Source organism: Halyomorpha halys, unplaced genomic scaffold, assembly GCF_000696795.3.
Source record: "Halyomorpha halys isolate HHAL.00 unplaced genomic scaffold, Hhal_1.1 Scaffold455.1, whole genome shotgun sequence".
In the NCBI taxonomy this organism is placed as follows: domain Eukaryota; kingdom Metazoa; phylum Arthropoda; class Insecta; order Hemiptera; family Pentatomidae; genus Halyomorpha; species Halyomorpha halys.
This window is the reverse complement of record NW_027111717.1, coordinates 1-61,027: the sequence shown is the minus strand read 5'-3', so window position 1 is coordinate 61,027 and position 61,027 is coordinate 1. Positions and strand designations below refer to the sequence as shown.

At 30.8% G+C, this 61,027-nt stretch overlaps 1 protein-coding gene across 5 annotated transcripts; it reads right to left on the bottom strand.

Annotated features, from left to right (window-relative positions):
- Positions 1–3,191: 3,191 nt before the first annotated feature.
- LOC106682980 (titin) lies at positions 3,192–56,724 on the bottom strand (the record flags this gene model as incomplete). Of its 5 annotated transcripts, XR_010844017.1 has the most annotated exon segments (15): positions 3,192–3,311; positions 4,624–4,759; positions 4,827–4,973; positions 5,045–5,167; positions 7,929–8,065; positions 11,272–11,743; positions 11,927–12,067; positions 20,090–20,176; positions 21,556–21,716; positions 26,879–26,947; positions 40,366–40,500; positions 40,617–40,737; positions 41,828–41,957; positions 45,488–45,575; positions 56,587–56,724. XR_010844017.1 is itself a non-coding variant. In XM_014424164.3 (13 exon segments), coding segments are annotated over 13 exon segments (1,838 nt in total), but the record flags the coding sequence as incomplete, so codon positions are not given.
- Positions 56,725–61,027: the final 4,303 nt, after the last annotated feature.

Below are 61,027 nucleotides of genomic sequence, written 5' to 3'. Positions count from 1 at the left end.
ATATCCTGATGGATGATTTGATTTGTGACAAAGTAAGGAGCATTAAGGATTTTGGACTGTAAGGATTGGGTTCGGGAGGAATTTGAATAAAATTGAAGAATAAAATCTAATTATTTTTTAAAGAGGTTTTCGTTCCTTCACAATATATCCGTAATATATGTTTTAAAATATAAAAAAAACATTAAAAATTAAATTAAATTCCATTTGCAATGGTTTGAGCCCACTTCTCTTATGACTTTGGTGATTTAAAAATGAGTATAAAGAAATGCAAGAACTTGATTGGGGTGTGCGGTAAATGAAGAGAACATTTCTAAGCAAAACATATTATTGAGTTGTTAGGTTTCGGTCTGAATTGTCGGCCTTCTTTTGGAGTATGTGAAAAAACGTTAAAAAAATAAAATGGACCTATTAATATTTAACATGTTAAAAATAGAATAAAAAATAAAAAAGTTAAAGTACATAACAAGAAACCAAACGGTATAAAATTTTTTTATGATAAACTTGCGCATGTAAATAATGTAGATTAAAATACTTTGGGAAAGATTACACGATATGTAAGTTATAATTAAATACTTCTAATTACATAAAAGGGAATGGTTGAATCTCTGTCCACAATAAATTTTTGAATTACTGGACCGATTTACGTGTTTTTTTTTTTTAAATGTTCCCTTTCGCTATGGAAAGGTTTAAATATAATGAAATCCCCGAATTCTCGAGTAGAAAACAATTTATGTACTAAATTAAGCGTTATGGTTTGTAGTTCAGAAAGCTTGTGTTTTTTCACGGTTATTGTACACCAATCGATTTCTCTCAAACCGAAGAATAGGAATAAAGTATAACTGATTCTATTAAGTTTTATAATACATTTTATAAAAACATATTGTTTCTCGTAGGAAAGTTGGTCACCAACAAAACGTAGATTTAATGCCAATATAAGCGAAATATGGATTTCAAATAGAGAAAAAAATTTCACTTTTTGTTTTATATCTCTTGTTCTAATAGTTCAATTAAACCAGGTTTTTGCCTTCTGGTCCAGTTTATAGATCCCTAAACCACTGTCAAGTTTGGTCTAGATTGGTTGAGCCATGTTCAAATTATTTATATTTTTTAATAAAAATTTCTGTTTCACTCCTTTTAGCATGTTTTGGTTTAAATTTATGTTTCCACACCATAATAATAAATTGTTTGTAAATTTTTAATCTTAACTAAATACAATAATTTATATCAAACTATCCTTTGTGTTCATTAAATCTATTTACATCCTTCAATATAGCAATAATGAAGCATTGCAGGTCAGCTAGCTTATATTAATGCATAAGTAAAATTAAAATATAAAGTTATATAAACCAAAAGAATAAGCAATGTAACAGGAAATGATCAGATGTGATGATAATTATAACAGAACATCATGTCTGAAAAATGAATAAGGAAAGACCTACAAAAGGAAAGAGAGGTTTAGTGATTAAGAGGAAGAAGACAAAATACTATTAATATGACACCTACTAGAAAAAAATATCTACCTAGTAACTCAGGTGGTCAGCAGAAATGACATTAATGATGAAATTCATCGTCGGATCGTAGTTGCAAATATATAAGAAGATGGTCAGGGTTGCGGTCAAAAGAGAAACAGAAATAGTTTACAACTATTTATTATCCGACGTTTCGTCCCACTTTGGAGGGCTTCATCAGGGCTAAACAGATACAAAAAAAACTGAGAATATTACAACAATAAGATAATTTAAGCTGGGATAAAGCTACTTATTTTAAGATAGCTTTATCCCAGCTTAAATTATCTTATTGTTGTAATATTCTCAGTTTTCTTTTTTTATTTTTGTATCTTTTTAGCCCTGATGAAGCCCTGAAAAGTGGGGCGAAACGTCGGAAAATAAATAGTTGTAAACTATTTTTGTTTCTCTTTTGACCGCAACCCTGACCATCTTCTTATATATTAATTTTTACGGTCAACTATATATACATAGATACAGTAGTTGCAAATAGTTGCTAACGTAAATCAAGAGGCACTGAGAGCAGAGAAATATCTAGAAAGACTCTTATCAGACCCGTTCTGAAATCCTGGACACTTTTTGGAACTAGCTCTTGCTCGGTTTGAACGACGGATTTTCAGCAGAACCTATGGGGAAAAGAGAGAGAAGATCGTAATGATGAGAGTTTCCTGATAGCGCACTATTACCCAGCCGATGGCCCTTAACAATGATACCGATATTGTTGTTGTCATTAAGATAAGTGGGCAACGGAGGACAGGAGCACAGCAAAGAGCTGACTGATGGTCGAGGATGCAGGCGGCCCTTCTCCCTCTTGGAGAGTAACACCAGTTATGAAGAACAAGGCATAACAACTGAGTAGGAGATTATACTGCAAGTAAGATCATCAAAGATTGATTTAAAACTATGGTCATCACATTTAATCTTCTGCACGCTACTCACCTGGGACTACCAGTACTGATTTAGGTCTGTCCACGAAGACATCCACCGGATAGGGATTGCAGCCGATGATGAGGTACTTCTCCCAAGTATCCTCAGACCAGAGCTCCTTCCTCCTTGGCCTGTTCGTTGTCATCCAGTTCAAGACCTCGCCTGTTTTATGCCCATAATCCATTGGATAGGTTGGTGGCTGGAGGCGACAGTATATTTAAACATTTATTGACAAACAAATGATAAAATATGGTTCTATTCAATTCTTCTAAAATACTCACTTTATTAAGAGATTATTATTAAGTAGCTGCTGGTGGAAGAACATGTAAACGGCCTCACTCCACATAGCCAGCTTGGCCCACTCTCTGTCGTACAGGACTGATTCTCTCTTCGGGAAGAGGCAGTAAAGGAGCAACGCCAGCTTGTCCCTCACCATCCTGCGCCTGATGTAGTCCGACTTGTCTTCTAGGTAGGCTCTTCCCAGGAGGATTTCTACCACCGTCTCTTGAGAGCTCTTTAGGTGCTCCACATCTTCGTAAATCTCACGGCACATCTCTCAACAAGTAGACCACGTCCATAGTTCTGCAAAAGAAATATTATCCGATTTGAAAATGTTCATATTCTAAGTACATAAGACTAGAGTCTTTAAATTAGACATTTGTTGCATTTTTATTCCCTTAGTTTCATTCCAACGAACAGGACTCTGTACACAGTACACCACTCACTAAACAAGAGAAAAACAAACTGCCAAGTACTTACTTGTGGATAGTAGTTAAGGTATTAGAAATTTCTTTTTTTGACGACTCCAATGGCTTCTTCGGCAACTTCTTTAAAGATTCTACCCTGCCCATCAACTCGAGGCATTTCTTTATAAAATATCTGCAAATTAATTCCACGTTGTAGAAGTTTCTACTATATTTCATGATGATCATGTCATGGTACAAACGATTCGGTATATTTTACGATAACAAATGGGAAAAAACAATTATCGGTATTTGCAGAAAATTAATGGGCAATGGTTAATGTAATTTACTTATTATATAAATTTTCAGTGATATGTAAGCAGTATAAAAAAATATAGTTTTGAATAAACCAATTAAACTTATGTTTGATTTCCATTTCATTTTGCATTTTATCCGATAATTGATTCACTCGGGTGTATTTTTTTCCTATCCCTATAAACAGAAGGAATCAATGAATTAGTGAGTGCTTTATTGTGCAAAAGAAAGGAAATAAATCGTGTTGTGTATTACCTTTTACTACCTTTGGTATTTTAAGGTTACCTGTAATGTTTATTGTTATTTATGAAATATCCATTCTGAATGGTACTATTTTTAAATCAGGAGGTGTACATGTAATTCAGTTGTTCTTTCTCTGCTTTAAACTTGTTAATTTACTTCTTTTTTTTTTTTTGTTCACGGAATATTACGATAATTCAACAGGTGGGTAGGTAACACCCCTAAGTTGTTTTGTTATCTACTTGTAAAGGTATTCGCCAGTGGTCATAATTCAACAATTGTTTATAAAGGGGTATATTTTAGTTATATTGTGGTCATGATGCTTCGGGGTTTTCGTTATTTCCAAGGAAAAAATAACGTGTCGCCTAAGGTGTAATTTATTCTGTATTGTTTTTTTTTTCTTTTTGCGATTATATTTTTTTTTTATTTGACTTTAACTCATCCCCTTCTCCGCTGGGCGTGGGCAACGATAAACGTATAACTAAGGATAAATTAAAAACTACGGTTATAAAGGACTTAACCATCCGGTATCGGTGAGCAATCGGGAGAAGATGAAATAGACGTCGAGGAAAGTTGGACTGGGCTGACATGCTGAGGAGGCACTCGGACGGATGCGGGTCAGGAGGGGTCGACCCTACCAGATGGAAGCAGTTGGATAAAGTTTAGCTGTGTCAGCAAGGTGCTCAACCGAGAGCTAGGCTGCACCACAATTAAACATTTTTTTAACGGCCCATATAAATTCAATAATACCCTCTCTTTAAATACATTGTAAATATGGAAAATATAAATTATGTATTGATTATCGGTAGCTATGGCATGCGGAAGCCCAGCGAACTATCCCACTGCCGTCGCACCCCGTATGCCTGAAATGGGCTTGGTATCAGGTAAAACAGAATGCTGTCTAAAAATCATTGGATATTTGTCTGTGATGGGAATTTTTAAAACTGTGATACCTGACTTTCCTTTTCTCCGCTTGAGCTATAAAAATGGTTTTCCTCGACGTCATATCTATAACATCGGCCCTCACCCTCTTCAGGATCGATTGCATTTGCTTTTTGGCCAATCCTCCAATCTGTAATAAGAATTCCCCTATTCCTTTTTTAAAAGTACCAGTATCGAAGAAAATAATCAATGGATAAGTGATGCTCTGTGTTACCTCCCTCAAATAGAGCCGCAAGGTGTCCGTGACTTGTATATCTGTGATCCTAACTATCTTCCTGATACTCTCCTTCGTCTGATTCATGTACAGCATCTTCTTCATCACTTTGGAATTCTCCTCTCTCAACAGCTTTGGGTCAATGTCCTGAAACATTAGCCAAAATTGATCTTTACGATTATTTCACGGCACAAATCTCTGCATTATTGTCCACTCACTTTCAGGAAGTTGAGAGTCCTCGCTTTGAGGCAATTTACCAGTGACCTGACTTCCTTGTCGACCACGCTTAGTGGTGGAGGTCGCTTCTTGTTCTGTTGCGCTCTGATCTTGGTGCTCGGCTCCTACTGGCACGTTACGCATTACTAGAACCTGCATGGGTTGCAAGTAGCATATGTAAAAATATTGTAACAATCGGCAGGAACCGATAAAATAAATAATTTTGACTAGGTATTTTTATTTGTATACTATTACATTATTATATTGAAACTGTTTCTAGCAGATGATAAATCATCTTTTCACATACTTTCAGATAAAGTATTCAGTACAAAATCCAAATAGGAGAAAAGAGGCAGTTATTTCACCCCAATTTTTGATTTATTAATTGAAAACTATGTGTGATTACTAGACAAAATTGATGAGCCTACCAAGTACACAGGTAGGGGGAATAAAATTTGGTGGTTGTTTCAAAACGTTAAAAATAATCAATTTTTTATTCGGAGCTCTGTACAACTACCAACAACAATAGAAAATCTAAGAGAGCATTATTTAAATAAGAGTAAATTTTCTAAAATTGAAGCCCTAATTGAGCTATTAGCATCCAATAGTTCTCAAGATATAGCTTTTTAAAAATGGAGCGTACTAAAATATGAGTACTTTTATTTATTTATTTTGAGAAATCTATATCTCAGGAACTTTGTGACGTACAGATGTCTATTAACACTCAAATTAAAGCTAGTTTAATGAGCAATAAAGTATTTTATGACGTTTATAGTAGGAGTAATAGTTTTCATAAAATTTACTAAAATAAATTCATTTATAGTTGTTCGCACAAATTTTCATTTGCCAAATTTATTCATATGTAAATATCATAACAACTACTACCCTTACGAAGATAAGTGTCATAAAACTTTATAGTAAGTTAAATTTCCTTTATTTTGAGTGTTGGCAGACATATGTGCGCTTATGGGTCTAGAGATATATTTTTTCGAAAATCCAACATTTTATTCGAACAACTAGATATTAACATTTTGTGAGTTTATTTTGTCAAATATCATAAAAACTACTACTCCTACAAAGATAAACATAATAAACTGTTTTGTTGTAAATTTAACTAGCTTTAATTTAAGCGCTGGCAAACATCTATACGTCCAATAGTTTCTGAAATGAAGGTATTCATAAATCAAACTTTTTGTCCGATCAACTATAAATCAATTTATAAATGAAGGTTTTCATAAATCAAACTTTTTGTCCGAACAACTATAAATCGATTTTAGCAAATACATAATAGTTTATAAATTAAGTTATAAACTATTTAATGGTAAATTTTACTAGCTTTAATTTGAGTGCTGGCAGATATCTGAATATTCTGTTTCTGAAATAATGTTTTTCATAAATCAAACTTATTGTCCGAACAACTATAAATCAATTTATTTTAGGGAATATCATGAAAACTACTATTCCTACGAAGGTAAAGGTCATAAATTTCTTTATATTACAATTATTTAGCTTTAATTTGAGTCCTTATAGACATTTGAACGTCAAATGGTTAATGAGATATAGATTTCTCAAAATAAATTAACTAACTACTAATCTTAGTAAATATCTCTGCTAGGGATAATATTTCCGCAAATTTACTCTTTTTTAAATAATGTTCTTTTAGACTTTCTAGTGTTGTTGGCAGTTTTTAAGATATGGAGTTCCAAATGAAAAATTAATGTTTTTTTAAGGTTTGGAGACAGTCGTCATTTTTTATTCCCCTCATCAGTTTTGACTAGTAATTATACGTAGTTTTCATAAAAAGTAATAAAAAATTGGGGTGAGATAACTGCTATTTTTCTTCCCGGCTCTTGTACTAATTGAATAGCTTTATGATCTCTGGAGGCTTTCGAAAAGTAAATAAGAAACTAATATGTGTCGTTTACGTTGAAGGCGAAGGTCAAGACCAAAAATTAGCTCTAAATGATACTCCAGATATCATATAAAATATCATTTATCATAAATAAATAAATATCTTAGAGTACATAATGAAATACAAAACAAGCTAATAAAAAATTATTTGCTCTTTTCTGATTGTTTTCATTAAATCAGAAATAATTGTTTAGTTTTTTCTATTTAAGTAATTTTTGTATTCTATTAATCTGGTTTTAATAAAAGTATCAACAAAAAGTATAAAATCATCATGAATTATGTTTTAACCTTTTTCCTTCATTGTTAATTTTATTAATGTTTAGTAATTCAATTACTCATTCTCTTGTTCGTTGTAATAAGTTTTATTTAGTACTAAATGTTAGTAGGATAGATTTTAGTGATTTCATTATTTATTTTCTTCCATTCTTTTCAGTTTCTTATATGTTTAATTAAAATAATTAATTTAATAATTCTGCTAATTATTCTAATAAATAATAATTCTTCTCTAGTACCGAGTATTAATTTTTTTAATTGTGAATATTTAAAATATTAAATAATTATATTCAAAATACTAAAATATGAAAAATATTCTGTATACATAGATATCAGGCCCGAAATATCGATATCTTTCATTGATATATAATTATAATGTCGATAATATTTGAAAAAATAGTTTTGTTCCATATTTACATCGTAGTGATAAGTACTTAGGACTATGTGTGTGTGTTTTATATCTGACCTGTTTGACATACACGTACATATATTACCATTTACCGTTGGTATATCTTATCTTGTACGTGATTGAGAAATTAATGAATGGATGATTCAGTCTTGCTTTATTAATTATTTCGAGAACTTTGTAAATAATCGAATCCACTAAAATAAATATTATTATTAAAATTGAAAATTCTTAAGATTGTTTTTATTCTCCTTTTTCGAATTTAACAGTAAATGAGTGTTGTGTTAAAAACAAACCTTCTTTTTGTAGAAAGATTTCTTCAAGTTATCCTGCCCTTTTTTGATACTTCTCTCTTGGTAAGTTGGGTTGCAACGGGATGGTTTGCTTAATTTAGTTCCATATCTTTTCTCACATTTATCGGAAATTCTTACAGCTGCAAAAATTTTAAGAAAGGAGTCAGGTTGAATGATATGGTTGGATTATCTATTCACTGTATCCTTTAGATTTTCGACTAATTCCGCACGTTCATGTTCTTCACACATTCAAGTTAATAATCGTAAGAACATGACCCGGGTCCCCCGTAACCAAAGGAATAGCAGAAAAAAAACTATTTTTTTAACGCCGACGTTTCGCCCCATTTTGATGGGCTTCATCGGCGCTTAACGAGGGCGAGATAAAAACATTGTAAAATATGATTTAAAAAAAAAAAAACGATGTATACGAACGTAGTAAGCTAAATATAAATAAATGCTATGAAAATATTATAAATAAATAAATATTATTAGTAAATTGAATACTAATAGCTAGTACAGTAATGAATAATACAATTGCAAATTTACCAGTGGAGGATGAATAGTGAAATAATAATTGGTAGAGGCAGTAACCAATATGGTAAAAATAAAAGAAGGGAAGATAGAGGAATTGAATGAGGTTTAAGTAAGGTTCAATAACAGATAAAGGGAGTAGATAAATAAGTAAATGAATAATATAGGATAATAAAATAGAGATAATATATGATGCTTATATATGATAGTATAAGATGCTCACCTGTATCCTGGGAAATATTTCATGAGGTTCTAAAACGGAAAAAAATGACGATGTATAAGGTGGGATGAGATGGCGTGGTGAGGGGGGCTTAAGGGCTTAAAGGAATTGAACGGAAAATTTGTGTACGGGAAGAACAATAAATGTATATGAAAAAAAACGAGAATAAAAAGGGATAGAAACGATCTTATAATATAGATTTTAAATATATATTTATGTTAGAAATATATAGCATATATTTATAGATAGTAAAATAATTAATATAGTACTGGTACTGGTATTTGGTGGGGGTACAAGTCCGGCAAGTGGGCCTAGTGGTCCTTTTTGCCAACCCCTGAGAGCTACTAACCAAGGTGGGAGTGTCAAGATTCATTCCTTGGGACCGCCAACAAATGAATGTTTAACTGCCCCAGGTGGGAATCGAACCCACAACGTTCCGAACCGAGCGCACTAGGACCTGCGTCCCAACCCGCACAGTCGTCACGTCCCTAATTAATATAGTTTATAAGTATGGATAGTGAAATAATTAAATACAAGTATACAAATGAAATATAGATAGGCGTAGGGAGAGGGGCCGCGGCTCCCCCCTTGATTTTTGGGTTCCAAGAAAAAGAAAAAAGAAAGAAAATAGTGAATTTATTTTATGAATGGTTTCTTTATGGAATTATGGTATATTAGGAAGGCATTGGCACGAAAACATGGTGGCGTCCGAAAAATCAACAGAGCCATTGATTAATCTTTGTTATTAACTATTTGAATTCAGTCGTTTAATATTCAATAATTTATTGTGATTATAGGTAATACAAATTATAATGTAATAAAAAATAATGATTGAATTTTATGAAGTAGAAATTACGTATCTTTCTTTTACCCAACTGGTACGGTCAAAGAAAAAAAAATCAAATAGTCATAAGACTATTTAATTAGGCCAACTTTTCGCCCGACATTCCAGGGCTGCAGATGGAGGGCGAGCACTGAAATGATTTGGGTGTAAAATAAGTGGTGCGTGCGTGTGCTAGTGCGTGCATGCGTGCGTAATGGGCTGTTACCTGGCGAAATCTTGCCTACGCCCATGGAAGTATATAAAAAGATAATACAGTTAACTAAAAAATAAGAATATTAACAAATAGGTAATTGGCCATTCTTCCAAAACATACAAATTGAAGTCTCAATGAGATGGATGATAGTATCTATGTGAAATCGCCAATACTTCAATTGTATCCACTGCTTAATAGATCGCATCACCTTGTTTTTCATCAATTTGTTCATTAGTATCAATTTGTTTATAGGCCTAATTTAAACATAAAATGTCAATATCTATCTCTCTCACCTCAGCTCGAGTTGCTGACTTTGATGGCAGAATTTTTTTTTCCCATTTATTACCTCATTTTTTTTTAAACGTGCAAGGTCTTAATTATTTATTTTTAGTAAAGGTTGCGCTATAAGTCGTATAGAAAAAAATTATGATCCACAATCTATCTGTCCCATATATGCAATATATTCCCTTCACACATTTTTGGGCACCAACACTTTGGAAATTCTTATTAAATTATCATTCACGACTGGTAACACTGGAGCCAATTCTCGACTAAACGAGGATAACCGATTTCACAGAACTTATAGCTCTAGTTTCCTTGTGTGTTTATATAAGTGAAATCAGTGAGTGTCCTTTCTCCTCCTCACACAGTGATATTTCCTAAAAGGTGGTTATGATTCACGTTATATTACTGTTAGTTTGTGTGTTGAAGGGAGTTCTGTAATTTATAATTATCGTTTATAATAAATTCACTTGGAATGGTCCACTTTAATGTAATCCCCAAAACCTTTAACAAAGAGGGAGATTGAATTTATGTGAGGGGAAAAGGAACAAAGGGGGTTGTTGAAGTCACTGTGTGCGAATAAAAAGATTAATATGTACATATAGGTAGGAATGTATATGTATAGGAAAGCATTTTTGTTAATTTAATTAAACATTTAGCATTTATTGGACTTTTAAGTATTTTTTATCACCCTCATCTCAATGATGTCAATTATGATTTATTTTAAAATTAATTCTATGAAGGTTTTTTTTTTCTTTTTGTCAACACCATTAACAGTTTACCTTAGCGCAATCCATGGAAAATAATCATTAGAAAACGCAATTTTTCCGCAGTGAATTCAGAATTATGAAATTTGTATGAAATGGGAGAATGGCCTAATCCTAATCCTAAAGATAATTAATTTATAACCCACATCCATCTATTATTATTACCTATCTGTTAATTATTTCTTAGTTTAATGCATTATCTTTTCATGCCTTTTATATTTTTCTATCTTTCTTAACCGCCTCTCAGTCCATCTTCTTACAACTAAATACTTAGGGTCAACCGGTAATCTTTCAAAATGATTCTAGTTAATTGCCCGATGTCATCTGCCATCGGTACCGATTGTACTTTCCAAACTAAACATGTAACCTATTGATGCAACAAGATGTAACCTATTGATGCAACAACATGTAACCTATTGATGCAACAACATGTAACCTATTGATGCAACAACATGTAACCTATTGATGCAACAAGATGTAACCTATTGATGCAACAAGATGTAACTCACATTGGCCAGAACACTTGGCCTCCTGAGCCGGCACCCTGCGGGGCAGGCGGACACAGGAAGGGGTAGGAGCAGGCTCTTTACGACCGCGCTTCTTGCCCTCCGCAGGTTGACCAGTTTTTTTCTGCTTCGACTCTTCATCCATCAAGAAAGGTTTCCTAGACGTTTCAGGCTCCCTAGATGCAGTTTCTTCACTCGTATCTTCCTCAGGAGTAGTCGATGTGGGCAAGGTTGAAGGAAGGGACTCTTGGACCCAGTTGGACGGTTTCTGCTGAGCCTTGGTGAGCATTGTATTCCCATTGTTCTGCAGTTCATCTTCTTTGGGAGGGTCGGAATCTGAGTATTCCGGCAACTGAAGACTGCTTTCTGGTTCTTCAGGACATGTGCAACTTGCCTCTGGTTCATCTGGTAGCGGCTGCTCCTCATTCTCGCATCCCTGTTCTTCATATTGTTCTATCGCCTGTCGTTCCAAATCCTAAAGAAGATTATAAAATATATTTTCGTTTCCTGAACGAGAGGAGTTTTGAAATATTTTAGGCTTTATTTTGGAATCTTAATATCATAATCGTATATCCTAGTAGTGATTTTAATCTTTGTTATGCTCATCAATTAATGGAAACTGAGAGCTTTATTTTGGAAAAATATATTGCATTCTTACAAGATATTTTTCTTCTACTTCTGGTGATATTTCTGCTTCTGGTTCTTCGTCGATATCGTTCTGTGAGTTGAGGTACTGTTCTAAGGCCTCCCTTTCAAGCTCTTCGAATTTAACCTCCATATTCGTTTCGCTGTCTTCATCCTGTAGGGAAAAAAATCAACTGTATAAGCTACTATTAAATTTGCGTTAGTATTGTTTACTAGAAGTTGATTTATTTATTTATTAAAATCACAAAAAAGACGGTATAGTGGTAAGATCGTAAATCATATATCAAAACCTGCATTTAATATTCTGCCATACTGTTTGTTTTTTGTATTAACGCTTTTAGTTTTCTATATACAGTTTTTATAAATCTTGACTATGTGCATAATTTTTTTTTTATTTATTTATTTTTTTTAGCTAGATTTATATATTGATAGATATTACAATCTGCCACACAGTTGTGGGTAATAGGTAATAGTGATGATCTCATACATACTAAAATAAAAAACTTAAAAGAAAAACTCTTAAAATATATACAAACAAAAGAATAAACAAAATGAGCATAATCAAACTATCTGTATGAAAAATAAATAAATAGAATAACATAATGATAAAATAATATATACAATATTTACACAATCGACCTGTGAGGGGTTGAGCAGAGCTCAAAAGATCCCAGCGCATCCCTCTCGCCGCATCACTGGTAATGAATTTTTTTATTAAATCTAATATATATATTTTTTTTTTGCCAAGAATAATTTTGTACATCTATAATAATTATATTAGTCCCAGAATAAAGTCTTTTTTTTTCTATCGTATTCTAAAATGGATAAAGAAATAATTTAGAGTTTCGAGGTATTCATCCAAATGATTTTCTAAATTATATTTCTTTAAAATTGCTGGTTAAACGAAATTCGGTGACAGCTAAAAACTTTCTGAAAAATTTCAATTGAATGAACTAACAATATATTATTTGTTGAGGACCAGCCAGATACAATAAAATTAATATGAAAAAAACAATAGTATGAATACTTTTTTTTAAACAGCGTACTTTTTTTTTAGTACACAATCACGAATATTACAATGTTAAAGTTTCTTCGATCCAGTGAGGTAGTCGATATTTCATTTCGCGAGTGGTCAGTCTAAGGATCTACTTATAAGATATCCTCTGTAATCATTGGAATTCATAACCTAATATTTTCTATACCTATGTATATTGTTAATAAAATAACATTTGTTATTAATGTTATTGTTATATTAGTTAATTACATGTGTGAGAGCCCGGACTCTAAGACCTCGCCCCTTATCGTGTAATTGTTTATTTATTCACTTTGTTATTTTATATATCACTAAATATAGAAAAACACGTTATTAAAAATGTTATGCATTGGGTCCCTCATAAACAGAAGCCTTAACATCATTAAAAAATAATTTGTTAAATATGTAAATAGTCGTAGTATAAAAATTTGAATTATATCCTAGTAATACGTGATTTTTTCTGGGTTTTTTATCATTCTTTGTATGTATGTATATATTTTCCATTATTTCAATTTTACAATTTTCTTCAACATGACTTTTCTTTTTCATCAAACATAAAAACAGAACTAGAATCAACAGATTTATAAATAATAAATATTTTTAATATACCCTACATGATGATCAATAATTATATTCAATTCAAATTCAAAATAACTCTCTATACACATGAATACGAAAAAAATAAATAAACACATTAGAATAAAAGTAATAAATATGATAGTGATAATTATAAAAATATATCAATATTTAAAAAAAAGATTAATGAATGTAATAATAACAAATACAAAAAGTAATAGATATAAAAAAGAAAATTATAAAGATATATAAAAATAATGTATAGATTAACTGTGCCATATATACATGGCCTTTCCGAGACATCTTCCTCATCTGCAACTATGCGTGTGATCGTGGATGATTCTTAGGGAGTCCATGTTTATATTATGTACCATATTTTAACAGCTTAGTTTTATAAACACTTAATTAGAGCTAAATTAGATGCCTTACTAATATTTTTTAAAGAATAATACCTACTAAGGTGACCATCGATTGTGAATTGATTTTTTATTATATATATTTTTTTAGAAAAATCTTGTTATGATGCATAACTATGTCTCCTTCCCACTATTTTCAGGCTGTGCATCAATGCTATAATTTATAAAATTATTTTAACGTTAAATTGATATTACTTCTTTGACTAGCGCTTTCGAGTTATCTATTCGTAAACGTATCAGTTTATTGAAAATGCTCAAGATTCAAGACACTGCACGACTGCTTTGCAGCCATAACACGACCCGGGCTTAGTGGCATTTAGAACAGCAAAAGCACCATAAAGGAGGAGGATACGTGGAAAAGATGGCGATCTTATCTGTTCCTCCCAAGGATAGAGGCGGCGTGTACACACTTTATCACAGGAATAAACTGGCGCCTTCAAAGGATCAGTCATTTGCATGCATCTTCAGCGGAGGATAAGGTCATCGAGATTGCGGCTCTGCCTCTGTCGGCTCGGCTATTGCCAGGATTTACTTACCGTCATCGCAGGATGCAATGGTGTATTCCTCAGCCTCCATATTAACCAGCTCAGTGGTAGAGAAGTATATTTTAACAGCGTCTGGTGAATTTCAACTTTGCCATTTCAGCTATGCATATAAAGCCGGTAGCATGAATTGAAATATAAAGTGTATTGCAGGTTTGAGTTTAGTTCTTCGAGCTTCCCACTCTGCCGTAGTTATTCGACGAATGCACACAAAATTCTTCGACTCGTTGTAGCACCTCTCCAACTCACTCGCACTCCGAATCCAGTGCCTCCCTCAAAGCATAGAAAACAGGCAATGGAACAACAGACAAACATTCAGAGGCTCAGACTCGAATTTAGAGTAGTTTTCGATTTGTTTTTTTTGAAAAGAATTAAGTTAAGGTTCAGAACTGGTGTGTACTCCACTATATTAAATAACAAACAAGGAAATAAAAATTACCACAAAGAATAAGCTCCTAAGAAACTCCTTAACATGTAGTTTTACGTCAGAAATCTTTTCTTCTTTAGTACATTATGGTATATTTTTTGTGTGTGTTTCTTTATCCTGGTAAGCCCTGGTTATTGTATCAATTTGAGTTGCTTTTAACAATTGACAATGCGTTGGTTTAGTCTTACACAAAAAAAAAAAATCCAAACTATTTACCGTGTTTTTTATCAATTGATAATTATGTAAATATGATTATTACAATGTGACTTTTATTATTACTTGAAATGATAAAAATAAATAGATAAAAACACAAAACAAAACAAAAAATCGAAATAATACATTTAAAAAATCATAATGAAAGAAACACTTAATATTACCAATAATCTCTTGTCGTGTCCGAAAAGGAAATGGATTCCAGCACTTGTGACAAAGAAATACTTTAAGGAATCGAGGAGAAACAATGATTATATTAAAAAAAAATGAAAGCAAACGTAAGAAGGAAAGAACCGATTTGAGTGATGAGCGCTTTTACTTTGGATGATGAGTGCATAAGTTATTACGGATTTTTGTGAAGCATCAACTGTTTCACCAAGAAATTTGTAGTACGTAAATAAATTTGCTAGAAGGTAAAAAGAGGGAGTTTAATATTTCGCATTTATATTTTTTTAAAATATGAATTGGAAGAAATTTTTTTTTTATATTGTTATGTTGTTTTATTTTTTAATAGCGATTGTTTAAGCATTATCTTTTTAAAAAATAGTAATAACTTCCTCAATGTCTGTAAATCGAATGAACAAATAACAGCCGAACAATATAGAGCTACAATTGAGAATTGTGCCATGACGAAGTAGTGGGAGTTTATCGTTAACCATTTCCTACATCCTTCCTCTTCCGTTTTACTTAATATTACGAATCCAGAAATCCTCTCTTCTTTTGAATTGAACTGAATTCGTATGGATATACACCCACCCACAGGTAAATTCAGCTGATATGTCGATATGCAAAATATCATTTTTAATAATGAAGAAGATGGTCAGAATTGCGGTCAAAAGTGAATAACAAGAATAGTTAAAAACTGTCTATTTCCCTACGTTTCGCCCCACTTTGCAGAGATTCATCAGGACTAAAGAGATAAAATAACAAAACTATGAACATTTTGACATTATAAAATAATAAGGTAAAAAAAGTTAAATAAAGAAAATTATATAAAAATAAAAGAAAAGAAGAAATAAAATAGTATTAATTTAAAACAAGCAATGATAAGAATATCAAAAATTACGTAAATTACAAGGTTAAAAATGGTACAGGAGATGTAATAACATGCGAACACAGAAAAGTAGATTTGAGAAAACAAAATATAGCACTCTAAAAGATGGAAAATAAAGAAGTATGTTGAGATTAAATAAAGATTGAGAACAGATATATAAATATAAAATTAATAATAATATTAATAATTGAGTAAAGAATAGCTCTGGGAAAATAAATAGTTATAATATCATATATATAATATAATTTTTAATATTTTTACTTTCACTTACCTATATATGAAATATATAGTGAGGAAAAGTAATGCGATCGTGACATATTTCTAATTTGGATTTTCAACAGAAATACGTGTTTCGAGATCCCCAGAGTAAAGAAAAAAAATTCTCACACCTCCTTTCTTAAAAAGTTATTGAAACCATATTTCTGGAGATAATGATAGTGATATAGACGTATTATATATTGTTGAAAACCCAAATATTTTAGAAAAATAATAATTAATAAAGATAGTCATAGAATAAAAATTAGAATTATATGCTAGTGATAGGTGATTTTTTTTTATTGTTTTTGTTTTTTTCTCTTACATGTTTTCATTTTTTCTTAGTTTTTTTGTCATTCTTTATACAAGTTATGGTAGGACAAGTGTTCATAAGTTATGTATTTTCCATTATTTTCAATTTTATAGTTTTCACTCATACCCGAATATGACTTTTTGTTATTTATCAAACATAAAAAAGGATTATAATCAACAGCCTAAGAAATAACAAAAATTTTTAATATACCAAAAATATTAAATATGCATAACCGCCCCCCAAAAAAAAATACATTAAACAAAGAAAATCATAGAATATGATGTAAAATGACGGGTAACACATAAATTAAAGGTATGTTTTAACAGTCTGATAATGCATTCTTGTCATCATAGTTATGAACTAAATATTTTTCAGCTTTACTTAACCTGACAGGTTGAACCCCACAAAATTATTCTTAGTACTTTCAATATTGATTCTATGTCAATTAAGAATTAAATGAATGGCTAAGGACAAATTGTAATTTATTTGTAAAATTCTATACTTTAGTTTTTCTGCTATAATTTCTGTCCTGAAACTAGCGTGTATCAATGTCAAAATAAAGGAATCTAGTAAGCATTCGTTGTGCGATGGGCGTCAATATATATGTATATAGATATACCAACTGGTAAATATTTAGGTGGCTCCAGCCCCTTTTTCAAATTTTTGGATATTTGTCCAAATTTAAAGGCCTCAATCCAGATTTAAATTAATTGAACATAATACGAAATAAAAAAACTGAAGACATATTCACATTTGGTATACATTTCACTCAGACATAAATTCAGATTGTTATTCAAAAAGAGAAAAATCGAGTGAGGGTGGAAGGATATGCGGGAGGTTTCGGAAAATAGGAAACATATTACTTTATGCATTCAAAGTTCGATTTCTTTGAATGCAGTATGAAGATAGTAATGTATAATTTTGAGTTGGTACTTTATAAACATAACAATTGTTTAGAAATAATTATTTTTTATATACTTTATAAACATAAAAGTTTTTTAAAAAAGTGGCAAAATAAAAAAAATAGACAAATTAGAATAACATTGGTAAAATAAATATTTATATACTATTATATATTTACATAAAACAAATATTTATTGTAGAAGAAAATATTTGGTACATATTCTGGTACCATATATATTTAATTTACCATATAAATTTAGGTACCATATATATTTAATTAGTAATATTGGTACTAACCATGAAGAACTTCATTTCCGCTACCTAATTAACTTATTCATGTTTCATAGGAATATATATATTTTTATACTTATGATAATACAAAAATAAGTGCCTATTTATATTTATTATGTATTGTTGCATCATTAAAACCGTAGGAAATAAACTGACGGAAGATTTCAAACCTTAGGGTTTTATATAAAGTAAAAGGAAATATTATATTAATAAATAATTTCTTGTAAAGTAAATAAATATTGATTATCTATATTTATTGTTGGTTACTTTTATATTTTCTAATAATATCTGGATTATCTCTATCGGAAGTCTGTGCATAATATCTTTTTATGCTTAGCGTTGATAAAGTTCTAAATCATACATCGCATCCACTACTAATCTATTAATACAAGAGCCCAAGAGAAAAAAAAGGAAAGTTATTTCACCCAAATTTTCATTACTTTAATAAAAACTATGTATAATTACTAGTCTGAGGTCTGTCAAGTAATGTTAGCAAGAATACAAAATGATGGCTTGAATATAAAAAATGTTTAAAAATAAATGTTTTCATTCTAATCTCCATAAACTACCTACAATACTAGAAAATCTAATGAAATATAATTTATAGTAGAGCAAATTTGCTCAAATATGTGCGTCTAATAGTTGCCGAGATACAGTTTAAAAAATAAAAAATCATAAAAAATGTACTGAAAAATCAGTATTTAGTGAATAAATTTCTCTAACTACTAGGTTTTTTTAACCTAGCTCAACAATGACTTTGTTAACTATTTTTTATGTTTCTATGTTTTTAGTGCTGTAAGTTAAATGCAGCTCCAAATAGAAAATTAATTTTTTTAACATCTTTAAATAGCCAGTAATTTTTTTAAACTTTTTATTCCTCCAACTGTTGGCAGATTTTGAATTGAAAAACAGAAGCTTGGGAATAATTTGACATAAACGGCTCTACTAGTGCTCATATTTTAGCAAATTTATTTTACTTTTGTATTATCACTTACTATAATTTTTTGACTAATTAATTTTGACTAGTCATGGTAGGCAGTTTTCATTAAAGTAATAAAAAATCGGGGAAAATCACTGATTTTTTTCCCACCGGGGTCTTGTACTATACTGTCAACGATTTCTCCAACATAATATAAAGTATGATAATTCCAAGCCTAAAAATAATTGTTAATTTCATTTAAACTGGGAATCAATTTTCGAAAACATAATAACATAGCAGCTATGGTCTCATTGCTAAGATGAAACCTGCAACGAACTGCAGTAATTGCTACTATTTTAATCTCACATCTACAATTATTTGTTTATAATCATTTTATTACAAATTCCATTGGAATAGTTGCTCAACGTGGAAGATACTAATCTGTAGGTTAAATATTACTTTCTTTTTTACTCAACTTTTAGTTCTTGTTGTCTATAATTTAATTTACTGATCGGCGCTGATAGAATGCAGATGTGAAGCAAATAAAAATAAAACTCTTCCTCTGAAAGTTGAATATATTATTAGATTTAAGAGCTTTCATCCCACACGATGACCGTGATACCAGCTGTGGGATGGGATACTGCCCACTGATCCAAGATTTAAGACCACTGCAGGTAAAATATTAATGGTGATAAATTTATATGTGAATAATTAAAAATAAATTTTATCTAAACTATTACTACTCAGGACAAATAATATAAAAATTAAAAAAGGTAGGTTTATTTTAATATTCCGGAATTTCAATCCCACTTTCAAAGTTTTTCTTCAATTTTTACATCGTTTTGTTACCTCATTATATGAAGAGGTTGAAGTCAATAGTGGTGTAAGTTGATTAATACTAATTTTGCAAACCAGATACTTTTACTGGAATAACTGTAAGTATTAAGACTAAACTAATGTAAGTTAGTTTAACTTTCATTGAAAGATGATGGAGGGATATTTACATAAATCAGCGATTTTTGAATTTCTGAAATTTGAATGATTTCTTATATTCTAAGTTAAATGGAAGATCATAAATCATTTATATAAAATATAATAAACTACAATTTGCCGGTTATTAATATTATGCTATGATAAAATTGTACTTCCGTGACGTTTCCTGACGAGATTATTATGTATTTATTTGTATTATTAGTAATTAGTGTATTTAAAAAAATAAAAATCCACAACTCACCAAAGCCTTTGAAGCGACGACATCCCTATATAGCCTTCTTCCTTCGCGACAGTTCTGCCCTTGCTCTAGCAGCTGTTGGACGTCTGTCTGGAAGAATGCAACTGCCAAGTTACTCTAGAAACTTCATATTATTCATATCTTAAAATATCATATTTTCAGTTTTATGTATTTCATTTTGATGTTTTATATATCTCAGCTCTGTGCTACTGTATCTATTTTTGCATCTTGTTATGTATCCTAGTTGCAAAGCGGTCGTCCCCTGTGCAGTCGGGGCCCAATTAGAGCTTATTAAAAAATATTAAAGGCGATATATACCCTGAGGAAAATATATATGTATATTTTCTTAGGAATTGAGAAGAAAAAAAATGTTTATATTATCATATATTGCTGTAAATATATTTGAGGCATTCATTCAACGAACATGATATATAAGGTTTTTTGGCAATTAAAGGTTTTGGTAATATCTTATTCCTTAAAGGTCATTTCACAGTTTTTTAAAAGAATGTACTGGAAATTTCTTCTTTTTTTTTTTTTCAAACAATAATATTGGTATTAAGTTATGGTAGGTGATAGCTGGTTGGAGGTGAAACATGGTAACTGACAAAGATGGCCGACTGACGCAGTCTGTTTCTGGATGATAAGAAAATTATAACTCTTGATTACAACTTGATTGTTTTTTATTTTAATTACTTTTCCTACTCCTAGTATTTATTTTTTTAACAACTAATTCAATATACACAAGAAATAATCTAAAATGTATACAATGTCCTTTCTTTGCCACACCTATGAGTGGGCTGGGTCACCTGAAGGTGGGTGTCAAAATATTGGTGCAGGAGCCCTGGCTGAAGGTACAAGGCTCCACAGGAGTAAGGGGGGATTCAAATGACTTCAGGGTGCAGAGCCCGAAGCCCTTCCCTCTAGGGAATCAAGGGGAAACAACACCTGATTGCTACTTGAATGACTATATTGGTGGACTCCGGTTGACATCCCTATCAAACCATAACTTTATACATACATATATAAACGGATTTTATTTCTCAAATTAATATTATTTTCTATCTATATTTCATTAGTTCATTATATTTCTTCGATTTTTCAGTGAAAACTGGTATGCGAAAGTGGTTTTCTAAGTGAATCATTAAATAAAAGAAAATAAATTATTAGTTATAGAAGATGAATAGTTCTTGAAACGACCATAAGATTTATGTCATTTTTTATCGTTCCCCCAGTGTTATTTAATTAACGGCCAATCTAGAAAAGATTTCTATATAAAGAGTAGAACTATAAAAATGAACGACGTTAAAGCTGTACAAAGAGTATAGAACAGCTAGTTTTCCAGTCTTGAGGATAACGTCACTTCTCTATAGAACTGTTGTGTAGAAGTGTCCTTGGAACTCTTAACAGTATTTCCCTTGATGATTTATTGTAGCATACTGTATGATATGATAACCGACGACCTGATTTACCTGAGGAGGTTGTGCCTCTTGATTGGAGCGACCGATGATCCTCCTCGCCACTTCCTCGAACCTGCTGGCCAGGGCAGCCATGGTCGAGAACTCGGCCGCCCGCTGGGGGTACACGTTCTGTAGCCAAGCTCTCAGTTCTGGGATTTCCACTCCTCGTCTCTCTGCAATGTCATCATCCTTCATCAATTCTTAATATATAAGTTCACTTAAGTTTAGCACCAAGCAGACCAAGGATTTGAAACCTACATTGTTTTTGTTGTCATCAGAATTGTATAATTACCTAATTATATCATTGCTTAATGTTTCCTATAGTTTTAAGACAAAATGTATGCCCATCTTCTACACAACTTCATAACGACAGCACAATCTTACTAGAAATGTATCGAAACAACCGACATCGGTCACTGAAGATACATCAAAGCAGAACTTAAAATACATCCTTTTTAATTTAGCAATAAATTGCCCGCCATATCATGTCTTTCCGCAAAGAAACGATACGCTATGGATTAAAATACTGTGTCGCATGATAGAGCGGAGGTGAAAGGACGTGAGAATGCAAGTTCGAGTCACCGTGGTTTACCTTCTAATTCGTGTTTAGGAGATCTTGAAGGGTAGGAACCTGCATGTTACCGAATGTAAGGAAGGTTAAGTGGGGAGAGAAAGGGGGCCGTACAGATTTTTCCATTTTTTAAAATTATCTACGACTTTGATTCTCTAGTATACAGTCACCATACCATAGATAAATAAATTAATAGATAATATAAAATTATACAAATATTTAAGGGAAAAAGTTTTTTTACTAATCTCTATTCACATATGCGTATCAAAGTAAGTTAACATCTTCATATGTTTTTTAAAAATATATTTTAATACATTTATCTCCTTATTTATTTGTTAATATACCATACTTACGGATTATACTTTATTTATTTCCTTGTCCTAGTTTCCTTCGTTTTGTTTTATAATATTTATATTTCATTAAAATGTTTGTATCTTACTTTATTTAACTGAGATTATGCAATGTGGGGCGAAACGTTGGCGTCTTGTAATGAGCAGGCCTCTTGTAAAGGAAGTAAAAGATAAATGGCAATCCTTGTGGAACGAAAGCCCAATGAATAAATTAAAAATTATTAAAAAGGATGTCAAGCCCTGTACCTCCAGTCCCAAATGCCGTAGAGAGGAGGTTGTACTGACCAGGCTGAGAATAGGTCACACGAGGCTCACCCACTCCTATCTTATTTCAAAAGAAACGTCTCCGAACTGCCAGTATTACAATAACAATCTAACAATAAGTCATATTTTCCAACGATGCCCATATTTCACATCACACCTCAATAGCTTAGGACTAAACCAAGATATATCAAAAACCCTTGGAGACGATGATAAAGCAATAAAATTGGTGTTTCAGTTTTTAAAATCACAAAATTTACCGACAAAAATATAAGTTGATCGGAAGGAAGAAAATAATAATAATAAAATAAATAAATAAAATAATAAATAATCATATTAAAAAATAAATAAAATTTAAGGAATATTAGCAAAATTAAATAAAATATAAATGGCGTTGATTACCAATGAAGTTTGGCGCCACTAAACCAAAACAAACAAACGTTGGCGTCTGATAATGAGTTTTTGAAAAAAAGGAAAGGTGTATTGAGTTAGGGGAAAAAATATAATTAGATATGTAGATAAATAATGGGGAAAAAATTAATAGTAATAAGGAAAAAAATATTTAAAAATAAATAAAATATAGAATGAACAAAATAAATCAACAGAAATGATAAAATAAAAAAGCATATATTACTATTATTTATTATAAATTTACTATAATATGCCTAAACATTAGAAGGACTTAAAAAATTTGTTTGACTAGATATAATTATGCTGTGCAGCTCAATACAGTTGGATAGTAAAAATGTTTTTGCCCCTCTACACGTTCAGGATTCTAATTTTGGATATATACTGCTGTCTTGAAAATAAGGAAATAAATAATTGAACTTCATTTTTCAACCAGCATAATAGTTGACAGATTACAAATGCACGGTTTAGTTACCCACTGCTGATTCACATACCTTGCTTAGCATGAAGGAAATTGGCTTGGTGTTCAAGCACCGTTTGGTCTGTTTCATAAATTATCAATACATAATTGTAATAATTATTATACTGGTATCAGCTTTATTATCAGGTAATTAAATCCTGATTGTAGATATCTATACTTTGGAATCATCATTTCAGTTTTTACAATGAACCGGATGGATATTCCAATGACTCTATCTAATTATATACATATACAATGATAAAACTGAGAATAGTGTGCTATAATAATTAATTTAGCATCTCGTCATTAAATGCATATTAAAGAGAAAAACTTCTCCAAAAAATATAATTAAAATTTAGGGACTTAACTGTTCAAAAATAAAATTAAATGGTTATTATCAAGGAACCATAGTTACATTCCTGTAAATTTATGACAGTTTAATAATACACTAAAGAACAAAATCTGAAGAAATTTTTTTTTTAGCGCCCTGCCACTCCTTGTATATTCGAATACCAAGATGCAAATTTACCAGGTTTCAGTATTCTAGCGGAAAGATCTTGTTTTGCTGTTTCCTCAGGCAAAAACATCATGCATGGACAGACATGGCCTGTGTTGCATTGCAATTAAGTGGTCGTTGCAATACTAATCCATGTTCCATGGGAATCCCTTTCGGGCAAGTTTCCAGAGCAATGTGATGGTAGTTATCATCATTATCCAGTCTGTCAGTAAAAATAACATTTTTTTACATCCGTTTCAAATATTTTATTTATTTATGCAATTTATAATTTAATCAAGGAGAAAAAGTGAAGAAAGGAGTCATAAACCATAGTTTTTATGTTATTGGAATATTTTAAGTAAAGTCTTATGACTATTAATTAGCAGCTTATATTTTATTCCTCTTCTCTTTTTTACTTTTTAACTGCACATCGCTGATTTCCTTAAGTAGTGGCATATCTTGCTGGAATAAAGTTATGATTATATTTTGAATTGAATGTTTCTGTCCAAAAGCTTTTCCTTTTATTAGTTTACTTAATGCAAACTAATAAACTAATACGTAAGGCAGAGAAAGAATAATATATTTTCCAGAAACATTCATTTTATGACTGCTGTGTAAAATGTTGCACAGGATTGTTTGGACGAAAAGTTGGTCCATGAGAGCCTTAGAAAAGGATGCACATATTTGTGGAAATTCATTGTTAGAACTCTTTAACATCACTAAATGTTCAGTGTTAATTGATGGGTTTTAACAGATAGGATACTATTAAAGTGCCTCAAAATGGACTTTGCGGGTTATTTGGGTTATGCATTTTTCGGGGAGCTTAATAGGAATATCCGTCATTGTAGTCTAAACTGAAACAGAAGGCAGCTTTTATTTGGCTTCTTTTCTTCTGCCACGCCTCTGTAGTCTTAAGGCCCGCCTTTTTGGCTTCACTTTTCCTGGCAGCTTACCATATCCATTATAATCCTTCCTCCATGTTCCTGGTTTGTTTAAATGTTAATTTCCGGCCTATTTATCCCAGACTTCTCCACCACCATTTTGATTTGCAGTTGGCCAACTATTCCACTCAAATTTTAGGCATATTCAGGACTTCAAAGAACAAACAACAATGCAGTTAGACACATTCACATTCTGACACAAACTGATCAAGTTGAGATACTACCTCAATCGTAAAAAAATATTACTTTTCTTTAATTATATTTGAATATTTCTTTTTAATATAGCCTTGTGTATTTGTACAGTATTTGTGATACTGTGCTTTAAATATAATCTCCTTCCAGGTATTTCAGTTCACCTCCACTCTTCTTCAATATACGTTGATTTAATTATGTATGACGTACTATTTAGCTAATTAAACCTTGTAATTGTTGTTGAAGTGAGATATGATACATTCTGTGGGCATTGGTATAAGTTTATGTTTTTCCATCTTAATGATTGGTTTAAATGAATTGGAGTTTAATATTTAAATGAAAATATCCTCTTAATATAATTATCCTTTAGAAATATTATAAACAATATCAGATTTATAATATTTCTAAAGAATAATTATATTAAGAGACTATTTTAATTTAAATATTAAACAGATGTTGGTTCTAATAAACGGAATACCTCCCTGTCTAACAGACCCCGCCTGAATACGAATCTACATATCCTCAATTTATCTTAAGTGCCTTAAACTATAATTAATTAGTATTTGAAATATTGTAATTTTACAAGAGATTTTTTTAAGATATATATTATCACTTATATTTACCGGAACCAGGGTAAGCAATTTCTGGTTATGTACACACAGGCCCTTTCTAAACTTACATGCTGAGGCACCCCTACTTTTAGATTATAACTCAATATTTTAGATTTAGAGGATGCGCTGGGATCTTTTAAGCTCTGCTCTACCCCTCACATGTGGGAGATAGAGTGGGCTCAGGGATCCTCTGGCCGATTGTGTAAATATTGTAGATAAGAGTGTAAATGTGACTAGAGACTATATTATTTTATCATTATGTTATATTTTTTTTTCATACACATAGTTTAATTATGTACATTTTGTTTACCCTTCTGTGTGTATATATTTTCAGAGATCTTTTTTTTTGTTCATTTATTTATTTTTATTCTTATTTTATTTTATTTTAGTATGAATGTGATCATTCATCACTATTACCTATTGCCCACAACTGTGTGGCGGATTGAAATTTCTGTCAATAAATAAAAAGTATTAAAAAAAAAAAAAAAAAAAAGATTTAGATGAAATTTCATAATTCACTTAACATACTTATTTTATTTTATTCTTAACTCGAGGCCCGTATGATGAATGTAGTATCAATGAAATGTATCAAAGATTGGTCCCTGTTTTGCCTCGTAACTTCCTTCAGGATCCTTGTGTTCAGGAATGATTATTTCGAAAAAATATCCTGTTGGATGCCCACAACCCAATGTATATATTTCAATGATATAGCGGTTAGCATACATATTATATACAGTAGTACTGGTTGACATTTCAAGCTGGTCGATGACTAACCACCGCTAGACCGTCCCGCTTCCCTTCTCACTAGCAATCTAATCGTAGTAATGTCACTGATGAAAGACCATTTCCTCAAATAACTCACACACTACGGAACGTATTATCAATGAACCGGGACCGGCATTGTTTCCAGAGGTTTCATTGTTAACAAGAATCTGACTCACTGCTTTGATTCAGTCCTGAATCACATCGTGACGTAGTCTGGAGGACAGGCGAGTCATTGAAAACTCATTCTGAAACTTTACAACGGTTCTATTTACTATCTTACCTGTGAAATTTCCGGGGTCGGGTAAAAAGGGCCTTCGTATTTGGCCCGGGTGAACTGGGTGTTCATTGCCTGAAAAGAAAAAGATGTCATTCATAAACATTAACCTTATTTCTCCATGCTCATATACATTCCTAATTTAAAGTACTAATTAAAAAAAAAAAGATTTGAATGTAAATGTATTATATTAAAAACTAAAAAAATATTAAATATCTATTTAATTTATATTAATGATAAGGATAATGTTTTCTCTTAGATTTTTCTGAGGTTCTTAAACCTAACCTATAGAACACATCACTTTCAACTTATATTTTTCACCCTTAAGTTTACTGTCCTCAAACGGTGTAACAATTCCGGTTTCTTCTAATCCAATTTCTTTAAAAAAATAACACAGCAATAAATACTGAAATTTATTTAAGTTAAATGTTTATTTAACAGGATCTTTATTATGATTGACAATAAATACCTTTACCATCAACCGATAATAGTTGAAAGCAGGTATATTTTAAAATAAAAAAGATAATCAGCAAAGTGTTAAACTAGAAAAATTAAACGTAATCAACATCAAAGAGAAAAAAATTAACTGGTCACAGTAATAAAACGCTAATCACAGTAAGAAAACGGAAAGCTGTCAAATAGGACTTCATTAGTTCAGATAAAGAGGAACTAATTCCGATAATTCGTCTGATGAAGACTTGAAAAATGAAGATAATTATTATGAAACCAGCATGAATGAAGATTGGCTTTAATGTCTGATTTGTACTCAAAGATTACATGAAAATTGTACAGAATTTGAGAAAAAGTTCCTCAAATACTGGTCATGTTTTTAACAATTTTTATTCTATCTGTTCAGCAAAAAGACTTAATTTGATGTTAATTTCTTAAAGGCTGATCATAAGTGATTATAATGATAATACACTTTTGATTAAAAATGACAGAGAAATGCTTTATTTGGCGATGCTACCCAGATATATTGGGTTGCTGTAACACACAGCGTACCCATCAACCCATAATTGGACATATATACGCTACAATACATTAACATTTTTCATTTTTCAAACAGTAATCATCAATACACAAAATACAATACACTTTAAATACATTTTTTTTCTTAATAAATTTTTTTTTTCCTTTCGTATATACATACATATATATTTGTTTTCCTCCTTTTCGCACAAAGCCAAATAACAATTTATCATCCAATAAATTATTTCCCCTGTATCACTCCTACATCCCTCTCCTCTCCAGCGATCCGCAAAAACCGGTTGATCAATTAAGAAAATTTACAAAAATCATCAATAGTTAGCAACGTCTAAATAAAACAGAAACTCGTAAAAAATTTTTGAGGTTAATAAACTTCCAATTGGATGTAATTTATTTTAAATTACCATATTACAGTACAACGTTTCGGGACTCTGAGTCTCAACTGAGAATAGTATAAAGATGTGACATGATTTCCTAAATGAAATTCAAATTATGGAAAATTATGAGGTTTAAAGCACATGAATATGGGACAGTGGTCCCGAAACTTTGTACTTTAATATAATAATTTAAAATAAATTGCATCCAACTCCAATTTGTTAAGTTTATTCCAAGTTGTTGAGTTTATTAACCTCAAAATTTTTTTATGAAAACAGAAAGATAAATTATCACAGAACAAAAAACAATTAAATAAATTTTAAAAACATTAATTTAACTCAATTAAACATTAAATTAGCTTAAACAAGTAAATAGGTTAAAGACACACACACACACACACACACATATATATGTAGAGACAGTTTACTACATTCATGATGCAGCTTACGTTACAAATAACGTTCCCTTCTCAAACCGGATACGAGTGATTCAGTTCACTCAACTTAACCTTGCGTTCTTAAACGATGTCTTCATGAGATGTGATTAGTGTGACATATTATTACGGTAATAATTATTTCTACATTGTTAGCATAATAACGATACAAAAATGCTTATAATTTAATACACAAATGCAACAATTATTGAATGTAGTAAAACCGGTGTCAACCAAGGGTAAATTTGACTATACTAATTCTGCTTCTTAGTGTTTTGATTATAAGATACAATTGAATTCCCTGTGAGTTGGTTGTTCGTTATTATAAAATGATTGTATAGAAAATATGATGCGGTGTGCTCATCACATAACTTTCACCTACTATAAGTTAATAATTTAGGGTTAGTAGATGTGAATATAACGAATATTAACCTCCGCCTATCAATACAACAGCCGTTAAACATAAGATAACGAAGCCATGTATGTATCAATGCGGTAGGGATAATTCGGGTAATCTCAACTTTTTCTGATTCCAACTCCTGTCTCTATTATTTTACATTTAAATATTTGTAATTTTTTTAAATATTTGCACACAGATAATTGTTTTTGTATAGTAGCTATTTTTTCAATTTCACTCAGATTTTTTAATATAGCTTCTCCAATTAATGCTACACTTTTGAGTTTTTTTACGGAGGTCATTGACATGCACTCACGTCACTAACAATCCAGCGTGTGGGAGACAACTGCCGCTTGTGTAGTCTGTTAGTAGATAGATATCCCGCTTTATGAATTTCTGTCGGTGAAGCCTACGTGCGAGCCTTTGATCAGGAAAAATCTGTCATGAATCTGCGCCCTCCGTGGTAGCCTTACCTGTCCTTTCAAACAGATAATTATGGCGAGTATGTTGGTCGGTGCACAGACATGTTACAGTCTCAAAATAGCAGAGATCGTAACTTTAAATTGATAAATATTTATCAACATTTGAAAAATGGCCCTACAATTCCTAATTATCCTCCCGTTAGCTCCCTACCTCTTAATAAAGGCGTACCTCAAGATTCCTATCTATCCCCTACTCTTTTCTCTATCTTTATCAATGATCTTCCACTTGCCATACAGCATTCCCAGTATCATCTATATGCAGACGACTTACAAACCTTTCCTTCTATCCTCATGACGGCCCATATGCCGTTCTAAAACTACAAGAAGACAGCAATAGTATAAGGACTTGGACAACAGATAATAAGCTTACGTTAATGCCGAAAAGACTAAAGCATAATTGGAATTCCTCTTTCCTAAACAACACTCCTATCTCATTCCATAGGTCAAAAATCTTGGTATCACTTTTGATCAAACTTTATCCTGAAAACCACACATTGCCCAAATACCCCGCCGAACCATAGTTACCCTAAAGCAATTCAATAGAATCCATTATCTCCTTCCACCTAAAACCCGTCAACTCTTAGTTTCCTACGCCTGGTATATGGCGGACTCTCGGGTAATCTCGAATCTAAAACGTCTAATAAATTGCGCAGTACGATTTATTTTCAGGATAACCAGAGAAACACACATAACCCAGTATAATGCCGAGCTGAAGTTGCTCTATCCATCCAATCCAATATTTCTTAGCTTTCTTTCTATTCCATGTAATTAGTACTTAACTCCCCTCCTATATCCTAGAAAACCTCCAATTCAAATTTTCAGTCCAATCCCGTACTCCGTTTATCTGACATCTACCCTCCAACTCACCGAACTGCTGCATTTGAAAAATAATTTTTTACCCGAGCTGCATATCTCTGGAACTCCATTCCCTCTAACATACGTCATGTACCAACCCTTCCCTCGTTAAAAACACTTCTATTTAACTACCTTTTACTTCACCAATGTATTAAAATTGTACAGATATTTTGTAATTACCTTTTTGGTTTTTATTTAGTCAGTTAGTTTTTTAATTTATTTATTTTTTCTTCTCTGTATATAAGTTATAATTAAGCGCGGACACACTGTTTTTTTTTTTGGCCAATATATGTTATTATAAAATTATAAGAGAATTCTCATTGACTAAAAAAAAAAAAACGAATTTCTCAATACCACCTTTCTCTCAGTACTCAATGTGAATTGGTGGCAGTTAGTGGTTTTTGCTGGAATACTTCTTTTTCGATGCCAGATAGAACCTCAACATTAGCATATCGTTAAACAGCTAATCATAAGCAGCCTAAGCCCATAGGCAGTATAAAAAAAGATAAAAAAGACATCGTGGCCTTGGATTGAAGAGATAATTCTCGGAAAGATTGACGGGGCATCAGCGGTGATTGGTGCCAAAGAGAAGGGTACCGGTTCAACACTTCTGTCAATGCAAAAACTTATTTTAAAATCGGTTGGTTGAAAATTCTTCCTTAAGTATTTGTTAATATTATAATCTGAAACTTTTAAATTATTCAATAATTTTTGTTTAGGCCTTTCTAATTAAATTATTCAGATGTTATCTGATTTATTAACAATTTAATTCTTTATACCCATACTTTAAAATTACATATTGAAAATATATTACATATAAATATATTATTAAGTACTACAAATAGATTACCTATACCTCATACCTATTAATTATTAATAGTTAAAAAGATTTTTAAAAATACCAAAGTTCTTACATTATTAAATTAATAAGAGCTTCAGGACCACCAGAAATGTTTTTCCATGTTATGTATGGTGGAAACACTAAAAATAATTTTTTAAAATTATTTGAATCGGGCAACTCTACTACTAGTAGAGTGTTAGAGTGTTATTTCGAATAACAAAACGAGTAGAATGGAACATAACCTATATATCGAAGATGGTAGCGTCTAAAAAATATTATCACATTAGTAAAATGATGAGGAAAAATTATATAACGAGAAGATTGTTGGGAGTGCGTTCAGTGGAGAACAAAAGTAGGTAAAACTTATTTTCTAGTGCTAACTTAAGTCCGGAATTTCAAGCCTTCATTAGGACCAAAATAAAAATAAAGATAATAACCATAATAATAAAAAGAATAATAGATAATATAATAAATATATTTTAGACTTACAGGAGCTATGTCCAGCTTGTGATGAAAATTGGAGGATTGTTACCATTTTTTAGCAAACTGCGCCGCGTATCACGAGAACCGAATCTGGTACATGCCAAAACTAAGCTATATTAACCAAAAGCAGTTGTATGAATTTTTGTTTGTACAATCGTCATAAACTTCTTTTTATATTTGTAACTCAAAGCCTGATACTTAGAGCAGGATACCTATCTTCACAATAGGATGTATATTTTTTTGTTTCTTTTATTTTATTAAGTAATGTCGTTTTTGTTCTCTTTTTTTACACTGACTAAGATAGATAATCACAGGTTTACTGTTTGTTATTAGCTTATATAAATGATTTTTAGTTCACCATTTGGGTATTCTGTTTTGTTATTAGCTTATATAAATGATTTTTAGTTCACCATTTGGGTATTCTGTTTTGTTATTAGCTTATATAATAATCAAATAGTTTGTTGATTGTTATTATTATTATTTAATTATTATTACAATGATTGTTAAATTATGTACCTTACAGGCCAACTCTATTTGTACGGAGTTTATTTATCCCATAAACAAATAAATAAATAATTATTATTATTAGATAATATAGAAAAATTATAGTGTAAGTATTAAGAGAAGGAAAAAAACAAAACAGTATTAGAATATAGCAATATTAAAATTATGTAAGGGCGGAAGAAAAAGAAAATAATATACATATAGAAATCCAGTAAGTAAATATATGTACATTTTCAGTCTATTAATTATTATATGTAATTTTAAATAATTTTTATTCTATACTTATAATTGAGTATGTATATTATTTTCTTTTTCTTCCCTATTTCATAAGTTTAAATTTTTTATTATTTCATATTGTTTTTTATCTTCTCACATACTTACAATAATATAATAATGTGGGAACCGATGCAAGCCACGAAGGGTCATGGGTTCAGCGGTACTTTGTATTGAAAAACTGTCTTTAGAACAAGGGCTACGGCTATACAAGGTGATTTTTCTTAGATGACGTTATGAGACGGGGTGTATTCTAGAACCTACAGGGTTGACTCACGGCTAGAGTGTAGCAGTAAGTTATTATCTGTCAGAGCCGGATTCGAATCCGAGTCCTTGAAGTTTGTATTACCGTGCCTTACCACTGTGCCACCACGTTCTCTTCTTATATACCTTAGCTATACATTTTCTTACAATATTACTTTCCTATTACTCTCTTATTTTCTAGTTATTCTGTTTTTCTTTTCATCATTAAGGCTTTTATTTTTATAAATAACATGATTATTGCTTTTTTTTTCTTAGCCTAATGAAGACCTGAAATCCCAGCGGAAAGTTGAAGCTAATAAAATAAGCTAATAAAATTTCCTCACATAATCAATCTGTCTCTAAACTTTCGGAACATTCTATTTCATTAAATCATTCCTTCGATTTCGAAAAAACGTCTATACTCGCTACTGTTCATAACCATGACAAAAGGCTCATCTCTGAAAGCCTCTATATCCAATTAGAACCTTCTTCCGTCAATTTAAAAACTGACAAGAACAACTTATCATTAACATATTCACAAATAGTTAATTTATTAAAAAAGTAATTTTCACCTTTTTTATTTTTTTTTATAAATTCATATTACTTTTTTTCCGCCTACCTTTGAAAGTATTATTTCACTTTTAAACCTTTTCTTACACATTTGTCGTCCCCCACTTATATTACGTTTCCTCTTTTTAACTGTTGTTAAATAACCATGACACTGTCATCTTCCGGTACTTTGTTATTCGGTAATTCGTTGGTTCGTATATATTTTTAACTCTTCCTATCACCATTTGTCATCACCCTCTCACACGCATTCTTCCTCTAAATTTTTCTACTTTTTATTTTTTATTTGTTCACCCTCTCGTAACGTTTTCTTTATAACAAAACACTTAGTCATTGTTGTAACGGCTTTTTTAATTCTGAGTTTGGCCGTCATTAGCGCAGTATCCAATAGGCGTTTGATTTCCCAGCGAACAGGTTCGTTTTTATTCTTTTTTTGTTTCCTTCCTCTTTCTTTATTTTACTCTTACCCCTTATTTTCTCCACTTTTAACCACTTTCCTTACCCGCGTTATAAGTTTTGTTCACTATACTTATAATTTGCCTCTTTATCATCTATTATTGTTACATATATTTTATTCCTCTCAATTTTCATTTTCTTTTCATATTTCAATTTTTAAATTAATAATAACTAATATGTTCATACTTCTTGGCATTATATAACTTCATTTTTATTTCATTTCCTTAATTATGTTATTTTACCCACTTTTTCAATTACCTATGTATACATTTTATTTTCCGCTGTTTTTAGCCCTGAAGAAGGCTAGAAACTCTAGCCGAAACGTTGGCACATTAAAAATAGGTTAATCGAACTTATTTGTGTTTTTCATTGACCGCACCCCCAACCATCTTCTCCTCGTTCATCATCCACGGTCAACTATCTCCCATAATTAACTAATAAAATAAGTTTTACTTATTGTTACGATTTAGTTGCGAATGTACACAATGACTTTGATTGCTTTGTAATGAGGTGCTGAATATTAAAGTGAATAGCGTCACATCCTACCCTGTGTTTCATTTTGTACTACAAATAGTTTTGCATCTTACTACGAACGTCGTATAGTACTACTCCATATGAATATTCATTCCTGCCAACTTTTATTTATGCACTTCAACGTCTTAGTTTCGGTATTTTCTTAGTGTTAATAGTTTAGTATCTAGGAAAGCAGATAATTGATCAAATGAGTCCAAATGATTATTTTTAAGTTAATTCTTTTTTTTAATTAGTAAACATTATTTTATTAATTTGTTATTGAAATTAGAACTTTTAAGATATGGAAATTTATTAGTTTGGCTTTCATTTAGCGTTTTTAAGAGAGATTACATAATGAAATTAAAAAATATTATTATTATTATTTTTAAAGATTACTCACAACTATTTATCACCATCAAATCAATACTGATTTACCCTGTAACTTTTTTTTTCAATAATTTATTGATAAGTCGTTAATTAAAACAATTGTATTTTCCCCTAAAAACCACTCACAAAGTTGTTTAGCCTATAAATGAATTTCAGTGCCATATGCTGAAAATCGAAAAACAAGTAATGTGATAAATTTCTATCTAAAGATAACTTTTAATTGGAAATTGTATTTTGTATTTTTATCAGTGTTTTTTACAATCTGATCCTTACCGCGTAAATCGAAAAAAAAATCGTGATACTCTCCTTGGTCGGACGAGGAAATCAAAATTATAACGACCGATTCTTATGGGAAATTGGTTTTACTCACCGCTTGCTCGTAAATCGTAATAACCGTTGTCATTTTATGTCCTCGGATAAATCACTGCTATAAAGTCTTTTGGAAATTAGTTTTTTTATGAGAATCATTCATACTTAAGACCTACCAAGTTTTATTTCGAACTTTTCCTTACTTCTGAGAAATAAAATGATGATGCCAATGGGATAATATATGCGGTCAATATTATATTCATTACTAACTAACTAGTAATAATACAAGTTAGATTATTCCATAAAGTAATTATCAGTCAATGTTAATACTAGTGCTATTGTACAGCTTGAAGCCAAACTGCAAGTTCTAGGTTACTTGGAGACTTGGGGTATAGGAAGAATGATAGCTTGGCCATGGTCAAATATAATTATGAAATTTTTGTGCAACATTATTAACAGAATAAAAAAACCTAAAATAAAAACAGCAAATAGAAGAAGTTTTATCTGTAGATTAATAACGAGTAAAGCACTCCATCTTGTATATCCTAGACATTTTATAGCTTAAGCTTGCGTCACGACCAACTTTACCGATGGCGAGAATACTTCAAGGCTAAATGCTGATCCTGGAAACAAAGGATATCTGAAGATATCTTTTATAACTCCGAGCGTTTTCCCGATAGTGATAAATATTTATTAAAAAAAAAAAAGGAGATATTCTTTCTGTTTGAAAATTAATAAAAGATATTTCCTTCAAACAGTAACTCTATTACCTATTTATTAATTCGTAAAGTTTACAGGAAAATTAAACATCTTGAAATATTCATTGATATCACGGAATAATAAATATATATAAAACGATAAAAAGAATAAATATAAGATATGAAAGAATCTTATGATTATTTAATTATAAAATTCTTCTTATTAAAATAATACTAAAATTAAAATTCTAAAAAGAACTTTTACATACTCTCACATACTTTTACATGAAATCGATCGTGAAAAATTTTAAATTGGAGTTTTCGACTGCAATACGTGGTTCCCTGATACGAATAACTAAATCTGATAAAATGTTAAATATTTTTACCATGGTTTAAACAATTTTTAAAAAAAGTTAACAAAAATAAATTATACAGTGAAAAGTATAAATAAACTATAGTTACAAAAAGGTAATAAGACAATTAATAAAAATGGAAATAATAACAAATAAAAATAAATACTTTTTTTTTAAATTGCCTAATACCTTTTTGTAATAACCCTGGTTTATTTGTACTCTTCACTGTACAATTTATTTTTATGTTATTTAATTTACTTTATTCATTTTTTATATATAATTTCACATTTTTAGCCATACCTTAGTTTACTTTTATGTCATATTATGTATTATATTACTTCGTTACACTACTTTGGTTGTTTGTATCGTTTTTAGCACTGATGAAACTCTGCAAAGTAAGACGAAAAGTTGACTCACAATAAATAGTTTAAATTGAGTTTTTTTCTTTCTAAAATTAGCATTATTTGAATATCGAGGTTTGATGGAATTTGAAGTTAAGGAACAAAAGATGTAATTGGTCTCTTCTTAAGAGTATTTATTTAATGTGAATTGATGGATACCCATCATATAATTTTAGAGTAGGGAAAATTTAAATTTAGGTCTAATCTCAAAAATTGTATACATTGATATATAACACATAAACCATAGCTATGTAATTTGTAAATTATATTTAAATTATTGGAAGAAGATAGTTGACTTATGAAGTAGATTGTAGGAGATAGTCCGAGTGGCTGTCAATAAAAGTATCACAATAGTAGAGGTTAACAAAAATATTTTGTTAAACAATAAATAGTTTTCTTCTGCTATTTTGATACCTTTATTGACAGCCACATGGACTATTTTACAAAAATATACTTTTATAAAAATAATAATTAATTTTTAAATCACTGATGGAAATTTTCTGATTAAAAAAAAAGTCGATAGTGCATTATTTTCATGTTAGCAGAGCAATAAACAGGGTAACTAGCAAAAAACTCGAAAGTTCGAAGGTTTAAGGTAAAATAAAGGAGTTACAAAAAAGAGCTATATCATCCTGCAAAAGAAAAAAAAAAAGTAATTGTTTAAATAGTTTTCAATTTCAGATCTCATTTAGTTTTACAAGTTTTGAATTTGAAGTCCCTGAACTTCAAACTTTTTTAGAAATATCAAGACTTCCAACCAAGAATGTGTTGAAAAGATTTTTCGAAATGCCATACTTTCACAAAATAAATAGGTCTAGCATGTCTCTTTTTTTTTGTGATGGCAGATTGGTTGTTCGCAGCAAAATATAAATAAAATAAAAATAATTATTAAAATTCTTCAACTTCAAATAAATCTGGATTAATGGCGTGTACCAGTCATTTTCTGCAAAACACCATCCTTCCCCTGCGACAACAAATTCGCTCACAATTAATTAATAACCAACGGACAACATGCAATCAAGAGACCCGATGCCCACAGCTTCATTAGCCAACGATAAATTAATTTGTCCAGAAGCGCGCACGATTTGGAAATTTGACAAGATCATTAATCAAACGACACGAAACGCAAATTAACTTGTTCATGAGAAGGCGATGAATGCATAGGGATCTATTTATATGAAGGAAGTTTGTAAATGGAATTTGATGACGCGGGGTGAGATATTTCGTGTCTGTGAATCACAGATGGAGATTCAACTTTTCCGGTGAACATTATACATTATGAATTCCTGGAGTAATTATCTCTCACATTTCTTTACAGACATTCTCAGTATCAAAATACGAACACTTTTATTTTGTACTTGAATGTTTATTCCATTTCTTTTATATATATAAACATTCGTTCCAATTATGATCATTTAATCCAAGATTTAAAAATAATATTAAAAAATTTAGTCTATTTGAATGGCTTGGAGCAAGAATGTGTACAAGCTAAAATTGTTATGAAAACTATTATTTGTGTAAAATGGAATACAAACTATTTTTACAAATATTAAATAACCATTATAAAAATTTATACAGCTCTTCATAAATTTCTGGAGTTTACACTCACAGCGTTTTCCTTACTACTTTGGTTTTTAAGACCAATTCAACAATTCCTTTCTTCACAAATATTGTTCCGTAAAGATTTTTTTTTTTTTTGGGGGGGGAGGGTTTCTAAGCACCATAGGTGCGTGGGGATGAAGCCATGATGTGAACGGGTTGAAGCCAGCCTCTTTTTCTGCATTCTGGTAATGCATTTTAAGAAGGGACTGAGGAAATTCCATTATTTGGAAAGGGGTTGTCTGTGTTTTGTATATTGTATGTGAGCCCCAGTTATGTTGATTTAAATGATTTAGTTACTTACACTCAAAAAGATTTCAATTTTACTTTTTTCTTTTATAATATTGGACTATTTAAATGTTCTTTAAACGAGAATCTGGAATGTTCCGGGAAATTTAAAGACTTCAAATTATTAAAAAAATTCATAAACCTTGGGAAAGTGAAAAATCCTCTAAAACAAAGCACAAACTTAAACAAGGTAGTCTGATTTGAACTTTTTTTTGTAGAAAATGTAATTGGCCTTTAAATGCTTACGTGATTGTCAATTGAGTCAAGGGAATTTGAAACAAAGATCCGTCGAGAACTGCATATTTAAAAAAGTTCTCTCTGAGTAAAGTAGGTACAAGTTCTTGCTGACTTACATATAGGTATGTACACCCTCACAAGAAAGTCCTATTACCCAACTCAAGTTTAAAATTTACAATGTCCCACTGGGCCCTATAATTAGCAAATGTATCTTGAAACGCTGTAATTGGTCCACCACTTTTTGTTGACTTTTTTTATAAGTACTATAAGTTAGAAACATTTTTTAATTTAAGATCAATTGATCACTCTTCGTCGTAAACCTCTCATACGAATTGATTAATCGTTAAAATTAATATTAATCTTTTTTTAATATCCCACTTACACCTTTTAGATTCAAAACTAAGGACTCCATCTTGATAAGAGGCTTACTCGTCCTTACAAAACTAAAATAATAAGAAATTGTTCGTACATTCCGATGATTACACCTACTTGATAAGCTCTCTAAACTTTTTATTATCTACAAAAACTCCAATACATTATAATAGTCAGACCTATTTGGACAAACGGAATTGAGCTTTGGGGCTCCACCTAACTATCAAGTTCCTCCCGTATCCAATCCTTACAATCCAAAATTCTCCACTCCTTACAATCCTTATCCAACCAAACCCCTTTTCTGTCTCCCCTTAAAATGCATTACCAGAATACAGAGGTTACCTTCAACCCCTTTTCGTCATGACATCAACCTCACGCACCCATGGGGCATAGAAGAAGAAAAAACTATTTTTTACACAGTTGTGAATTTCATTGAATAAGTAAAGAAAAACAATTAAGCCATAGACCTCTTGAACAAGCAATAGGAAGTTATGTGTCGCTCTCTAACATTTAAAACTCCATTCAGGGGATATTTTCTTGAAAAACTCAAAAGTCATTTGAAGAAAAATTCCAATAGCCCTGCAAGATGTTGAGTAAGTTTATCCTCAGACATTCTCCCCTAAACCATATTGATACCCTCAATTTTTTTTCAGACCGTCCGAGTATCTACTATACCTCTAAAAATTCTGAATACGCCTTGTGGAATTTTTGATAAAATGCATATTTTCGGAAGTTATAGCAAAAAAAGTGCGAATATTTAGCTTTGTTTTTTGTGGGGATTTCTAGGAATACGTTGATTTTTTTTTTTGCAGACAAACTTTACACATCACATATTGAATTATATTAGTCATAGTCAACACGGCAAAAAACATTTTGAATCGTATTAAATGATATTGAAACCTACAACCTAGAGTTTGTATCCGCATTGCTACTATTTGACTGGACTAATTGCATAAATTTGAGAGACAAAAAAAAATCGCTGTCAGCTTCTTATTCCATACAAATAAAATGCCATCTATAAATAAATATAAGGTACAAATAATATGATGATAGATATTACGCATTTTTTTCAGAATACTACACCCGTCCCGTAACAAGCGTTGTAGAAAAATGAATTTTATAGATTAATGCCCACTCTGTAAAACTGCGATATACTGAATTATATTATTCTTTTATGGACCGATGGTACACTTATTACATCTCCTACACAGATCTCCTACGGTTTCATCAGGATAACTGACTGTCTTGAAATCATCATGCAAAAGTGATCCAGACAAGGAATTGCCCGTCGTTTCCAATTGGACAAACGTTTTCAGCTTTCAGTATATTATAAAAGACCTACCCCTTGATTGGAACCGATGACTACTCTTTGCCTCAACACACTCAGCCACCATTAACTCACAATCTTGATTATAATAAAGAATTATTAAGCGGACTGACCTCTGTTCGGGAGCTCCGGGAAGTCGCTGCTGAGGAGGATCGGCTGGGGCTGGTACTGCTGCTGACCGATCATGAGGGACTGCTGGTAGGGCTGCTGAGGTCGCGGCATCCTCTGACTACTTCCCACAGCAACGGCTGCAATGTTAAAGTGAGTACGTTTCAACTTGAGGTTAGTAAGGCGACGCCTCAACTCCATTAGCTACAACAGCCTCGAATATATCTCTACTACTCTATGTTCTAAGGGTACTCACTCTGAGCCGTGGTCCTCTGGAGTACCAGGAGGCTGGCCACCGAGCTCTGTCTACTTCGCCACTCTCCGTAGCACTCATTCTGTTGTTGCTGAGGGTACGCCGACGTAGGAGTTTGCTGTGTCTGTGGAAGTAAAGCCTGTTTATAATATGACCCGTATCTAACTGATTCTTAGCTACGTATACATCTAAATGCCATAAAATAGTTTTTATTTCCTTAAAATTTAATGTGGTGGTTTTGTTGAAGCCTTCCAATTCGACGATGATGCTATTGTCCTAGTTGGCAAAGAAAGGAATCCATAAAGCTTCTTCTAGCAGAATTCGAAGAGAATCACCAGGATGATTGAGGGAGTCTATACAAACTATAAGTTCCATAAAACAGGCCTTACCTTTCAATCAGTTTATTCCACTGTCATTTCCCTTATGATTGTGCTATCAACAAGTGAAGTAGATGACACCCTGGTCTGAAGTTGAATAAAAAGCGATTGAGGGTCGTTGTGGAGCGCATGAGACAGGAAAGTGGTACACCAAGGACAGTATTATGAAATGAAGCAAACTCTCCATAAACTTCGGCCGAACTCAAGAGAAGTTCATTGTTGCTTCACCAATCTTGCGTTTTAAAGTTTTTTTTGTGTTTTTAAGGCAATCCACTGCGAAGGTGATGTTTGCCTGGTTATCTACAGGTGACCAACCTGTTCTAACCATGGTGGGGGGTCAAGTTTTTCATTTTGTGGGACCACCACTTAATGAAAATGTCCATGCCCACAGGCCGGATTAGAACTGGCGCCTCCCGTAGATTTCAGAACGATAGACCTAGGTATAACCAACTGAGCTACGTACGGCTCCGTTTTAAAGTTTGCATGGAATATTTGGCCAGCACTAAAATAAAGCTTTCACCCTCCCTATAGCCCAGATATATCCCACAGCGACTTCGTGATTTTCCCTCCGATGAAAAACAGATTGAAAGGGGGCATTTCACAAGCAATGAGGACATTTTGAGGGCTTAGAACGTCGAGTGTGTCCAAACCGCAGAAGAAACGAGACAAAATCACCTTGACAGGTGATGACCAGACCTAGAGACTGGTTAAGGAAGAGGGAGATGTGTATTTTGTACAGTGGAAACTATTTTGAAAAAAGTTATGTTACAAAAGTTTCCTGATGCCTTTTGTATATTTATTATTAGTCGAAAATACTTAATTATGGATTCCACTTACCGCATTGTTGTTGATATGCCACTGCTGACTCTGTTCCTGCTCTACACTCAGCTCGTGGTAGGGGAAGAGGTCCGATTGGTAAGAGTGGTCTGTGATGGTAGGATAGGTCGGTTGGGTGTTCGAGGGGCGACTGTGCAACATCATCAAATGTTATATTTTATTAAAAATAAATTTAAAAAAGTTTTAAAGTAATTTTTAATTCAACATTACTTGATTAAATCTACAGGAGCGGTTCACTCTTCACTACAACACATCATTGTACTTTATTGATCCCCTATCGATTTTATTTTATACTGTCCTTTACTTTTGTTTATGCTTGCGTAAATGCAGTTTGTTCGGCATTGCTATGTTTCTAAAACGACTTGTCCAATTTGGCCCAGTTATCAGGTACCGTCCACTACTTTCACATAAGAATGTGAAAACAAATTTTCATTGGAACATCTGTATTCCTAAAATGGCTCGACCGATAGCTAAAAGCAAGGAGGAAGCTAATTTTTGTAATCATGATATAGTTAATTTTATCATATTTAATTCTACCCTTTCAAAAAAATAATATCCTGGATACGAGTAAGTTTCAAAAATGGCTAGATTCTATTCTCAAACAACAAATTATTTACGTTGAAAAATAGTCAGTAATACACCTTATTGAAATGTACTAAAAATGAAATGGAATTTTTAGAAAATAAAATAATGGGCTACGAGAAAAATAGAAATAGTGAGGAAGCTACATTGATTTAAGTACCTACTTGGCGGGCGGTTTAGTAAAATCATTTTCAAAGTTTAGTATAAACGTTCTACTTACTATGGAACTTAAAAAATGTGAAATAAACAGCCGGTGAGAACATTTTATTTTTTAGAATTCAATAAGTTATCCCATATCCGTAAGACAAGATTATTATCTTTCAAAGGCCATTGATAATGTTTACAGCAGTAACACTATCCATAAACAAATAATAAGATAAGCCTTAAAAGCTATTTCTGTGACAAAGAATGTTGAAGTCATTCTGATTGTTCTTATCTGTACATAGCACCATAACAATTCAACAACGGTTTAACAAAGGAAGTGACAGAGTAAATCCAGACTTGTAATCATTGGAAAATATTGGCGCCTTTAAGTTATGGTTTTACGGCTGCTTAAATCATGAAAATTCATAATATTTGTATAAATATTGTAACATCACAAAAAATGGTTATTTTGAGATGTGCATGTAATAGTTTCAATAGGGGTAACATCTATACAGTAAACACAGAATCATAGTAAAAAAAAATATTTCGAGCTTCTACAGTTTTGAACTATATAGATCAGAGGTTCCCGAACTTTCGGGTTGCGACTCCCTAAATAACCTGTTTTTTTCCGTGGATTTCATTAAATTTTTGACTTTCCAATGAAAAATTGGAAAACTTTTTTTTTTAAAAGCGATTACCTATTTAACAGCGCAAAATTAAAAACAGATACTTACTATTTTCCTTGGGATAATATAAAATATCTAATTTCAACTATTCCGGTAATATCCATATTGAGATTGGACTACTTGACAGAGATTAGGTTAGTTGAAAAAAAAATTTTTTAAATTTATTTGTTATTATTATTAAGAATTATTATTTTAATCCGTTTGTTTTATCTTGATTTTTTTTATTTATAACGTTGTATATAGTGGTGTCTTTTGTATGAGACTATACTCCCCTATAATTAATTGTTTAAAAAAAAAATTAACCTCTTACATTAACCATGTAAGGCCCACTAGACTGATTTTTTATTAAATAAATAAATAAAAAATTGGATTTAAAAATATATGTATTATCTTCAAATAAACTGAACTTACATATGAGTTAAAGTACATGTAATTATATCTGTAAATGCAATTAATTAGTATCATGAAGTAATTTTAATTGTTGTTGTTAAAATTACTAACTGTTATTACTATTCAAAAATACTAATTTTTGAAGTTTTGGACCATTTAATTGTTATTTTGTTTGTGTCTCTCATTCTTGGATTACATACTTATTATTATTATTTCCTATGTATATTACTTTGATTTTTCTTTTTTTTTCTCTCTTTTTTTACTGAATTATTTATAATAATTACAAATTTTAAATAATTACAACGTATTAAATAGTTAGTAAATCATATTATCAATTGTTAAAAGCAAATATAATTTTCATAATATGGCTTATGATACCGATCTGGTAATAAAGAAATATAACAAAAAACATGATTACTAAATTTTGGAAAACGAATACAACAGAAACATAGAACGTAGAAACATTTTATAGGTCTATAATATTCGTTATTGATACAATAATTAACATTATGAAGAATTTATTGCCAAGAAAAAAAGTAAGTTATTGACTGAATCGGTCAATAAATCCTTTCGATGCACGTGGCTTTCCTGCAGTGTCCTTGGCTAAGTACATTGCCCCACATTTCTCACATTTACCACAAATCTCATCGCTTACAAGTTTTCATACAACATACATTTTATCATTCATAGATAATCAGATTATTATTGCATTCTAGTATGGTCAAATGTTTAATTTAAAACTTTTAATGATTCGTTTGATTACTTTTTTTGGAGTAAAAATAAAAAAATATTTTTTTATACCATTAAAACGATTCATGCCAAGAAGGTTTTTGATTACATCTTGTCATTTCAAAGTCTCTGATGATGTCAGATAAGAATTGGTTCATATTGGAAGATTTTAGGAGACTGTATGAAATCAAATGTAGGAAAAGATGTATATAAAATAGCAGAAAAAAATATTTGTTTCTGAACAACGTTTCGCCCACATTGCAGAGATTCATTTGGGCTAAATCAGAACCAGATACAAACATTATAAAGTATAATAGGACTATAAGAATATACATAGAAATTTATATCATAGTTGTTATTTAAAAAAAATAACTTAGTAAACTAAAATAAATACAAATTATATCCCCACTATGCCTTATTAATTAATAAATTAAATGCCCACCCCACCTCTTCTCACCAAATATTTTATGTTTTCGTTTTCCAAATTCTCAGGAGTATTCCTTTCCCCGTTTCCCTCTTAAACTACAGTATAAGTGATCCATGGAGCCATAAGGCTTAGAAGGAAAAAAAAACCTTATAAAGATGATCAAAAACATAACTGAAGTAAATAAAAAGAATATTAATATGAATGATTAGAATAAATATTTAGAAAAAATACAGCAATGAATACTATTATCCACTTCAATTTTATTATTCCTTACTATACTTTATATTTATATTGGTTTAATTTATTTCTTTAATTTTTTCTATGTACTTTCTATGTCATAGTCTTATCATACTTTACAATTTTTGTATCTGGTGTTAACATAACTCCCAATGAACCCCTGCAATGTGGTGTGAAGCCCAGAATACTAATAATAGTTTTTTCAGCTATTTTGTGTATCTTATCCTCCGAAAATAGATTTGTTCAACCAATAAAATAGAAAAATAAAGTAAAATTATTTGCTTAGTACTATCATTTCTTTGTTATAACCCAATTTGGTTAAAGAATGGAACTTCTGATTAATAATTTTATTTGAATCATCCATCAAACACTATGTCCAGATGATCATTTGATGTTGAGTAATGATTAATTTATAATAAATGAATAATTCAACCTGTATGATAATTTATAGATAATGATACATACTGTAGTTGAAGTACTGAAGGGCAGTAGTCTGATAGGTTTGGATTTATCGAGCTTGAGCTGTCTCTTCTCTGGATGCTTATCTTGTTCTCTATAAACAGATTTATTACTGTATTTATAATATATTCAAAATGTAGTGTGTATTTTTTTATTTATACATATAGTTTAGGCATTCCAATATTTTCATTCTGGAATAAGTATGGTAACATTGGAGCAATAAAAATGGAGACATGTTTATTTTCATTAACTGAAGAAGGTCTTCTTCCTTAATATTACTTACTTTTCGCAGAATATAAAAAAAAAAATTGATCACCTTAAATCACCTTATCAAAGTGCTAATTCGTCCATGGTTAATTATTTACGAACACTTCTGATCAAGAACGTCTGGATAAATAATGATCACACATTAATGAAGAGGTCATTATGGATAATTGCAGTAATAAGAAGTGGTTAATAGAGGTCATTGGATTAAAATGACTTTTATGAATGTCTAGGAATTCCGAACAAAAGTAGTCCCAAAAAAAATATTTTAAAATGGATTCGAAGGTTGAATCTAATCCTGATGTTTTGAGTAGTATTAAGACGAGATATGAATCTTTTGTCATAAGTAAATATTGATATTATAACTTATTCCTATAGAATAACAATCACAACTGAATAATAATACAGTAATGTACTAAGTTTTATTATGTATCTATGCATTTATTATACTTTCGGTTAAGGTAAAAAGTTTTATAAAAAAAAAAATAAGTAACATATTTGAGATCTATAATTTAGTCGGGTATTATACTAGAACTTGGTGGGGTTCTTAATAGAATGTTAAATGTTCAGGGTCAGGAAGAACAAAAATAGTTTTAAATAAAAACTGTGAAATAATATTAAATCATAAAGTTACTTTACATATTAATCAACAGAAATAAATAATGATAATTAAAGAAAAGAGCAAGTGATGAAAATTTTTTTAAAAATAAAATAAAATAAAGCACAACCTTTTCGTTTAAAATAAAGGATAAACAGATATTTTTATTGTATATATTTTTAAAAAATAAATAAAATACAAAATCTGAAGGAGATGGATAGGCCTGGTCGAGAAGAACAGAATTAGTTAACTGTTTATTGATTGCCGACGTTTTGACCCAAAACGTAGGTCTTCATCGGGGCTATTATGATAGATGGAGAAGTACAACAATCAATTTTCTTACTTTGACTTAGCTCTCAGTCATTTCCAACCATCACAACAGCCCTCATCAAGACCTACATTATGGGTAGTCATGATCTTCAGTTTAACATGTTAAATGGATAAATATTTCCTTCTTTTAGTTTTTTAAAACGATAATAACAGGTCTGTTAAATGAAGAATGACGTCACGCACCAGCCGAGCTCATCACATTTTGTTTGTTGTGTTAGGTTATTTGCTCGCAATTTGTTTTTTGATTGTGTAAGTATTGTTTTTGATGTTTTTATAACTAATAAAGCATTGGATGACAATAAAAATAATGTAATGACAGTTGTCAATTTGCCTATGTTGGTTTCCTTCCTCAAAAGGGATCAATAAGACACTCAGTGGACAAATTTTCACTTTTCACTCACTATAGGCATGTTATAATAACTTACTTTAATCATAACTTAGAAATAAGCAATAACATGAGGTTTTGGAAGGAAAGGTTATAACACAAGTTGCTCAGAAAATCCGCTAAGTGCTCTTACGCTTTTAACATGACTTTAAATAGGGCTGCTCACAATGCTATAATTATAACATTTAACATGGTAAAACACTTTACATTTAACACATCATGAATACCCCTATTGTAGTTCGAGACTACGAAAATCAATAAACAGTTAACTATTTATGTTCATTTTTACCACAGACCAATTTATCTCCTTCAGATTTGTTTTGTACTTATTCAGTTGAAATATTATTTTATTCTTTAGTTTAAATGATAAAGATATCATAAATTTTCATTTTATATTTGTAAAAACGTAGGTTAATATTATTTGCTCTTTTTTGTTAATTATCATTTTTTTTCTATTTATTTATACTGGAAGTTACTTTACGACTTAGTATTACTTCATTGTTTTTATTCGTTGATTTTTTCTTTCTATTACAAGGCACTTAAGCCCAATAGTTATTTTGTCAAATGTTTTTCAGAAAGGGTACAGAATAAGCAAAGAATAATATTATTATTATTAAATCTTTATTTTTCTTAGATTTGAGGACCATAATATCTACATCCCGGATTAATCAAGAATTAAAATTTTTAGTTAAAATGATTTTATGAATTTTTAGTGTAAAATTTCCTTTTTTTGCCAATTTTAAGTTTCCATGTTCAAAACCGAGGACTTCTGCAACTCACTTTGCTTTTTCTGAGATATTATTATTCATATTACTATATGTTTTCCCCTCATTCATGATACATTAAAAGATTAAAATTATTGGAAGATGTAAAAAGAACGTTTTTAACCTATTGCCTTTTTCTTGAAATAGAAACTCTAGAAAAGGAACCCAAAAAGTGTTTCTCCGTTTTTATTAATTATTATTCCTCCATTGAATATTAAATGCGAAATACCAGACGTTGGAGGTACTACACGCACAGACTCTTAAGATCTCAGCAGCATCATGTTGCCGCGCTTCGAGATGGCAGAAATTAGCGAAACCGGTTTCCCGATAATGTTAGATAGTGAGTCGAGATATAGAAGATTATAGCAATCTACCTCTTGTTCTTAACTTGCTAATACTTTATAGCTACGGGGATGTGCAGTATTGAGGCATATTGTCTAAGCCATATCCTCTACCAAATTCTTCGAGGCTGAGTGAGCCATTGTTAAAATAACCGAATATTGAGACTACATGACGTTTCCAGAGGATACTTTTTTTTAGTCATTAATAGAAATTTACATTCCTAGAGTAGTAGTCGATGACTTCTCTTCAGAGGTCAAGAAGTATTGAAGTGGAAGCAAGGTTAGAAGCAAGTGGGTTTGGGTGGTTAGTGAGTTTAGGGATGATTTTATTTGTATTGAAGTTGAGAATGTTACTAAGAATTTTGAACTATAAAAATTTGATGGAATTGAAATATGATCCACCCGAAAAGCTCAAATCAGTAAATACATACATGCTTCATTGGAGTCTTTTGCAATTAATTGGAGCTTTAGACTTTTTCCAGATGTAGTTCTAGGCACCAGATCACTGTGCCAATAACTGGAGTATTGTTTAAGGATATGTAGGACAGTAGATTTTTGGCGAAGGATAAAGGTGATTTATTTTAACCCATCAGTTTGGATATAGTTCATAATCATTAATGAAATGGGATTGGAGAGTTTGGAATACAATTGATGAATGATTATTCACTGATAGAACACATGTGTCATCGGCATATGTGGTGAAAACAGTGTTGGAATAACAGCTGTATAAATCGTGAAAAGGATGACACCAAGGACATTACCTTGAGGAACACCAGCGGACTGCGAAAAGAAGGATAAATAGGCACTATTGTAATTAACTTTGAATAAGGAATAAGGAATTTACGAATTTTGTATAGCTGTGCCAGGAACTAAACTCAATCAAACCAGAGGATAATTAAACTAACTGTAACGTAAAACCGTTAATTAAACAACCGAGAGGAAAGAAAAAATAACTTCTCACTAATTATATATTTCTTTTTGAGGCAGTTAAAAAGCTGTTTAGTTGAGTGAATTAACAAAAATTAACACGCTATAGGTTACATTTCAGAGAATGACTTGTATTTCTAGAAAAAAAGTATACCTCCTGTCAAAAGTTCTGGAGAAATAATCAAATGGAGATTTAATTTTGACAGTGAAATTTATTTATATCAGTGTTGGGTAAACTTGGTAATACCTAAAAAAATAAATAAATGAGCTCCCAAACCCAAAAAGTTGATTCACACCCAAAATAACTGAATAAATAATAGGCTAAAGCCGGGATATATTAACTCAGCGCCTTACTCATTGAGCTACCCCGATCCCTCATTTTGAAATAAGTATTGAAAATACAAAATACTCTTTTTAAAGTAAAGTATAAAAGTAACACTACTACGTATTTTGTATTAGAAAATCTCCGTATTCTGAATACTTTACAAAATATGCAAAATACAAATTTCTCTGTGTATGCCTTGAAATACAAAATAGTTCTTAATCTACTCTTAAGTGATGAAATATAAATCACTTAAAAGTACAAAATACTTTTTCTGTATTTTGTTTGTTAAAATAAAATTTAGAGTTGAGAATAATGTGTTGGTGTAATTTAAAACTTTTAAGACAAACCTAAAGTATTAATTCTACTTTTTAGTGTGCAACGGGAAGGGAATATAGGGTTATAGCGACACAATTGGAGTGAGCAGATATGTTGTGCGAAATAGATCTACCACAGCCGTAATTATTAACAACATTTTCGTTTATCCTAAATATTTATTTGATTATTGTTAAATTTTTATTTAATATTAATTCTCTATTTGAATATTTTACCTTCCAGCTTTATATTCTTTTTGGTGGCAAATCCATCCCAGAAATCTCACTTAAGCTGATCGTTGCTCATTGTTTTTGTTAGCTAATTTTTAATTTTTATTTTTGTGGTTTTGTATTTTTATATTTTGTTATTGTTATATACATATGACTCCGTAATAAAGATTTATTTGAAGGAAGGCTCGTTTTCTCTACGACCTCCCCCCTACATACAGCAAAAGTGATACTTCTTTGTCTACAGTAAATAACATAAAATAAATATAATTTAGCATAGTTATATTGATTGAAATGGACTTAATCTTTTCGACTTATCATTTTGAAATAAAAGAATGAATTACTGCATAAAAATGAAAAAAAGTTATTTCCAGTGTAACTTTAACATCGATATTTGACGTCTTAGTTAATAAAGATGATATTAATAGCTAATTTATATTAGGAACTAATAGCTAATATTGTAATGGATACGATATTTATTTATCAATGTTTCATTCGTGAATAAGGGTTGTATCCATGGCAATAATAGCTATTAGTTTCAACTATAACTCTGCTGACAAACTGGGAGGGGGGGGGCAGTTATCTAAAGGTGCCCAACCTATTCTAACTATCGTGGGGGGGGGTCAAGTTTTTCATTTTTTGGGACCGCCACGAAATGAAAAAAGTCCACTCTCAGGCGGGATCCGAACCGAATCCGGATTTCGGCGCCACTCGGCGTTCTCAGATTGCTAAGACCTGCCCATTGACCTCCTGAGCCTTAGCTTAGGAGGGCCTACACAAATTATACAACTATTCATTTAATTGTTGCTCAAATTGTATGACTGTAATTTACATGTATACTGTGGTTTAGATTGTATTATTTTTTTTCAATACAGTGTAAGCTGGAAAAAAAAATGTGTCTTCATGCCAGCATTTTAATTTGTACTACGATTTATTTCTTCTAAATTGCACTGAATTTGTGTTCCTTCTTGCGTGTCCATACTATCTGATTACCCTTCCTTTTAACACCACTAAAATTCTCTTTGCCACTTATTTTTCCCCTAATACATCACAATCTCTACAGACACATATAACGTCCATTGAAGAACGGTGTCAAAACTAATGAAGAAACAAAATAAATCCTTGCAAATCCTACCAGATCACCTTTACTCTCCGTCGTAGACCTCTGCCCTCCTGTCCTACAGTATTCTTTTTAAATATTTCACTAACGCCTGTTGAACAGATTCGCTACTTAGGACTCCATCTTGACAAAAGACTTACTTGGTATCCCCATACAAGACTGAAAGAAACTGCTACAACACCTACTTGACGCTCTAAACTTCCCATTCCCTACAAAAAAGTATTATATATTATGATAATCAGACCAATTTGGACATACGGAATTGAGCTATGGGCTCTACCAAACCATCAAATTCCTCTCGTATACAATCCTTGCAATCAAATATCCTCCATAAAATTCTTGATGCTTCTTATCACGTCACAACTAAACATCCACACAGACCTTAATATCCCTTTCGTAGCAGATTTGGCCCGAAATAGATATGCGTCTTCTCATTCCAAACTCCTTACCCATCCTAAGCAATTAGTTCTTAATCTCTCATCCTTAACAATATCTGATAATCCTCTGAGGCGTCTGAAAAGAAGATGGCCATGGGATCTTCTAATTTAATGTTATATTTAAAGTACCACCATTGGGTGGTTCCTTCCCATGATTTTCAAGTCTTTACAACATTCCACATATTTACTTATTGTATTTTTTGTACAGTTGTAAATTACAATAAATAAATATATTAAAAAAATTCTTCTCATACCTATGTTTCTGACGCTTTCGATTGTTTATAATATTTCTACTCTCCTCTAAAAGCCCATTTTCATTGGTAAAAAAATTTCCTCTACTACATATACGTCTTACTCCACTAAATGGAGCTGCTTCATTTTTGTTGATTGACTGTGGATTCTTTTCCAGTTATTCTTCAATACCAATCAAAATAACCATATTCTCACAATATATTATTGAATTATTATACGAAATGGAATGAATTCCATTGAATGAGGTTTAAAATGTCCAGTATGGTGTGAGAATTAAGAGCATCTGTTGGGCTACTTGGAGATTTATCTTGATAGGACCATGAGGGAGAGCCTCTGTTCTTAGCGACTGGTCTTCATTACTTAGACAACCTCCTACATTTAGATCTTTTAGTTCATAATTAAACCTCATAGGCTCAGCACAATGGATTAAGTCATACATGACCCAGTTCAAACATTTATATATGCATTGGTGAAAATATGTTTGTATGAACTTTTCTTGTATTTTGGTTCTATTGGTAATTCGTGAGCAAATGACTCATTTATTAATGCAAAAATAATACTAGCATGTTACGGCATGAAAATTTAATGTTTTAGAGTTTTTAAAATGAGGTAACTTTTTTAACCAGAAAAAAAAAACATGAAATTGAAAAACTCACAAATGTTTAAGCCATTTTGTAAATAAGTCAAATTAAACTTAACTACTTTTAAATTTGGCGTAACTTGTTTCTGAAACTTATAAGGTACTTGACATGGCAATTTCGAGTTAAATTGTGTGTTTAAAAAATGGATGTTGCTCATAATTTTCATGGATATTACCGCCAGGCATATTTACTATAAATATTTAAAGTCAGTGAGACCTGGTTCTGTTATACTGTTAAATCAGTCCAGTCTTACCCCTCACCCTTGGGTTAATCAGTCCAGAAAAAGACATCGTAGAGTATGGTCACTGACCCTAAATTTGATTATTTTAAAAATACACAGTTTTTCAGAAAAAAAATTCATCCATATATCTTTCTTTCCAACCTCCGATCCAACTTTGGTGCAAACGTTCTTAAAATTGTGTAGCAGCGACTTAATTCAGTGTTGGGCAAAAATTAATCGCAATTACTAATCACAGTCAAATTTAATTGGAATTATTTTGATTCAAATAGCAATTGTAATTTCGGACCATTATAGCAAATACAGTGGTTCATCAAGTTATTGAAATTATTAATCAAAATTGTAATTTTATTTCCTAGTTTCAAATAACAGTAATAGTAATTGTAATTTCCTTTTCTTCAACTATTAATTGTAATTTCGGACCATTATAACAATCACAATGGTTCATCAAGTGGTTGATATTAATAATCAAAATATTAATTTAATATTCTAGGTTAAATTACAGTGATTGGTAAGTAATCGGAATTTCTTTTACCAACTGTTACTTAGCCACAACTGTTACTACCAACTGTCTGCGAAGAATAATTTGATTCTTAAACCATGAAATACAGTTAATTATGTTTGTTTTTTTCCTCATTTGAAATGGCGAGGAACGAAAATTGAGTACTTTGCAGATTTTTTTGTTTTTTCCATCCCTGAATTTACTCTAGAATTTTCAAATCTTACAATAAGATCAGACCAAACCTTGATTAGACCGAGACTTAATACTAGATCGTTGATTCGAGATATATTTTTTTTTTTTTTTTTTTTTTTTTTTTATTAGGGGCCAAAGTTGGAGGAATATTCGGGAAAGTGGTTTAGAACCAATTTTATCTAATTCTTCAATTCATTTTATCTATATATTTTTTTCTGACAAACCGTATGTTTTAAAAATAATCAAATCAAAGTTCAGTGACCTTCCACTCCGATGGTTTTTTCCGTAGATTTTATTTTAAAAAGACACATTAAATTATTCTTAAATCATGAAATACAGTTAATACCTTCCCAATTGAAATGGCGAGGAACCTAAACTGAGCACTTGGCAGATTTTTTTCTTTTTCCAAACCTAGATTTAATCAAGAAATTTCAAATGTTACAATAAGATCAAACCAAAAACTTGATAAGACTGCGACTTAATACTAAATCGTTGACTCAGTTAGTCTTTATAATGTTCGGTCCTTCAAAGAACTGGGCAAAGCAAAGCTTCACATTAGGAGTAATCATGATCTTTAGTTTAACATTTCAAAGCGTGTTAAATGGAAAACTTATGTTAAATGGAATAATATTTCTATCTTTTACCATGTTAAAACGATATAACATGGTTGAGAGTCTGTTACTAGGTTTGTTAAATGGGGCATGACGTCACGGAACAGACCAGCTAAGGTCATCATCTTGTTGTTTGTTGTGTTAGGTTACGTGCGCGAAGTTTGTGTTTTTTTTATGAAAGTATTGTTTTGGATGGTTTTATAACTAATAAAGCAATGGATGACAATAATAATAATAATGCAATGACAGTTATCAATTATAAGGTAAAAGATAATCAAGACACTCAGTAGCCAAACTTTCACACAACTTCTACTTTTCACTCAAATTTGTTATACTGTAATAAATTAATTTAATCAAAACTTATAAGTAAACAATAACATGAAGCTTAGGAATTAAAGTTTATAAAACAAATTGCTCAGAAAATCCGCTAGGAACTCTTATGCATTTACCATTTAACATGACTTTAAATAAGGCCACTTAAAATCCAATACTTATAACATTTAACATGGTACAACATTTTACATTTAACACATCATGAATACCCCTATTGTTAGCATACTCCTTTCAGACTCAAAAATTTGTTAGTGTTTTACAGTTAAAATTAATTATTCTTACTAAATAAACTCCAATTATTTAGTAGAAATAAAATGGGAAAGTTGACCAATATTTTCTTTTGATCTTGTGTAACGACTCGTACAGTAAACAAAATTTATTTTAGATGCTTGCAATTTTTTATAACTTTCAAGTTCTCTTATCAAGGTTTAAATTACGATAAACGCTCCTTCCCTTCACCATAAAAGTATGAAGCCGCGAAGGAACTTATTCAGAATATATTCTATGTCTTATGAAATATTTTACCATAGAATGTTAGTTTTACTTTTTTGAACGGATAATGATGATAGAGGAATTTCTAGAACGATCCGGTTCAGAAAGCCAGTTCTAATATTTATCATAAATTAACATGACAGGCTACCAACAGAGAAACACGTATGTTAACCAAACACAAAAGAATAATAGTAAATTCGAAATAGCAATGAATAATAAATACGTAAAAACTATAGCTTTTATCTATAATTATCAATTTTTATTTTTATTATTATTTTTACTTTCATGCTGTAGATATTCATGCATTAACGTCGCTTATGTTCTGGCTCATAACTTCGAAAAATAAACAATACAGTTTTAGAACATAAACAAAAAATAATAAAAAATTCAGCTAATTATTCGAAAAAAAATTCGTCGAAACCATCGTTTAGTAGTATAGCTATATAATTTTTCCAGACTTTGAGAATACTTATTAGATGTCTCTAGAATGAAATGCTATAATTTTTTTTCAATGGTATGGAGTTTTTTTTCAGTGCTGTGAGGTATACCTTTAATTACGACGTACAGATATATTTTTCCCCCAAAATTCTACAATTTATTATAATATTAAATGATAAGAATTAGTTTTAGAACTATATCTAGTGCTGTTTTTATGGGAAACTACTACCTCTAACGAGTTCTACCCTCTTGCTGGAACTCTATTCTGTTCTTTGAAGAATACTATGAGTTTTCATAATGAGGTGTTGTTTGTTCACCGTAGAATAATATGTGGAGAAGATAGTCGGGGTTTGCGGTCAGCAAATAAACACAAATAAATATTTTTTTGTGTATTTGCTGACCGCATGACCATCTTCTCCACATATGAGTTTACATACGTATTGATTACACATTTAAGGTTTGATACATTTAAAATTTGATAAATTATGTTGATTTGATAAATATGTTGTACATACATTCATATAGACTTACTAAATTTGTATAATATTCCTTTAAAATCTAAAAACCAAATTAATTGTGAATTCCGTATTTTCTTTTTTGTTTAAAAAATATTCTTTAAGATATTTTTTTATGAATTTTTGTTTTTAAATCATATGGTGGGTCATTGAACAATTTTACTTCATTGTAATTTTTTTTTTGCATTAAAGCGGACTTTAATTTTATAATTATCACTTTGGCGAGTGTTTTATTGAAGTTTCACATTTTTCCAATTTATTATTCTTCAATATTTATACGATTGCTATTATAAACGATTTCAAATTCAAAAAATCTAGTTCTTAGAAAAGTGGTTTAGAAGATTCTCGTTTTTTTTTGTTTTTTTTTTAAATATTTTTTTAGTGTTGCTTGAATAATACTTTTTTGTATTTTGATTACCGGATTTGATAATTTTTTTACTATTCAACCTCATACCAATAAAAAATCTACCTATTAATTTAAAAAAAACATTAACTAATAATTTTAAAAACATAGGGTAAGGTGATAAATAAATAATGATTTAAAAAACATCAAATTACCTAATTAATTTCAACTCTTTAAAACAGAAGAACTATTATCATAAATGAAATATGTATTTCTTAAAACGTTATTTAATTACATTTACTCAAATCCTTTAATTAGTAATTGCAATAACTTTTTGCCCAACTCTGATATTAATGTATGATTCCTTTTCCATGAAAATGTATGAATGTTCAATGCATGTATGAAGTGTACGATCCAGTAATAATCGTACCCATTTGCAGCGTTGTGCATTTTAATGCACAAATTAATTATATTATTAAATAAATATAATAATTGTTACTAATGTCGCTATGGCTCACCGTGCTTGATATCCAGCCAGATGTTCCTCACGGATTCGCTGCAAGTTCTTCGGTACAACTTCACTTCATCCGACGTCTCTACCTTGTAGGGAAGATTCTGTTCTGACAATAATTCTGGAATGTGCATTTTTTCTTTTTCTGTATTAAATCTCATTCAGTATCACAAATTGTGAATTAGCTCTGTTTGTAAGTTTAATTTCTATAACTTATACCATTGACGGTCATTGGTAATGTTTTTGTCAAAGAGATATTGAATTGTTTCTATATCAAAGTAACATGGTTTCTAATAGTCCTCCTATCATAATAAATTTTAGATTTGATATGCTAGTCTAAGGAAAACTAGTTTTTTCATAAACCAATGAATTTATTTTACTCCTATATAACCTATATAACGGAATTAATTTTCCGTTGAAGTTAAATTTAAATTTTAACTTGTCTATTTTTAAACAATAGTATAAGAATAGGGGTATATAATCAAGATTTGTTTAATCAAATTCAAGATTTCAAAGCATTAGAGGATTCTCTAAGCTTGTCTAATCCCGTTCGACTTCTTTAAAAAAAGCCTTAGTATGGAAACATGACAGTATCCTATGAAATTATGTATAAATGTAATTTTAAGGTATTGCAGGAATAAAAATTTCACAGGCGTTGAAGCAACTCGTGAAATTATTAAATATGAAGGGGAAGGTGTCCTTGAACAGCGCAATGCGGGGCGTTGGTTTGTAAAATTTAGCAGTAGAGATTGGATGTTAGAAAGAAAGAAGGGGTCCAGGTGACCATTAGTGGATATTAAGGAAGTTCTACAGGGAGCTGTTGGGTCAAACCCGTCCACAGGTACGCCACAATCGCAAACTTGCCAGGGAGTGTGGTGTGTCGAAAGACACTGTTAGTCGCCATATACTCTCCACAGGGTAGATGAAAAAGAGCAGCAGACTAGTCCCTCACGAACTTACTCCTCAGCAATCGGCTAAGAGGTTAGACATTTGTGTAAAAAAAGTTTAAAGAACTTCATGGGTTCGAACCCTTGCCTCAACCACCATTTAGTCCAGGCCTTGCACCATCGGTACTAGTTGTTTTGATCCATGGCCCGTTTCCTTCCAGGGAAAAAAATTGATAATTCGGTAGTTAAATAGCGGTCCAGGAGTTCTTTGACAGCCATCCCGAAAATGGCTTGGGATTAAGCAATTGGCTAGCAGATGGCTAATGACGGTATATAACAATGGACTATATTTTGAGTATTAATTTTATTTTGTTGCCAAGAAATAATAATACAAATATTTAGTTGAAAACCGGTCATTTTTTTTTATATACACATCCCATTACATTTTGATCATTGTACAAATATAAGTTTAAGTTAAATTCTGAGCTTCATGCAACTCTCCATATTTTAACTTTAAAGTTATACAGTCTTACATTATAGATTTTAAAAATATAAAATACCCCTCATCACCTTACACTTTAGGGAAAATATGAACTCTCTAGTTCAAAATAAATTGATTCAAAAAATAAATTTAAAAAAACTGCTCTTATTGAAGTAGAATTGTAGTTACCTAAATTAAATTGTGATTTATTAAATAAACTCCCTTAAACTGCCTCCTAAATATTTAGATCTAAATCATTAAAATGAAACAAAAAAAGATTATGTTCTAATAGAAAGCAATCTATGCCAACCCGCCCCACTAAATATTATTACTCATTAATATCCTTCTTATTAATGATTAATCTATTCAACTATATTTCTTTAGTCCATTTATTTTTATTTTTATATATCCTTCTATGTTTATTCTTATAGTCTTATCATACTTTAAATAATTATAATAGTATGTTGTCATTTAGATTTCCCTTGGCTTCTGTCATGAAGCCCTGCAAAATGAGGCGAAACATTTCTGCTTATATGATAATTATTAGGAAACTAAAAACCCTTAAAGCTTCAACTATCCTTTATTAATTACCATGATGACATTTCCAAATCGATTGTGTTAGTACACAAGTCAATCTGTCAATAATTTTCATAATACTGGAATTTATATGTTGCTTGATCGTAAGTCCACTGAAGCCGCAAGGAATTGATTTGAAAATGAAGTCCGTAACATCATCAAAGAATTGAATAAAGAATGGTTGAAGTTTTAAGGTATTCTTTTTATTTTTCAGAAATTATTATATAAAAAATTTATAAAAAGATATTAATTTGATTTTTTTTCTGCTATTTTGTGAATATTGTACGACTGTGACCCTAACAATCTTTTTGCAAATAAACTAAACTATTTATTAATAAATATTTCGCAATAAATGTTCGCATACTCTTCAGACAAGATGGCCTAATCCTTGTTCAATTTTTATTTAAATAAATATCAACTATTACAGATTTTTATAGTTAAAAAAGTTAAACATGATATTTTTACGAAGCTCCAGCAGAGTATCCTGGATCCGCCCTTTATATTCCGTCCTCTGATCATATTTTCTCTTTTAGGTTATTTTATTTGGCGATAAAGAAATACATGTTTTACCCTCATAACAACTGAATATTTTTAAAATCCTTCATAGATAGGATTTTTTTCCTGCCTGACTATGTTAGGATGAATAAGTGCAACCGATAAACAAATTCATTTTGAGAAGACATGGTTCGAAACATTTATTTTATTTTATCTCTTCATTATTTTCAAATTGACTTCTAATAATATTTAAAGACCGATTTTATAAAATGTTGCAATAATATTTTCAAGCCTAGTTTCTTTTTGCAGCGCTGCATCCTTGGCACTCCTTATTTTAGAAACCAATCCTTCAGTAAGGACACACCTAATCCATCATCATGACAGCATGTATATTTATTTATATGTTTTTTTTTATGTGCATTGTTTTTCTGAAGTGTATATTCTTAGCTTAGAGGTACTGCATCTCTAATTGGCTTTAATTATTTAATTAAAAATTTTCTTTATAATTGAAGATCGTTCATTGACCGTGTGTAATAATAAAAGAAATATGATCCGGGTGTCAAACTCAAATAGTGGTTAAACTATTTATATTGAGGCAACGTTTCGCCCCACGTTGCAGGGCTTCATCAGGGCTAAAAAGAGAAACAAACACTTAAATGATGTAAACATAAATGAACGATGTATATTAAAAATTGAAAAGATGTACAATGAAACTTAAAAATTAAATAATAATAATAATAGGTTATAGACAATTAATGAAAAAAAGAAATAATAACATGTAATAAGAAAGAATATATAATACAGTACAAATTAAGAGATGGAAAAAGAGTGAGAAGAATAAAGGAAGATATTGAACAAGACAGAAAACAGATGGAATCCACAAACAAAAAATTAAGTTAAAAGAATGGGTACAATAAACATAATATGATGAAGAAAAGACAATATGCAAAATAGATAAGGATACAGAGGTGTATAAATTATATAATAGAAACATTAATAATGAAGTAATTAATATAAGTATAATTAAGTTTGAATTAACATATAAATATAAATTAAAATAAGATATATAATTATAAAAGAAAAAAGAATGGATAGTAAATATAAAATTAAGTATGGGGGTAAGAATTTAAAAAATAAAACCAGGTAAAAGACTTAATAGGAAAGAGGGCTTCTAAAATGCAGAACGTAGAGAAAAGAAGAATTATGGGGATTTTACAAGGTGTTTTCTGTCTTTTTTACCCCCCCCCCTTTTTCCATCTTTTAATTTGTGCTGTATTATATATTTATTCTTTTTATCTGTTATTTCTTTTTTCATTAATTGTATATAGCCTATTATTATTATTATTTAATTTTTAATTTTCATTGTACATCTTTTAAATTTTTTATTTATTTTGTTCATTATGTTTACATCATTTAAGTTTTAGTATCTTTAGCCCTGATGAAGCCCTGCAACGTGGGGCGAAACGTAACGTCAATATAAATAATTTAGTCACTGATTTCGTTTTTGTTTGACCGCACCCAGACCACCTTCCTTTTATTTTTCTTTAAAATCCTATGAAGTCAGTTTAAACAGTAGATCTTTTTGTTTCTTTATTTTTTCTAAAATATTCTTATCAGGAAACCAAGCAGTCTAAGCTTTCACTTCATCACAGATAGAATAAGATCGCTTTCATTGCTTTGCATAGTAAAACTCCGCAATAGTCCCTTTCTTACATTACCATTCTCACATACAATTGATGACATTCCTCTATGAAAAAACTGGATATCCTTGACCTAGCTGATAGTGTTTCAGAGCCATGTCACAAGAATCTACACCGCCTATTTAGGTGTGGTCTTAGAATACTGTTTTGAAAATTGCGAAGGGTAAAAATCAATTTAAATGAGCCGATTACTTCTATGCTTATGCCAAAGTTATTTGTGTCTCGTTGTAAAATTTTAAGTTTAATTGAAGTTTTCACACTTAATTGAGGGTAAGATTCACTTAAGTAGAGAGAATATGGGGGAGCTGG